The sequence below is a fragment of the Somniosus microcephalus genome, chromosome 5 (genome assembly GCF_052327205.1).
Source record: "Somniosus microcephalus isolate GS21.2 chromosome 5, FLI_Smic_1.0, whole genome shotgun sequence".
In the NCBI taxonomy this organism is placed as follows: Eukaryota; Metazoa; Chordata; class Chondrichthyes; order Squaliformes; family Somniosidae; genus Somniosus; species Somniosus microcephalus.
Window position 1 is genome coordinate 80,709,590 of NC_140991.1, and position 72,089 is coordinate 80,781,678.

Consider the following 72,089-nt stretch of genomic DNA (forward strand, 5'->3'; position numbering starts at 1 on the left):
CAATCCAATAGTGCTCCCGCCAGGTTTCACATTCATGTTTCCCACCAGGCGTGTTTTACGTGGGAAAGGGGTTAAATATGCAAGGGCCTTTTAAAATAGGATTATAGAGGCCATTTAGTGGTTATTAAGGGCCTTAAAGACCAGTCCCACCTGTTATACTGGTTTGAGGCCTGGGTTATCTGACCGCCAAATCTCTGGTTCCTTTGTTAAATTTGGCGGGCTCATTATTTTTAATATGTTTTAAAACTTTAACGAGTTTCAGGGATGGCCCATCTAACTTTAACAAGCTTTGGGGATGGTTCATCTATTCTTAATTGGTCTTTAACTGGTTTCGGGATTGCCTTGAAACCAGTTTAAAAAATGTAAAATGTTTTGGAAATCTCTCTGATTGGTTTTGAACTGCCGTTTGATTGTTGTTTCCTGCTGGGCCATGTTCTTTCTTTTGTTTTGCTGTGGGCATGTATTGATTTATTCATGTTCCTGGTGGTTCTGTGAGTTTCGGCAGGAACAGGTTTCATTGTCTTTATGTAAAGGTTGGGGTGGCCCAGAACATTCCCAGACGGCCCAATACTCAAACTGTCTGTTTCGGGGGCCCATCCCCCCTCCTCTTTGTCACAGGTTTTCCACAAGCCTGAACATGCCTTTTAAACCAGCCAAATCTTCCTGGGGTTTTGATTTTTAAATCCCTTTGGTCCAATATTTCCTTCAAACAGTCCAATATCTCTCCTTTCTTACTTTGGGGGAAAATGTATAATTTTGCGAGCCTTACAGCCTTTGACATGGTTTGCCAAACCATCCTCCTCCAATGTCTTTCTTCCATTGCTGGAGGGATCCAGGATGAGGTTTCTGTCCAGGTCCGGCATTGCAGCTTCCCACAGCCTCTGGGAGTGAAGCTGTGGAGCTCGCAAGGAATTGTGGGTAATGAAGAGGTCTGAGAATTAAAGGGGCCATGCACACTGAAGCATTACAAAATAAAATGCAGTGAATCAGTATATTTTTCAGTCCTTTCGGCCTTTTAAGAAATATTCAACTATTTGTGAATATTCAGCTGTTAAAGCTGAATTACCTTCCTAACCTCAACAAGTGGAAAAACTGCCTCAGCACTAACACAAATGGCTCAGCAAGCCAGGGAAGGGGCACCAAGGGTCTCACACGCAGCACTTCAGCCTTGTGCAGGGGGTCAACACTGCAAGAGAGGTCCTCTACCCACAGTGGCCAGGAGGCCCTCCAGAAAGAACGATGTGCGACCACATCACCGAGGCCGTTACTGCCAGCAGTGTCACCCCCACCACGTGGCTCCAGTTCCCAAAGAAGATTCAAGACCTCAGACCACTGGTCAAGGTCAGTGAATGCATCTTCAAAAGCCACAAGCCTCACACATTGCTCAATGCACAACCCCCAATCACTCACCTACCAACAATCTGCATCAATGAGAAGACTTGAAAGACTTGCATTTATATAGCGCCTTTCATGACCACTGGATGTCTCAAAGTGCTTTGCAGCCAATGATGTACCAATGATGAGGCACATCTCCCATTCCTAGCCTCACCTCACCCCCTTGGCAGGGGCATGGTTGAGCCCTTGGCCAGCGGCAGGGCTGAAAGAATACAAGATGCTGGTATCCTCATAAGTTATCCTCCTTCTGGCATCCCACTTCCCCCTCATCCCACAATATCTTCTGATTTACAAGGTGCGCATGGTGTAAGCATGCAGCTCTTGCTTTCACGCCCTCCCCTCACCACAACTCTACCCTTGTGCCTTCCTGATTTCACACCAAGATCAAGGGAGAGGAGAGTGAAAAAGAAGAAGAAGAAACACCATCACTTGATTTTACACTCCCAGCCACCAGCTCTTCGAGGTCATCCTGCAAGGCCATTTGCAGTGTCCCCCACTGAAAGTCAGCAGCCTTCCAGCAGCCATGCTACAGCCACTGGGATAGCACTGCGTGACATCACTAGGATAGGCAAAGGCACACACAAGACAGTCACTAAAGGAATGCACAAGGGTGATTAGTTGATTTCTTGATGTCATATTGGATGCATATATGGATAAATTTGGATGGGAAAGTTTGCTTTGTGGTGACTTTTATTTCAGCATTGTGGCCAAGAGGACATCGTGATGGTCAGTAACAGAGGGAAGGTAAGGTGTGGGACAAATGTTGAAGGGTAATTGGGGTTGTGGTCACTGGTACTGCAGGTGGATGATTCCATACCGGATATCCCAGCTAGAAAGGGGCTGTCTGGGTTGCATCCTTCCTTCTGCGTCTTCCTCTTCTGCGTCTTCCTCTTCTGCGTCTTTCTCTTCTGCATCTTCCTCTTTCCTATGCATGCAGCTTGTTCCCTTTGCTGCCTTTGCTTCATCTCCATGTGCCCCCCAGGACTGTGAACAAGTGCTCTTCTCAGATGCAAAAATACTGCGGATACTGGAAATCTGAAATAAAAGCAGAAAATGCTGGAAATACTCAGCAGGTCAGGCAGCATCTCGAGCTGAAATGTTAACTCTGTTTCTCTCTCCACGGATGCTGCCTGACCCGATGAGTATTTTCAGCATTTTCTGTCTTCTCAAATGCCTTCTTTTGCCATCCAATGCCTTGCAAGCGTCCATCAGCATTCCCTGCACACTTTAACAATTCTTTTAATATATTGCACCAAGCCACTGCTTCAATAAAATGTAAAAAAAATCCAGAAGCTGAAATCCAAATGTACCTGAAAGATGCGTGTGTCCCTTTAAGAAGCGCTGACAGCATCTCTGCAGGGCTGCTTCATGCGTATTTTTCAGTGCGCCCTTAGGACCCGGCATTATGGCGTGCAAGAGCATCCAAAATAGTAGATCTGGCGTCAAAAATCAGGCGTTGCACGCCATATGATGTCACAATCTGCTTATTTAAATTTGACAGGCCAGCGCTATGGCCCTCACCAAAATGGCGACAACTGTGTCCCACGCTGGAAGCGGGCGGGAGCAGGGCAGCCGCCATTTTTTTCAACCAAACCATCCATAACGGCTGGGGCTACACTGGGGAATTTCTGGGCCTGAAACTTTTGTATTTTATGTTATTTACCTACATGTCACTGCACTCCAGAAGTAATTCATTATGTGAAGTGTTTTAAGACATTTTGACATAATTGCTTTATAAATGCAATTTTTTTAACAGAAAATTCTTTAACTAAAAAGCAGAAAAATCAGAAGTTGTTGCACAGGTGTTTTGTAGTCCATATATCACCAGTTGCCAGAAATTTGAATCTGGCTTGTAAACTAATTAATGCTGGCAGTCACTACTCTTCCACACACCAGTATTGTGTTGCAATACCTACGTTCCATCAAACCATTAATAGAGTGTGCATGCAACAAATTGAATTTGTTATGGAAAATGGCCATAGTTCTGATTGAGTGCACACTCGTAGGTATGTTCTAATATCCTCCCCCTGGGTATTCATCATTATATTCTCAGCTATTAAATTCAGTTGGCAAGACAAGCACTTTGTGTAGAAAGAAGAACATCAACTCCTCATTGGCACTTTCAATTCCCTGCATTGATTAGATAAATAGTTTCTGCAGTGTTGATTGCAGAACATTGTACTTGCTTATCTATCTCCATTGCTGAGTCCAATCCTGGATTTGAAGCTGTTAGTGAATTTGTTCCCTCGGGCACAGCAGGGTTACTAGATTAATTGTAAAAGATTTTGGCTATTGTTGTAAATTGCTAATGCAAGCATTCACCAATCCAGTGTATTTAGTGGATTTGTTTTGAACTGTAGCTTACTTGTGAGACTTTTTGAAGTGCATATAATGAAGGGCAGTGTCCATATTTAAGTCAAGACTATTGAGATAAAAACAAAGCAATGGAACGGATAGATTGGCCTTTAGATTCGATATTGTGATACCCCATAAAGTTTGTTTGTACTTTCTCCCCTTACTCTCGCTCAAACTGGGCAACAAATTAAGAAAGTTTCCAAATGAGAAATACAAAATATGCCGGAAGAAATTAAAAAATGCATCCTAATAACGATCAATAAAAAAATAGACTATAGTGAAGTGCCACTGGGGGAAAGAAAAAGAATGCGATCATATGTTTCAACCTAATGATTAAGGAGGAAACCATACCATCAAGTCCTTGGAGTCTGGTCACTTTTGTTTTGACTTTTTTGTTTCACACCCTTACCCCTTGTCTCCAGAAACCACTGACACATTAGCTGGGGTAAAGCATCATCATCACTGGAAGCCTTCCAGGTCTACGCCAAGTAGCCATTTGTACTGTCAGTCTGAACAATAGTGTCAGTAGACTATTCAAACATGGATGGGCCATCAAGTTTTGAGCATTTAAATTAATACTGTTTCATCCAGTGTGCGCAAATATCAGCCTTATATAGGGTCGCTAACACCAATATGGATGCTACAAATATATCATTCATCGTTTATATAGTTGTTAGTGTTCCTAATAATCGGACATTGAGTGATGAAGAAATAACAAATAAGTTTATTGTGGTTGAAAACAACCTTACATTCAATAGCTTACATCCCCAATCTTGCTCAATGACTTACTTCCCAAGTCTGTTCCTAACTAGTTGTGTTTAATTGATACTTTCAATGAACATCTGTAAATGATTATAATAGAAACATTAACACTTACTGATAATGGAACATTTATAAATTCTATTGCAAGTGATTTGGTGTGATGCAACACTCTAAGAAATTCCTGTGAGTTTCTATACTTACCACGTGATACAATTTGCTACCCGAGTACCATAATATTACATTAAAAAGCCAATAAGGCAGTGAAAGTTATTCTTTCTGAGTAATACCAAATCATGTTTTTTTAAGCAAAGAAACAAACCAGTTGGCCCATCAAATCTGCACTGGTACTTTTCCCCATGTGATTAACCTAGTCTAACCCCATTCTCTTGCTCATTCCCCATAACCTATCTAATTCCTCTGCTTCAACAATGATTTGTGGTGGAGAATTCCACATTCTAATCAACCTTTAGGTAAAGAAAGTTTTTCTAACCTTCCCTTTAATTCTTTTTATGATTATCTTAAATTTGCGACCATCCAGCAATAGGTGATAGAGCTGACCCTGCTATTTCTAACAGGGGCGGAAACAGTCGGCGTCCTATGGTCCTGACCTGCTGCATGTCCGGTAGTGGAGTGAGGAACCAGCAATGGGGCCAGAGTGCATTAAAATCTCAGGACATTGAAAATGTTTTGCATGATGTGCTGACTAGGCTCCAGTAACTTCACCATGAAAGTTGGTTGTACACAGGTTGACTCTATTGCGAATCTATTGAACTACAACAAATCACCTTGCACCACACAGGTCAGGGATATTGCCAGTCAGAGGTCCTTTAGATCTTCTGGTGGCCAGATTGATAGCATTATTGGAGCAGCCTCTAGTACTATTGCAACTGATGTGCCTCTTCAATCAAATCTTGGATTACGGATCCTGGTGGTAATTCATCCTCCTAAAATCACACATTAAGCAGTTAGAATTTTACAATATGAGCGATAAGTCATTAGAATGGATGTGCAGACTTGAGCACTAGATGATAACCTGAAGTAAACTGGGTGTTAGAACAAAATGAGAAAAAAACCTATAGAGCCTCCTCTATAGACCATGTACAGTCCATCCTCTCATGGGCACAATGGCATTCATTTAATCTCCTGAGCAGAGGTTCCCCAAAGTATCAAGGGAAGCTCTTAGATATATATTAGTTATTTAATTTCCACAACTCAATCCTAGTGCTCCAGGGTGCATCTCTCTTCTCTGCCCCCGCCCCGCATCCAGCAGCACAGGAGCCATCATGTCCCATAGAGTATTTTGTCACTTTAATGTATATCTAGCCCAATAATCTCCAGTTCAGTCCCATTCCCAAACAAATACTTATCCAGTTATTGAAGGAGTTAACTGGCACAGCCCCAACGGTTTTTGTTAGGAACCTGTTCTAAATATCTGCTACTCTGTGTGAGTAAAACGGTTTCTTCTAATCTCTTGTCTCCCTTAAGGCTTTTTGATTTTAAATTTGTGACGGCCAATCCTGTGCTCACAGTCTAACTCAAATAACTTACTTGCATCAGCATCATCTATGGCTCTCAGCGTTTAAAAGACCTTTTTCATCATCTGTGACTTTCAGCAGTGTGATAGGGGATGGAGTATGGGCAAAGGGATTTAGTTGTTTACTTATTCATTAAAGAAAGAAAACAAAATGGCACCATCGAGCTGATTACCGCACTGTGTGATAGGCTCCTGAGTCTTGGGGCTGGATCATAAAGTTTGCTTTCAAACCAATTTCCTATCACTATCAGGGGAGTTTGAAAGTCAGAAGGTAGCTATAGATAGCAAAAGCGCCTTGGTCTGTAACTGCTGCTGTTTTCTATTTTTCTTTTATCAGTTTTTGGTGATAGCATTGTGAACTCACAAAGGGAACACTATAGAATCCTTGCTCTGCATTTCTGCACCCTGGAATTATGTTAAATAAAAAGCTGCTTAAATGTAAGAGTGTTCAGTTTTGAGAGAAAGGAAATTGGTAACTTTTTTTACTCGAAGTGGTGACACTCTGAAAAGTCAAAATCTGTGTTTGGTGCCAACAATCTTAACAAAGATTCTAACAATGTAGTTCCAGTTATTTATTGTGGCAAAGGTTTCCAATACCAGGGGTGGAAATTAGAAATCAGGAACTTGGGAATAAGAAAGGACGTAAGAGAGAAGAGATACGCTACAGGTCTTCAAAATAATGAAAGAAATAGATAAGGCAGAAGTAAAGATTTTTTTTTTTAACTTGAATATTAAGTATAAGCCTAGAGGGAGGTTGAAAAAAACCTCCCACATGTAAACTTCCAGATGCATTTCATTTGTTGTCTGTTGAGAAGGGGACTGAGGGTTGGAGGTATTTGTAGCGCTACTCATTTTTTTTCAGGGGAGATAGGGGAAACAAATTAGGAGGGTAGATTTTCAAATTGGTTATACCTAAATAGTGGGCACAAAGTAAGCACAACCCATTGTAAAAAAAATTCCATATGTTAGATTTCTGCCCATGTAAAACCCCACCCAATGTTTTGGTCAGATTTGGTACTGGCAGCAGAAGTGTCCACCTGTTTGCAGTTCATTGTATTAAAATAAAACTCCAGTAATGTAATTTAAATGTTTATACAATTTTCTGATGCTTACACTGGGTACAAAACTCATATTAAATGGATGTCCATGTCTGCTGGGGGTTCTGTTTGTAGAAGTACAATTCAGGAGCCTAATAAAAGTTGTATCAGCATTCTGAAGCTATTTCTCAACCTTCTTGCTTTTTTTGTTTGTTTCTTTCCTGTTTGGTTTAATTTGTCTTAAGTGTTCAGGCACTGCCATTTCTTTTGGTACATTCACAATACAGTGGAATCCGCTTAATTGCAACTGCTTAGGACAACCTTCCAAATTGCTGTAAAGCAGGAAGCAACCAAAGCAACAAAAATCAAGGCTGGTCTGGTGCAAACCTTTATTTCGCTTAAATGTCATATAACTTCTTACAGCAAAGGGTAAATACAGTTTAACATTTTAAAAAAGTAAAGGAAGTTGCTCACATCTTGTGAGGATTACATTATGCCGCAAAGAATTCTGTGTTTTTTTTTGGTGGAGATCAAAAGTCAATAATCTCTGCGGCCGGAATTGTCCACGAAAAAAAATGGGTGGGTTTGGAGTGTGGGGACAGTTAAATTGTTAAAAATGGGATACCCGACCTGATCCCGCCTCCAACCCACCCACTTCCGGTTTTGCCGGAGGCGGGCAGCCAACCCGCTGCCAGGGGGCGTTACCTTAATTCAACTATTGTAATGAGGCTGGAAGCCTCTTATTTCACCTCCGTTTTGAATTTAACTACCTGTGGACAGGTTTCACACAATTCATGAAACCCGGTGTTATAAATCTCATCATCATCAAGAAACTACTCATGAAATAACGCTGGACGGCCAGCTGGTGGTGCCGTCCAAGGAGTATAAATACTCGGGCGTGGGCCCAGCTTGCCCAGGGACATTTTGTAAGACAGGAACTAGTGAAGTACAACTAGACCTCCCTGTTCTGAAACAAGTTGATTAAAGCCTTGCTTTATACTCAAACCAAGTGCGTAGTGAGTTTTATTACATCACCCGGCAGTTAAACAGAGGCAGGGACTGCTGCACCCAGGAGGTAAGTGGCTTTATTCCTACCTCCTGAATCCAGGGTCCCTAACTAGCCCACCCCCCATGATCAGAGACCCCTACACAAGGCCTCCGATCGCTTCCCCAGGCCTCCGATCCCTACCATGAGGCCTCCCCCACCACCCCACCGATGATGCTGAGCCCGGCCACAATCCTCCGACTCCACCCGCTGATCCTCGATCCCCCTGATCCCCAGCCGACCAACCCCCCCCGCTGATCCCTGATCTACGGCCACCGCCCCCCACTGTCGACCCCCGCCCCCCGTGATCCCAAATGCCGATCCTCCGACGCCCCCGATCCCCGATGCCGAATGCCGACCCCTCCCTGCAGTCCCCAATGCCCGATGCCAACACCCCTCCCCGATCCCCGATGCCCGATGTGACACCAGTACCCCCCCTCCCCCCGGACCAACCCTTCGCATCTGCAGGCCTATCCGCCTGCAGCCAGCCAAGCCTCTCAAGCTGGCTGGCTGCGGGCGGGAATCCAAGGCCTCACATGCAAATCAGGCACTGCTGTTAAAGTCGGCAGGGCCCACGGGAAACACGGCCGCCCGGGTTTCCCGCCCGCCTCGGAGTCCCCCTCCCCCAACCCACCTGCTTGGTGAAAATTCCAGCCAATTTTCCCTTCCAGTGCATGAAATTCATCAAATGTTTTCACGAAGATGCACCAGACTGATACCTGGGATGGGAGGAATGATGTATGAAGAGAGATTGGGTCGATTAGACTTATATTCACTAGAGTTTAGAAGAATGAGAGGGGATCTCATTGAAACATATAAAATTCTAACAGGACTAGACAGACTAGATGTAGGAAGGATGTTCCCGATGGCGGGGGAGTCCAGAACCAGGGGGCACAGTCTAAGGATAAGGGGTAAGCCATTTAAAACAGAGATGAGGAGGAATTTCTTCATCCAGAGAGTGGTGAACCTGTGGAATTCTCTACCACAGAAGGCAGTTGAGGCCAACTTATTAAATATGCCCGGCGGTGCCGAGGGAACTCAAGAACCCGTTTTCTTGAGGGTATGCTGTTATGAAAAAAGAAAAAATAATTTTTATCTATATATATCAATGAGTCTGTCCATCTGTCCATCTGTCTGTCTGTCTGTGTGGGGGAAGGAGAGAGGGGGAAGGAGAGAGAGAGAGAGAGAGAGAGAGAGGGGGAAGGAGAGAGAGGGGGAAGGAGAGAGAGAGAGAGAGAGAGAGGGGGGGAAGGAGAGAGAGAGAGAGGGGGGAAGGAGAGAGTGGGACCGAGAGAGAGAGAGGGGGAAGGAGAGAGAGAGCGAGAGAGGGAAAGAGAGAGAGAATGAAAGAGAGGGGGGAAGGAGAGAGAGAGAGAGGGAAGGAGAGAGAGAGAGAGAGAGAGAGGGGAGGAGAGAGAGAGGGAGAGAGAGAGAGGGAAGGAGAGAGAGAGAGAGAGAGAGAGAGGGAAGGAGAGAGAGAGAGAGAGAGAGAGAGAGGGAAGGAGAGAGAGAGAGAGGGAAGGAGAGAGAGAGAGGGAAGGAGAGAGAGGGAAGGAGAGAGAGAGAGGGAAGGAGAGAGAGAGAAGGAGAGAGAGAGAGAGGGAAGGAGAGAGAGAGAGGGAAGGAGAGAGAAAGAGAAAAAAGAGAGAGAGAGAGAAAAAAGACAGAGAGAGAGGGGGAAGGAGAGAGAGAGAGAGAGAGGGGGAGGAGAAGGAGAGAGAGTGAGAGAGGGAAGGAGAGAGAGAGTGGGAAGGAGAGAGAGAGTGGGGGAAGGAGAGAGAGAGAGAGAGGGGGAAGGAGAGAGAGAGAGAGAGAGGGGGGGAAGGAGAGAGAGAGACCGAGAGGGAAAGAGAGAGAGAGAGAAGGAGAGAGGGGAGAGAGAGAGAGAGGGAAGGAGAGAGAGAGAGAGAGAGGGGGAAGTGTTGTGTATGTACCTTTAAGAGAATAACTGGTCTCAGTTGGCAGGGGGATGGGATACAGAGGGGAGCTGAAATAGGGGGTGACGTGCTGCCAATTATAGAGAAAAAATTATAGAGAAAAAAACAAGTCAGCTTGGTAGACAGGGCAAATATACAAGGGCAAGGCTGGATGGCATCTATTTTAATGCAAGGAGTCTTGCAAATAAGGTGGATGAACTGAAGGTGTTGATAAACACATGGGAGTATGATATTGTTGCTATCACGGAGACATGGTTGAGGGAGGGGCAAGACTGGCAGCTCAATATTCCGGGGTACAGAATCTTCAGGCGAGACAGAGGGGGGGGTATAAGAGGAGGGGGTGTCACAATATTAATTAAGGAGTCAATTACTGCAGCAAGGAGGGATGACATATTAGCAGGTTCCTCTAATGAGGCCATATGGGTGGAGCTTAAAAACAAGAAGGGGGCAAGCACTTTGCTGGGAGTGTACTATAGGCCTCCAAACAGTCAGGGGGAGAGAGAGGAACAGATATGTAGGCAAATCTCAGAGAAATGTGCAAATAATAGGGTAATAGTAATGGGGGATTTCAACTTCCCCAATATTAACTGGGATAGTCAGAGTGTGAAAGGCACAGAGGGTGTAGAATTCTTAAAGTGCATCCAGGAGAGCTTTTTGAGCCAGCATGTAGAAGGTCCTGCAAGAGAGGGGGCGGTACTGGACCTAATTCTAGGGAATGTGGCCGGCCAAGTGGAAGAAGTGCTAGTAGGTGAGCACTTTGGTGACAGTGACCATAATATGGTGAGATTTAAGGTGGTCATGGAAAAGGACAGGGATGGGCCGGAAATAAAGGTTCTAAATTGGGGGAAGGCCGATTTTAATAGGATAAGGCAGGATCTGGCCAAAATGGACTGGGATCAGCTACTTGTAGGAAAAGCCGCATCGGAGCAATGGGAGGCTTTCAGAAGGGAGATTGAGATCATACAATGGCAACATGTTCCCGTAAAGGTCAAGGGTGGTTCCAAAAACCACAGGGAACCTTGGATGTCAGGGGATATACGAGAATGGATTTAAAAAAAAAGTGGGCTTTTGGCAGATACAAAAGGCTAAAGATGGAGGAAGCCCTAGAGGAGTACAAAAAGTGCAGGGGGATACTTAAAAAAGAAATTAGGAGATCAAGGAGGGGCCATGAAATAACACTGGCGAGCAAAATAAATGAAAATCCTAAGATGTTTTATAAGTATATTAAGGGTAAGAGGATAACTAGGGAAAAAATAGGGCCCATTAGGGACAAAAGTGGAAATCTGTGTGTGGAGCCGGAAGATGTAGGAGGGGTTCTAAATGAATTTTTTGCATCTGTTTTCACTATGGAGAGGGGCGATGTAGACATAGAAATAGGGCGGGGGGACTGTGATATGCTCGAACATATTAACATCGAGAGGGAGGAGGTATTGGCGGTTTTAGCAGGCCTAAAAATGGATAAATCCCCAGGCCCGGACGAAATGTATCCCAGGCTGCTGTGTGAGGCAAAGGAAGAGATTGCGGTGGCTCTAACACACATATTCAGAACCTCTCTGGTCACAGGGGATATGCCAGAGGACTGGAGAACCGCTAATGTAGTTCCATTATTCAAGAAGGGGAGTAGGGAAAAACCGGGGTACTACAGGCCAGTGAGCCTAACATCAGTGGTGGGAAAATTATTGGAAAAAATTCTGAGGAACAAAATTAGTCTCCACTTGGAGAGGCAAGGATTAATCAGGGATAGTCAACATGGCTTTGTCAAGGGAAGATCATGTCTGACTAATTTGATTGAATTTTTGGAGGGGGTGACTAGGTGTGTGGATGAGGGTAACGCAGTGGATGTGGTATACATGGATTTCAGTAAGGCCTTCGATAAAGTCCCGCACAGGAGACTGGTCAAGAAGGTAAGAGCCCATGGAATCCAGGGTGCCTTGGCACGTTGGATACAAAACTGGCTTAGTGGCAGAAGGCAGAGGGTGATGGTCGAAGGTTGTTTTTGTGACTGGAAGCCTGTGGCCAGTGGGGTACCACAGGGATCGGTGCTGGGACCCTTGCTGTTTGTGGTCTACATTAATGACTTGGATATGAATGTAAAAGGTATGATCAGTAAGTTCGCAGATGATACAAAAATTGGTAGGGTGGTAAATAGCGAGGAGGGTAGTCTCAGTCTGCAGGACGATATAGATGGGTTGGTCAGATGGGCGGAACAGTGGCAAATGGAATTTAACCCGGAAAAGTGCGAGGTGATGCACTTTGGGGGGACTAACAAGGCAAGGGAATACACAATGAATGGTAAGACCCTAGGCAAGACAGAGGGTCAGAGGGATCTAGGTGTGCAAGTACACAGATCCCTGAAGGCGGCGGAACAGGTGGATAAGGTGGTAAAAAAGGCATATGGGATACTTGCCTTCATTAGCCGAGGCATAGAATATAAGAGCAAGGAGGTTATGATGGAGCTGTATAAAACACTGGTTAGGCCACAGCTGGAATACTGTGTGCAGTTCTGGTCGCCACACTACAGGAAGGATGTGATAGCTTTGGAGAGGGTGCAGAGGAGATTCACCAGGATGCTACCAGGGCTGGAGCGCTTCAGCTATCAAGAGAGACTGGGCAGATTGGGTTTGTTTTCCTTGGAGCAGAGGAGGCTGAGGGGGGACATGATTGAGGTGTACAAAATTATGAGGGGCATAGATAGGATGGATACTAAGGAGCTTTTTCCCTTAGTAGAAGGGTCAATAACTAGGGGGCATAGATTCAAGGTAAAGGGCGGGAGGTTTAGAGGGGATTTGAGAAAGAACTTTTTCACCCAGAGGGTGGTTGGAGTCTGGAACTCACTGCCTGAAAGGGTTGTGGAGGCTGGAACCCTCTCAACATTCAAGAAGCATTTGGATGAGCACTTGAAATGCCATAGCATACAAGGCTACGGACCAAATGCTGGAATATGGGATTAGATTAGACAGGGCGTGATGGCCGTCGCGGACACGATGGGCCGAAGGGCCTCTATCCGTGCTGTATAACTCTATGACTCTATGACTCTATGAGACTGCAGTACCGGCAGTGACCACCCCTGTATAAAAGACGCTAGTGAGCCTCTGTTGTTTTCAGTTTTCACTATTGACTTCCATCAGTAAAGACGTGTTTTGTTCAACTCCTGCTGTCCGTGTCTCAATCATTCACAGACGTAATACTGGCGATGAGCAGATACGAACCTACCTACAGTCTGCACCACCTCCTGGGATCCATTCCTACAGCGAAGTGAGCAGAGGTCGAGGCCAGAAAGAAAAGAAAGTGAGAGGCAGTAGAAACGGGCGCCCACCGTGGGCATCCGCCCCTGTGTTAGCGGAGTTGAAGATTGCTGGAGAAGCTGTCGGAAGCGGGGCCTGGTTCCTGTCGACGGTGCTTCAGCTAATCGGGCTGGTGGCAGGTAGTGCACTGATCCTTCCTGGGCTGCAGCGGTCGCGAACTCGAGCGGATGGTTTGCAACGGGGCCGAGCAGCGTTGTCGGGAAGAAGAGAGAGAGAGGGTGGAGCACACAGGGCGCGGCCGGTGCTACGAAGCCGGGTTGCGTATAGACCCGCGAAGAGGGAGGCAAGAGTCCCACAGGGTTGTTCCACGACGGGAAAATAATAAAAAAAGAAATATTAAACGCGCAAGAAACCGCGAGGAGCTGCAGGTTGCAATGGGAACCGCGGAAAGCAGCGCTAGCAACAGCGGGGAAGAAGGCAAAGCGTGGGAGGCGCCATCTTAATCAGCGGGGAAGAAGGCAAAGCGCGGGAGGCGCCATTTTGTTAAATCGGGGAAGAAGGCAAAGTGCGGGAGGCGCCATTTTAGATTTGCAAGATGCCGAAGACTGGCTGTATCACTGCTTTTGATAATACAATAGAGGACTGGACCACGTATGTGGAAAGAGTCGAGGTATATTTCGAGGCAAACGAAATAGCGGAGGAGAAAAATGCATCGATATTGCTAAACTTAATGGGTGCTAGAATGTAGGGCCTATTGCGGGACCTGATTACTCCAGCCAAACCGAAGGCGAAGAGTTTTAACGAAATTGTTGCTGTCCTACAGGAACACCTAAACCCTGCACCGCTGTTGATAGCAGAAAGATTTAAATTCCACAGGAGAACTCAGCATAAAGATGAGAGCAATGCTGAGTACCTTACAGAACTACGCAAGCTATCAAAGCACTGCCAGTTCAGAGCAGGACTGGCAGATACCCTACGGGACAAATTTGTCTGTGGACTCCTGAGTGAAGGAACACAGAAGAAGTTACTCTCAGAGAAAGAGCTGACGCTAGATAAGGCTTTCAGCATGGCAGTATCGTATGAAGCAGCAGCCAGGGGAGCTGCAGAAATTCAACAAAAACCACAGGAATACGGCACCCACGAAATGACACGGGGATTTGCAAAATGTTATCGCTGCGGCAGAACTAACCATGACCAGAAGGACTGCTGGTCCAAAGACAAAATATGCAGGCAATGCGGGAAGATGGGACACATTGCACGAGTTTGCAGGTCTGGGAAGAAGACCAGCGACAACAAAAAGGCTACTAAGGAACCGTACAAGGAAGTACAAAAGATGACGGACAGTAGTTCCGAAGACCAGATGAGTGATAGTGAATCCGGGAACAGGAGACTAAGCTGTCTCAAACTTCACAATGTAATCGTAAAAGAGGACCACCGAACCATTTGGGTCACCCTCACGATAGCAGGATCCCAAGTTAAAATGGAATTGGATACAGGATCAGCGCTAACCGTCATGAATCGACGAGACTACGAGCGGCTATTTTCACACATACCCTTGAGAGAGACATCCATCGTCTTGACGACGTATACGGGGCAAAAAGTATACCCCAGAGGAAAAATAAGGGTGCCTGTCGAATACAACGGCAAGAAAATACGGAAATTGTATCTCTACATACTGCCAAATGGTGGACCACCGTTATTGGGACGGGAATGGATCAGGAAGATAAACTTAGATTGGCACTCCATTCATGCAATGACGGTGGACGGTAAAAAAGATGAAGACGTCACTCCTGGACGATTGTCAACAATCTTAGCTAACACCAAAGAGGTATTTCAACAAGAACTGGGCACGCTTAAAGGCGTAACCGCCTCGATAAAAATAGAAGAGAATGCAGTTCCCAAGTTTTTCAAAGCAAGACCGGTACCATATGCAATTCGCCCAGCCGTCGAGGCAGAGCTAGAGAATCTGGAGAAGGCAGGCGTGTTGTCTAAGGTCGACTGGAGTGAGTGGGCAACACCCATCGTTCCTGTCATGAAGAAAACGTTAAGCAATAAGTCCGGGGAGCCAAGGAGGATTCGCATCTGTGGGGATTTCAAGGTGACGGTGAACCCAGTCCTTCACACAGTATAATATCCTCTTCCAAGGATAGAAGACATCTTCGCCTCACTGTCTGGAGGGAAGCGTTTTACAAAAATTGACCTAGCACAAGCATATTTGCAGATGGAGGTTGAAGAGTCCTCTAGGAAGTATCTCACGATAAACACTCACAAAGGCCTTTATCAGTATCATCGATTGGTATTCGGAGTAGCATCGGCTCCGGCGATATGGCAAAGAGCGATGGAACAAGTCCTGCAAGGGATTCCGGGGACTCAGTGTTACTTGGACGACATCCTTGTGACAGGTGAAGATGACAGTGTACACCTTAACAACCTAGAACAGGTGCTCACTAGACTACGGGAACATGGGCTGCGAGCCAACCGCCCCAAGTGCGAATTTTTTAAGAAACAGATATCGTATTGTGGCCACGTGATAGATGAAGAGGGGTTACATAAGTCCCCTGACAAAATTGAAGCGGTTGTTAAGGCCCCAGCGCCTGAAAATGTGTCGCAACTGAGGTCATTCCTCAGATTGGTGAATTACTACCATAAGTTTTTGCCGAATTTGTCGACAATTCTGCACCCACTGAACGCCCTGCTACGAACAGGGGTAGCATGGAAATGGAGCGATGATTGTAAGCGGGCCTTTCAGAAGAGTAAGGACTTAATCACTTCAAGGGAAGTATTGGCTCACTACAACCCAGCACTGCCAATCAGACTGGCGTGTGATGCGTCTCCCTACGGCATTGGGGCGGTACTGTCACATAAATTCCTTGATGGTTTAGAGAGGCCGATAGCTTTTGCGTCACGCTCGTTAACTTCAGCCGAGCGTAACTATGCCCAGATTGACAGAGAGGCCCTCAGCCTGGTGTGGGGGGTGAAGAAGTTCAATCACTACCTGCACGGTCAAAGATTTACTATTCTAACCGATCATCAACCTCTTATCTCCATTTTCAACCCTCAGAAGGGCGTACCGATAATGACAGCACAAGGGCTGCAGAGGTGGTCCCTTTTCCTAGGGGCACACCAATATGACATCAAGTACAAAGGAACTAAACAGCATGGAAATGCTGATGGATTGTCACGCCTACCGTTGCCGACGGTGGAAGAAGAAGACCTTGCAGTGGATCCAATGGAGTTATTCCACTCGACCATAGTCGAAAGTCTCCCTGTGACGAATGCAAACATAGAAAAGGAAACACGGAATGACCCGACACTATCACGGGTCTATGATTTAACGGTGAAGGGATGGCCAGCACATGGCGAACCACTGCTGCCAGCATTCTCACCAAGAAGAGAACAGCTGTCAGTGTGCAGAGGAACCTTGATGTGTGGATCCAGAGTAGTAATTCCACCTAAGTTGACGGATAGAGTGCTCAATGAGCTTCATGAGGGTCATCTGGGTGGGGTAAAAATGAAGAACTTAGCCAGAGCGTTTGTGTGGTGGCCGGGAATCAATAGAGATATCGAAGAGATGACCAAGAGCTGTGCAGGATGCCAGAAGGTCCAAAACGCCCCACCACAAGCTCCTCTGCATCCATGGGAGTGGCCCTCATCTCCATGGCAAAGGGTGCACATTGATTTTGCTGGTCCCTTCATGGACTCGATGTTTTTAATTGCGGTGGATGCACATTCAAAGTGGCCAGAGGTAATAAAAATGTCCTCAACCACCACGGAAAAAACTATCACGGTTTTACGAACCATATTCGCCAGGAATGGGCTGCCTGAACAGATTTGCTCTGACAATGGACCACAGTTTGTGTCTGAAGAGTTCCGGAGGTTCTTAAAGAACAATGGTGTTAAGCATTACACATCTGCCCCATATCATCCAGCCACTAATGGATTGGCCGAGAGGTTTGTCCAAACATTCAAGAAGGCTATCAAGGCAATGTGTAATGAAGATATACCCCTACAACACAAGGTGGACAACTTCTTGTTTGCCTACCGGAATGTGACACATGCGGTTTCCAACCAAACTCCAGCCATGATGTTCTTCAATCGAAGACTACGATGCCGCTTGGATTTGGTTAAGCCAAATGTCCGAAGAGATGTGGAGAACAGGCAGTTTCAGAATATGAATGAAAGGCCGACCGGGAGTTTTAAGATAGGTCAACCAGTTTTGGCCCGGGACTACCGCACTGAGAAATGGCAGCCAGGAACGATTTGTTCACAGCAAGGACCTCTCATGTATACCGTGGACATTGGGGAGAGCATTGTAAGACGCCATGCTGACCAGATTCTAGAGTCACTGGAAAACGTCAACTCCACACCACGATCTGACACACCTGGTAATGAAATCGACGTTCCAATTGCCGCTACTGCAGAACCGGTAATATTGGAAGCAGATGAACCAAACAACGACATTGATCCCGACTCAACATTGCCAGAAGAACCTGATACCCCAAAGAGGCATTATCCAGACAGAATCAGGAAGCCTCCTCAAAGACTGAACTTATAATTGCTTAAACTTAACCAATGTATCTAGCAACCGTAATTGTGATTGTAATTAGTTATCATTTAGTTGTTAAATGAATGTTATGTACTGTTTATCTAAAAGGGGAGGAATTGTTGTGTATGTGCCTTTAAGAGAATAACTGGTCTCAGACTGCAGTACTGGCAGTGACCACCCCTGTATAAAAGATGCTAGTGAGCCTCTGTTGTTTTCAGTTTTCACTATTGACTTCCATCAGTAAAGACGTGTTTTGTTCAACTCCTGCTGTCCGTGTCTCAATCATTCACGGACGTAATAGGAAGGAGAGAGAGAGAGAGAGAGAGAGAGGGGAAGGAGAGAGAGAGAGCGAGAGGGGGGAAGGAGAGAGAGAGAGGGGGGAAGGAGAGAGAGAGCGGGGGGGAAGGAGAGCGAGAGAGAGAGGGGGGGAAGGAGAGAGAGAGAGAGGGAAGGAGAGAGAGAGAGGGGGGGAAGGAGAGAGAGAGAGAGAGAGAGGGGGGAAGGAGAGAGAGAGCCGACGCTCCTCCGGTCGATGTGTTGCGGGCCGACCCCTGATGAGCGCCCGATCCACTGAGCCGGAGCCTCCGCGCGTGGCGTAGCGCCTCAGGCCCGGCCGGGCTCTCGGGCCGCGACTCACCTCAGCTGAGCTCCCGCTCCGGGAGAGAGAGAGAGAGAGAGAGGGGGGGAAGGAGAGAGAGAGAGGGGGGGAAGGAGAGAGAGAGAGAGAGAGAGAGAGAGAGAGGGGGGAAGGAGAGAGAGAGAGAGAGAGAGGTGGGGGGGAAGGACTTAGAGGCAGGCCGCGGTGACCGTGCGCAGCCTAGCGCTTCAGGCCCGGCCCGGCTCTCGGGCCGCGACTCACCTCAGCTGAGCTCCCGCTTCGGGAGAGAGAGAGAGAGAGGGGGGGAAGGAGAGAGAGGGGGGGAAGGAGAGAGAGAGAGAGAAATTCCTGAATCAATACTAATGAATCAACAATTTCCTCACCTTCATTACCATTTTTTTAGCTTCAGGCCCGGCTGGTCTTAAATGGCCGCCACTCACCTCAGCTCAGCTCCAGCTCGGCAGTTTGAAGGATTAGGCCCTGCCCACAAACGCCATGAAACGCCCCCCGTGCCCCCGTAGGATTGGTCAACCATCACGTCACTCAATGCTAATGAGCGGTAGGATTGGTCAACCAAAGGAGTTAAATATATTTCTTAAGGCTAAAGAGATCAAGGGATATGGGGAGAAAGCAGGGACAGGGTACTGAATTTGGATGATCAGCCATGATCTCATTAAATGGCGGAACAGGCTCGAGGGGCCAAATGGCCCACTCCTGCTCCTATCTTCTATGTCTATGTTACTCTATATTTCACTATCTGCCTAAGCAGTGCTTCATCAATATCAACTATCTTACATTCATGCTTCCATTTCTATCCCGGTTCTCCTTTCTTTCCCAGTCCTTCAAGACATCAGCTTATCTTTTGAGAACTCTAGAGACCCGAGATTCAGAAATGCCAGCCTCAAGCTTTTGAATCCTCAATTCCTTCAAACTGTTCAAAACAGCCTTTTACTCGCACAGCGACAAGTCACACCACTTTCTTTGTTGAGCCATTTGGAAATTCAACTTTCATTCCTCCCTCACCCGCATAACACTAACAAACAGGTGGAAACCAGGTCAAATTGGTTCTTAGGCACGTTGACCACTGAACCCACTCAGAATGAGAGATGAAAGCCTCAGATTCGAAGGTGACAAGTCTCAGTAAAGTGGGATTTCTGCACACCACACTTGCATATGAGTGGGAGTTGCAATAATGAAATTTCAATAAAGTATAGAGGAAAAAATGGAACTTTAGAAGCGGTTGTGTTAAATCGGGAATTGCCACTAAGAGAGTTGTAAATAAATGGCTATGACTATTGGGATAATAAACTTACCAATTAACTTCCTTTACTTATTTATTTTGGAGGGAATGAAGGAGGTTCATTAGAGGGAGTCTAGGCAGACTGTAACCGCACTGCCAGGACCCTCTCACAAACACATAAAACCATAGATGTTAGCAACATAGAAACAGGATTAGGACATTCAGCCCCTCGAGCCTGTCCCGTCATTCAATGAGATCATGGCTGATCTGTATCTTAAGTCCATACACCTGCCTTGGCTCCATATCCTTGTATACCCTTGTCGAGCAAAATTCTATCAATCTCAGATTAAAATTATGAATTGAGTTAGCATCTATTGCGTTTTGTGGGAGCGGGTTCCACACTTCTACCACCCTTTGCATGAAGAAATGTTTCCTAAATTCTCTCCTGAATGGCCTCGCTATGATTTTACGGTTATGTCCCCTTGTCCTAGACTGCCCCACTAGTGGAAATGTTTCTCTCTATCTATCCTTACAATTCCTTTCAAAATCCTAAAAACCTCTATCAAATCACCCCTTAGCTTTCTATATTCCAAGGAATACAAGCCTAGTTTATGTAATCACTCCTCATAATTTAACCCTTGGAGCCCTGGTAACTTTCTGGTGAATCGGGGCTGCACTCCTTCCAAAGCCAATATATCCTTTGTAAGAAGTCACACAACACCAGGTTATAGTCCAACAGCTTTATTTGAAATCACAAGCTTTCGGAGCGCTGCTCCTTCTTCAGGTGAAGTGGAGAAATGCATAAAGACACAGCTTATATAGTCAGAGAATCATGTCAGATGTTTACAGGTAACCTTTCCAACTGCCATTTATCACACCTCGGCAGAGAGATAATCACAGCAGTCAAAGGTGTGAATGGTGTCCAAACAGGTCAGTCAGGGAAACATTACATCAAAGAACAATGAGGTGGGGTCACAAGGGGTCAAATATTGCAGATGCTGGGGTCTGTATGAAAAACAAAAAAACAGACAAAAAACATTTTTTTTTTTTTTTTGGCTGCAAATCACAGCAGGTCCGGCCGCATCTGTGTAGAGAGAACAAGCCAATGTCGACTCGAGTCTGGATGATCCTGCATCAGGTGGGGTTACATGTAGCGTGACATGAACCCAAGATCTCGGTTGAGGCCGTCCTCATGGGTGCGGAACTTGGCTATCAGTTTCTGCTCGACGATTTTGCGTTGTTGTGTGTCTCGAAGGCCACCTTGGAGAATACAATATATCCTTTCTAAGATGCATTGCCCAGAACTGTATGCGGTGCTCCAGACGTGGTCTAACCAGGGCTTTGTATAGCTGTAGCAAAGCTTCCTTCCCGTTATATTTACTCCTCAGATAATGAAGCAGTCAATACCCACATGCAGCAAGACCTGGACAACATTCGTGCCACATAAGTGCCAGGCAATGACTACCTCCAACAAACGAGAGTCTAACCATCGCCCCTTGACATTCAGCAGCATTACCATCGCCAAATTGCCCACCATCAACATCCTGGGGGTCACCATTGATCAGAAACTTAACTGGACCAGCCACATAAATACTGTGGTTGCAAGAGCAGATCAGAGGCTGGGTATTCTATGGTGAGTGTCTCACCTCCTGACTCCCCAAAGCCTTTCCACAAGGCACAAGTCAGGAATATGATGGAATACTTTCCACTTGCCTGGCTGAATGCAGGTCGAACAACACTCAATAGGCTCGACACCATCCAGGACAAAGCAGCCCGCTTGATTAGCACCCCATCCACTACCTTAAACATTCACTCCCTCCACCACCGGCTGCAGTGTGTACCATCTACAAGAAGCACTGCAGCAACTCGTCAAGGCTTCATCAACAGCACATCCCAAACCAGCGACCTCTACCACCTAGAAGGACAAGAGCGGCAGGTGCATGGGAACACCACTACCTCCAAGTTCCCCTCCAAGTTACACACCATCCTGTCTTGGAAATATATCGTCGTTCCTTCATTGTCGCTGGGTCAAAATCATGGAACTCCTTCCCTAACAGCACTGTGGGAGTACCTTCACCACATGGACTACAGCAGTTCAAGAAAGTAGCTCACCATCACCTTCTCTTTGGGCTTCCAGTGTTCCTAGCTTTTTGCCATTTAAATAATAGTTGGCTCGATCATTTTTTGGTCCCAAATGGATGACCTCACACTTACCTGCATTGACATCCATCTGCCACAATTTTGCTCACTCACTTAAAATATCAATGTTCCTTTGTAATTTTATGCTCCTGTCTACAATACTTGCTATACCACCAATCTTTATATCATTGGCAAACTTAGATACTGTATTATCTCTACTGTATTATCTAAGTCATTAATAAATATAGTGAATAGTTGAGACCCAGCACTGATACTTGTGGTACACCACTAGTCACTTCCTTCCAATTCATGCACATACCTATTAACCTGACTCTCTGTCTTCTACTGCCTAACCAATCTCCTAACCAGGTCAATAATTTGGCTTCAAATCCATGAACTTTAATTTTAGCGAACAATCTCTTATGTGGGACCTTATCAAATGCCTTCTGAAATTCCATATAAATTACATCAAAAGATATTCCTCTGCCTACTACTTTAGTTAATTTCTCAAAAAATTCCAATTAGGTTCGGTAGACATAAACTACCCTTTACAAATCCATGCTGGCTCTCTCTAATCAGCTCAAATTTCTCTAAGTGCTCAGTCACTTGTCCTTAATTATAGATTCCAATAACATCCCCACAACAGAAGTTAGACAGGTGTATAATTTCCAGGGTTCTCTCTCCCACCTTTTTTAAATAATATAGTTACATTTGCAATTTTCCAATCTAAAGGGATAATTCCTGAATCAAGATAGCTTTGGAAGATAATGGCTAAAGTATCTGCAAATGTGCTCACCTACTTCCTTTAAAACCCTGAGATGGAAACCATCAGGTCCTGGGGATTTGTCAGACTTTAAGAACTTAAGAACATAAGAATTAGGAGCAGGAGTAGGCCATACAGCCCTTCGAGTCTACTCCGCCATTCAATAAGATCATGGCTGATCTTCGACGTCAACTCCACTTTCCTGCCCAATCCCCACCTCTTGATTCCCCTAAAGTCCAAAAATCTATCTATCTCAGCCTTGAATATACTCAACAACTCAGCATCCACAGCCCTCTGGGGTAAAGAATTCCAAAGATTCACAACACTCTGAGTGAAGAAATTCCTCCTGATCTCAGTCTTAAATGGCCGACCCCTTATCCTGAGACTATGCCCCCTAGCTAAAGACTCTCCAGCCAAGGGAAACAACCTCTCAGCATCTACCCTGTCATCCCCCTCAGAATCTTACATGTTTCAATGAGATTACCTCTCATTCTTCTAAACTCCAGAGAGTATAGGCCCAATCTACTGAATATCTCCTCATAGGACAACCCTCTCATCCCAGGGATCAATCTAGTGAACCTTTGTTACATTGCCTCTAAGGCAAGTATGTCCTTCCTCAGATAAGGAGACCAAAACTGTGCACAGTACTCCAGGTGTGGTCTCACCAAAGCCCTGTATAATTGTAATAAGACTTCCCATCTCTTATACTCCAGCCCCCTTGCAATAAAGGCCAACATGCCATTTCCCTTCCTAACTGCTTGCTGTACTTGCATGCTAACTTTCTGTGTTTCCTGTACGAGGACACCTAAATCTTTCTGAACACCAACATTTAATAGTTTCTCACCATTTAAAAAATATTCTATTTTCTATTCTTCCTACCAAAGTGAATAACCTCACATTATACTCCATCTGCCATCTTCTTGCCCACTCACTTAACCTGTCTGTATTCCTTTGTAGGCTCTTAGGGGGAGAAATTCATTATCGCCCAGGAATGGGCACTAACTTCTGAAAAATTTGAGATTTAGCGCCAGGCAAAATTCAGTGTCATCGCTCAAAGAAAGGAAGCCCTCACCGCAAGTCTTCTGTGCCATGTGGGGGGAGGTAGCCCAGCAGGTCTCGGGCAGCACTGTGGTCCCCAGGACCCCCACACAGTGCAGGAAGAAATTTAATGACCTCACTTGGGTGGTCAGGGTGAGTCAATGCTTCAACAAATGCTACATACCACCACCTGAACTTCAGTCTTCACAGATTGCCCAAAGCACCATACCCCCAGCACTCACCCACCAACAATCTCCACCTACCAACACTCACACCTTCCATACAATGACAGCTATTCAATTATGGCAGGCACATAGAAACATAGAAAAATAGGAGCAGGAGTAGGCCATTCGGCCCTTCGAGCCTGCTCCGCCATTCAATATGATCATGGCTGATCCTCTATCTCAATACCATATTCCCACTCTCTTCCCATACACCTTGATGCCTTTTGTGTCTAGAAATCTATCGATCTCCTTCTTAAATATATTCAGTGACTTGGCCTCCACAGCCTTCTGTGGTAGATAATACCATAGGTTCACCACCCTCTGAGTGAAGAAATTTCTCCTCATCTCAGTCCTAAATGTCCTCCCAACACATCTCCCAACACATTGCACCACACTCACTCACATACTTTCCTTTCTCTTGCAGGCCAATGTCGCTCACAACAGGAGGGAGCAGGAGCGCACAGGTGGCGGACAACCTGACACCAAGCACTTTCTGAGCTGAAGGAAAGAGTGCTGCAAATCATTGGGTGCCAGGTGGTGGACGCCATGGCCACTGGCGACATTGACCCCCTTGGGGACAACAATGATGTTTATCCATATTCCTTCTTACATCCCACTTCCCCCTTACCCCACAAGCTTTTCCCACTTTCCAGCTAATCATGCTGTATGCATGCCTTTCTCCCTTCCTGCCCCCCACCCTCCCCTCACCTTAACCCAACGCTTGTGCCTTTATGCTTTCAGATAATGAGCAAGCAGCTGAGCAGCCTGTCTCTGAGGGCACCGTAGAGAGCGAGGAGGAAGAAGAGGAGGACGAAGAACACATCGTGTCACTGCATGTCTCATCCGCAGGCACCAGCTCAGATACTGGCACTATGCGTTCTTTAGAGGCTAGTACAGTAGTGGGATCTGCACAGGTTGAGGCACCGGGAACAAACAGGCTGTAGCAAGGCCAGGGGGAAAGGGTAGCTCGGGAGTCAGCTTCCCAGAGGGCGAGTTCTGCTGCATAGGACTCAGATGAGGATCTCGATGGGGAGGCATTTAGAAGAAGGGTAATGGGCATGCGCACGGAGGTGATAGGTGCAATGGCAAGGGTGCCTGAGAGCCTCTCGGCAATGGTAAGGAGCGTGGCGGCGTCCGCCTCTAACATTGCACAGAGCTCTGTGCACACCATGGAGCCCATCATTTACAATCTGCAAAGGATGGTGGACTCCCAGAGAGACCATGGCGACCCAGACCTCATGCCGTTGTGATGGGTGATGTCGCAGCTTCCATTGCGGCACAGGCAGAAGCCACACAAAGTTTTGCAGTCTGTGCTTGGTGCCATCAAGTCTCAGACTGCTCTCATGCAGTCTCAGCTTGATGCCACGCAAGCTCTGACTGCTGCCATTATGGCTGGGTCGACCACCGTCCACCGGGGCTTTCACGGTGTCGCAGCAGGCCAGCAATCTGTGCTGCAACAGGTTGGTAGTGATGCTGAGGTGCTGCCCTGGAGGAGTGGCAGTGGGTCAGTGGAGCAGGAAGCTGCTGTCCTCTCTCAGGCTGACAGCATTCCTGTTCCCACCACTGCCACTCAGCCATTGCCCTGGTTGCTGCCTGTCATCCAGCCAGCCCAGACTACTGCCACCCATGCTGAGCTGATGCAGTCTACAGCTGGGCCTTCCAGGCCCAGAGCTGGTCGAGGGCATCCTGCAAGGCCATCTGAAGTCTCCCGCATGGACACTCAGCAGCCTTCTGCCAGCCATGCTGCAGCCACTGGGCCAACACTTCATAGGAGCACTAGAGTAGGCAAAGGCACTGTAACGAGGGGCACTAAGGGATTGCACAAGGATGAATAGCTAATATTGTTGTTGTAAATATGTGTTCACTGTTTATTGATAAATTTATTCATTGGCTTTGGATGATTTTGTGGTGTCTCTCATTTCAGCTTTGCGCTGTGATATGGCCTGTGACAGTAATGGAATGATGGGGGTGTGGTGAGCAACGGGCATCTGGGGTTTAATTTATCATTCTGATGAGGCGGTGACGGACCGCTCTTCCAGAAGGCCAATTGAGTGGCTGCTTCCTCCCTTGCTCCTGGTCCTCCTCCTCAATCTTCTTCTTCCTCCTCTTCCTCCTCCTCCTCTCCCTCTTCCTCCTCCTGTGGTGGCCCCGCAATCCCTGGCAGCAAGGGCTGGGCCCTCATGATGGCCAAGTTGTGGAGCATGCAGCAGACCACCACGGAATGGGACACCCGCTCAGCTGAGTACTGGAGGGCTCCTCCCGAGCGGTCAAGACAGCAGAACCGTTGCTTGAGCACCCCAATGGTCTGCTCGATGATGTTCCTGGTGGCAGCATGGCTCTCGTTATATGAGTGCTGAGTAGGAGTGCTGGGGTTGCGGAGGAGAGTCATGAGCCAGGTGGAGAGCGGATAGCCCTTGTCTTCGACCAGCCAGTAATGGCTAGAATAGTGCTGGCACACCGGTCTGGCGCAGGATGAAGGCTGCTGCCAGGATAGCAGGCATTCACATTGAGGATTTGCTGTCTGTAGTCGCACACCAACTGCACATTAAGTGAGTGGTAGCCTTTGCGGTTACAGAAGACCTCAGGCTTATTATGCGGAGCCCGCAAAGCCACGTGGGTGCAGTCAATGGCGCCCTGCAACATGAGGAAGCCCGCTATCCTGGCAAAGCCACATGCACATTCATCCTGCTTTTCTCTGGTGATGGGGAAGGAAATGTAGTCCCTTCTCCTACTGTAGAGAGCCTCTGTGACCTCCTGGATGCAGCGATGGACAGCGAACTGTGAGCTGTTCCCTATATCTCTTGTTGCAGACTGGAAGAAACCGCTGGCGAAGAAATTGAATGCAACAGTGACCTTGACTGCCACTGAGAGAGCCATGGTCGACCTGATCTGATGCTCGAGGTCTGGTTGCAGGAGGTGACAGAGTTCGGTGGCCACATCCTTGCTGAAGCAGAGCCTTCTAATGCACTGCTCCTCGCTTAATTGGAGGTAGAAGAAGTGCCCTCGGAATACCCTCGGGGGGGGGTAAGGCTTCCTGTTGAGAGCCCTGATGGCCCTCCTCCTCCCTCTGGCCACATCTTGCAATCTTTTTCGCTGCCTCTGCTTCCTCCGCAGTAGATCCTGGTGGGCGAGGTCGACTGCCAGTACAGCCCCCATTAATGTAACGATGTGTAGCACTTTGAAATAAATGTAACAATTTTTTAGTAGCCACAACACTCCTGATACTAAAGAACCTTTAAATGACTGAATTAAACTCTTGCACAATCGCAAACTGACAAGGAAGCAGAAAAACAGCACTAGCCTGACAGCTGCGACTCATCCCTTTAACTATCGCTCCTGGAGCTGCCATCCACCTGCGTCATGCCTCCTCTCCCTGTTGCTGTCGGGACGAGGCACTAAGGTAGGGGGCAATAATCAATTTGGCAGATCGGGCGCTGAGTCAGCGTTGCACACTCACTGATGTCACGATCTGCCTGGCACTAAAGCCCCAGGCATTAATTCTTAGCGGCAGCACTAAGGGGCAACTGGATTTGGCGTGTGGCGCTGGATTCGCCTCGCCCCAGCGCTACTTCATTAGCGCCCCATTAGCGCCACTGGCAGGCGCTATCATGAGGTGCTAACCAATTGAATTTCTCCCCCTATGTGTCCTCCTCACAGCTTACTTTCCCACCTAGCTGTGTGGTGTCAGCAAAATTGGATACATTGCACTTGGTCCCTTCATCTAAGTCATTAATATAGATTGTAAATAGCTGAGGCCCAAGTACTTATCCTTGCGGCACTCCACGAGTAACAGCCTGCCAACTGGAAAATGACCCGTTTATCCCTACTCTCTGTTTTCTGGCCGTTAACCAACCCTCTATCCATACTATTTTCTAATGCTGTTTTCTTGCTTAAGTTAACTTTAGTGAGTTTCGGTCCTTGATTTATTATTAATTTCCCTGGAATTCCCTCTTCCTCTACTGTGAAAACTGTCAGAAAGTGATTATTCAACAAGTCAGCCATTTACTTATTTTCATTTGCAGTATTACCCCCATCTGTTTTTAAAGGGTGCACATTACCCTTGACTACCCTTTTTCTTCTAACGTAATTGTAAGAACTTTTTGGCGGAAAAATTTGGTGACGCCCCCTTTGGGGCGCTAATGTCACCGGGGCGCTAAAATTAGCACCCCTGCGCTGCAAATTCAGTAGTAGTGCTCCAAGGAGGAGGCGGGGCACTACTGGAAGCGCTCCCCCTCCTTCTTGGGGCGTTACCAGTGAATTTTGCGGCCCTACGTGCAACAGCACCATGCGTGACGGCACATAGCGTGCATCATTGCAGGACTTCCTCCCCTGATTAAAAGGGAGGGCCTAGCACTGCACACACCGGGGCCCTGCTGGACCACCGGGGAGCAGGGTGCCGGGAAAACAGTCCGGCACTCAAGAGGAGTGCTGCGCTGAGTGATCGCGGATGGCACCCCAAAGAAAAAAGGGGAAGGGGACAGGTGCTGGCAGTCAGGCCCAAAAAAATGGCCGCCCGACACCTGCCCTTTAAGTAGCGCCGCCGCGGCTGCAAAAACGCCCCCTGACCCTGTCGGACGTGTCATCCGGCGATAAGTCAGGGGGCGCAACGCAAGGTTGCGATCGGGGCACTGCGCACAGTGATGATGTCATCGCCGGCGGCGCAGCGCCACAGGGCACTACCGGCTACCTCTGCCGCTAAACTCCCACTGAATTTCGCGAAAGGCGTTAGCGCCGCCGCGCCCAGGCACTAGCGGCTTTGCGCCCCGTTAGCGTCCCCCAGGGGCGCTAACAGGAGGCGCAAAGCAACCCAACTCTTCCCCCATTATGTTAATCTTGATATCCCTAATAAGTTTCTTTTCGTATTCCTTTTTGCAGCTCTTACTACCTTTTTTGTCTTCCTTTGCTGTTCTTAATATCTCTCCCAGTCCCCTGAATTTACACTATTCATTGCACTTTGTATGCTCTTTCCTTCAGTTTTACATTATATCTCACTTCTTTTATCCACTATGGCTGTTTCATTTGGTAAGTAGATCTCTTTCCTTTAGGGGTATATACTGGGATATGGGGATAGTGTGGGAAAGTGGCGTTGAGGTGGAAGACCAGCCATGATTTTATTGAATGGCGGAGCAGACTCGAAGGGCCGAATGACCTACTCCTGCTCCTATTTCTTAAGTTCTTATGTTCTTATTACTCCTGACTAAATCTAGTATGGCCTGCCTTCATGTTGGTTCTGGAACATATTGCTCCAGAAAACTATCTTGAATGCACTCAAGAAATTCGCAACCTTTCCAACTTGAGCTACTTTGCTCTTCTCAATCTATATGAAAATTAAAGTCTCCCATTAAAATAACTTTGCTTTTGCTACAAGCCTCTCTAATCTCTGAATTAATTCATTCTGCCACTTCATTGATGCTATCAGAAGGCCTCTAAACAACTCCCATTACAGTTTTAAGTCCTCTCTTATTCCTCAATTCTAACCATAGAGTCTCTGCTGATTGCTTTCCCTTACCTATATCCTCTCTTACTAATGTTGTAAGTTTAGGAATATAGGAACGGGGTAGGCCATTCAGCCCCTTGAGCCTGTTCCGTCATTCAATCAGATTATGACTGATCTGTACCTCAATGCAGAGAATTTTACCCTGTGCTCCCCATGCACCCATAAAAATGGTGCGCCCAGATTTCTAACCCTATAGGCCAGAAATTCGGCTGCTTTGCTCCTCCCGTTAGTGCCTGCGGGGGGCAGTAACAGGGCGCTAAGGGGTTACCAACCGAGCGCACCGAATTCAGCAATGCCCGCGAACTTCCCTGGCGGTTTTGCACTGGTGCTAACACTTACCACCCTGGTCTCTAACGTCCCATAGGTCGTGACATCATCAAGTGCGCAGTGCCCTGTTACTGCCCCGGATGTGAAATTCGCTCCCGCCCCCAGCTGCATTGCTGGACGTCAACAACGGCAGCAACAGGAGGCATTGTCACCTCAGCTGGCCGCTTGGAGAGCGATAATTAAAGGCAGTGGTGGTCAGATAGGTCAAACTTTATTCTTTGCACCAGTCTGGTGCCTGCTGAAAGTTTTTGAAGCCTCATTGCTGCGCGATACCTAAGCCCTCCACTCTCTGAGAGTGATTGGGGCTGTAATGGAAGTTGCGCAGGTCCCCTGGCCCCACAGAACTAAGAAGAAGAATGAACCCTTTAAGCGAGGGAAGGAGCCTCTGATGCCGGTAGCACTGCACTGCACATTCTTCAGCGCTCTACCGCTACCACCCCCTCACACACTTTAGCACCCTAAGAGAAGTGATTAATGCTTGGTTTAGCAATCCACTTCCCTCTTGGAGCGCTAAAGCTGAAGTTCCCGGGATCAAAAAAGGATTATCGCCTGGCGATAATTTTCTCTGATTTCAAAAGTTATCTCCCCGAACGGGGCGCAAAGGAATTTCTAGCCCTCTGTGTTTAAAATTACAAAATGCAGCATCAGTGTTATTTTATTCATATCTACAAGGTATTAAAGATATGGAGAATGATCTTAGACCCATATTCATATCATTATGTACCAGATAATTCAGTGTGGCTGCACATAGTTATTTTTTTATTATATGCCATGGTAAATTAACAGAGTGTTTTGGCTTTGAGCACCTAAACAACCTTGATTTATAATTACGCTCTGCTATTGCCAGTATTTAAATATTACTACATGATTCAAGCAAGCTAGTAATTTCTGAGTCCTGGTGAAGCTAGAAATAGATAGAAGAACTGAGAAAGAGACAAAGGGGCTTCAGCCTATCATATGTTGTTTCATACTCCAGTACTTACGTCCAAATAGCCTCCACTATTACCCTGTCTGACATGTTATGACCTATGATATATCACCCTGGCTAATAGTGAAAGAACATAAAACACCTTCTGTAAGAAAATGTTCCTCACTACGACATCCTTTATGTAGGGCAGTTAAACAATATTATGAACAGGATCTCCTCTAATTACTTTGCTGTATTTATATTGTGTTGCATAGATGTCACTGACCTGAGTCAACTGGTCCCTAATTCACACATTTTCACTATCTTTTGGTGTTTAATAGAATTTACTGGAATGTGCTGCACAATGTTCCAGAGTGGATATTTGACTGGACTTGACAGAAACAATACAACAGAGGTGGAAAAACCTGTCAAATCATTCTCCCCTCAGATCAGGTTTGCTGTTTAAACCCCGGAGCCTTCAGGCTTAATGGGAACAACGTTGAAATTTCTGTCTTTTGTGAATTATTTTTTCGAATATGCTTTTTGGCTTGTGAGCAGTAAACTCCATTGATTCTCTCCTTGGTTGTCAGTCTCCTGCTGAACAAACTCAGTGATTCATGACTGGAGCTGCTAATAGTTCCACAGAGAAAAGACGACTTTCTTCTCAAAGCACCCTCTGGCTGAGTAAGAAAAGGACTCTCTAGCTATAAACACTGCTCTTCATCCTTATACATTTTATCTTTTACCACATCACACTTAGAGTGATGGATTCTCAAAAAATAATCATTATTCTTTTCCCCCATATTTAGTTGCGTACAAGTTGTTCATGAACTAGTTCCCAGCAAGAAAGCTCATTGAAGGAGTGACACCTACTGGGTTCAGATACAATGCAGCCAAAATAGTAAGCTTATATTTTTTATGTTTGTCTAATTCAAATCATCTCCAGGAAATAACAGATGAACCGTTTCATTTTTCACACATATACACACATGAACTGTAAGACGACGGCCTTGGTATATTCTAAAAAGTAAAACTTGCATTTAACATGTTGTGACATCAGAAAGAACAATGTTGTGATTTTTCTCTTCCAACTTCATATATGTTAAGTTGTATATACAATATATAAAATCAATACTGGCTTTGATAATGATATGCTATATCAAAGGATACATATATGTTGGCACAGAAGAAGAGAACACAATATACTCAAAACAAAATACTGTTTCTGGCTTTGCTGTAAAGCAAATTAATGCAAACTTCAAATCTTTATATTGTGCTATTATGTATCTCCTTTATCTATTCCTGACAAATGGAGAGGGAATTGTTTAAAGCCTGTCTTCCTTTGGTTCTGCTGTGTGAGTGAGATAATTACTAAAGGCCCAGCCTAAGGGCTCAGGTGGGATAAGGTGGAGCTTTATTAACTGCCCTGACAGTTCATCTCAAGAGAGTACCAGTATCTCAGTGCTCGTAAGGTATTTGAGGGCTGGGCCTGAGGTGTTATTAAAATCATTCTTCTTCCCTTTTCATCATCAAAACATTGTTCTTATCCCCACCGTGGTGATGGCTGAGTGTATATTCCCCCAGCTAACTCTTTTTCTCTCTGGAGATTTCCACTTCAGGCTCTATTTCTCTTTCTTGCAATAATGAGGGTGGTCAGGATAAACTGCTCTTGGATTTTCATATATATGAAGCTGGTGATTTCCCGTATTATACACATTTGAGGAACGAGAAGAATGCTCTGCTAAGACTGGAGTTATGATTTATCATGGCCCGTAGACGGGTCTACCTGTCAAAAGTATGAAGGGGGATTCCCATCTCCTATTGGCTGGCCTGGCCCATGTGATCCCAAGGACAATTGCGAACTGCATGCACCCCTGGGATGCGTGGGCCCTGCGCATTTCATTGTGGAGAGGCCCAGGATCAGAAATGGCTGGATCCCGGGAGCCCTCAGGTAAGGGTGTACATTTTTTCCCGATAGGAGGCACCCGCAAGCAGGAAGCCTGCCATCGGAAATTACGGGCCATTATATTTTCAAAAAGAGGAAACTCAGGCCTGATTTACTGTGTTTAATTTTTTAACACAGTTTTCTCCCCCTCCTTTCCTGAAGTCAGTGATTTATGCCAGGGTAATGGTCCACATGTGCTGGCAACACTCCAATGCCTAATCTAAGTGACCTTTCCTCATGCATGGGCCTTGATAATGGTTATCAGCAGGCTATTCTCCATGTTGGACATCAGCACCAAGCCCAATTCTATTCTCCACGTGCATGCATGATCCAACATCTGGTCACTTTTGAAGAATTCAGGATGCCCCATGCAGCATTATGGAACGATTCAACTGAAGTTGAGTTGTAAGAAATGTCTATAGTATGGAGGGAGGGCCTAGCCAGGACAGTTTGCAATGTTCAAGCCCCTTTTATGTTCTAGACATTCAAGTCCAGTGTCAGGTACCAGATTTACCAATCACCAGCTGTTTAATCCAGATCCGCATATGACAAAGAGATCTGCCTGCTGTCAGCCTGATTCTTCTTATAGGATACTGAGAGGCAGATTGGTCTATGCTGGAGTATTGTCTTCCTACAAACATTAAACCATTTTGCCACAAACCCACCTCACAGCTTGGTCCTGGACTTGAGACTTGGTCTGAGGGAAGTTCTACTCCTGCATGCTTAAAAGTTCTGAACCATGAATGGGAACTGTTTGGACTCATGTCTTGTATGTCTAAAGATTAGAACCTAGAGTCTAGGGCTCCAAAGGGAGCATCAGTGCCCCAGGCCAAGAGTGGTCTTAAATGGACTGCTTCTAGACAGTGTGTTAAAGTTGGGAATTTGGAGAGAGTGGGAATTTGGAGCAGAGGGGGAAGGAGGTGGTGCTTTTTGCCTTTTAGTGCTTTGTGTTACAGGTAAATATTTAATTTAATCTACATATAACTTAAATTAGATGTAGTAATTAGTTTAAAAAAAAACTATAAGCTAAGTTAACTAAATACAGAGGGGGAAAAATTAGTACGTGGCAACGGAATTGCTGGTGGCACCAGCAACTTGAGTTAAGGGCCGCCAAAAATGGCCACAGCGCTACCGTAGAAAAATTGCTCTGGAGGCTGGCGATATGGAGCGCAGCATTAATTTACTGTGCAATGCCCTCCTGGTGGCGTTAATGGAGGTCTCTGACCTGAAGTTCCTGTCCACAGTCGGCGTTGCTGCTTCTTACAGCCTCTAGGAGCAAGTCAGTGGAGTTCGCAAGGCATAGTGGGCAATTAAAGGGGCTATGAATTAAAGGGGCAATGAAATCAAAACTAATAAAATTAAAATCAAGTGAACAAATGCATTTTTCAGCCCTTACTGCCTTTCAAAAAAAATACATTGAGAATAATTCCCAAATGGGAGTCTTCAGCTTTTAAAGCTGATTTGCCTTCCACACCTAAAAAAATGGTAAAAGTGCTTCAGCTCTAAAACAATTGGCTCAGCAAGCCAGGGAAGGGGCACTCGGGGTCTCACACACAGCACCCCCTCCCACAATCAATCACCTACCAACAATCTGTATCAATCATGAGGCACATCTCCCATTCCTAGCTTCACCTCACCCCCTTGGAGGAGACGGTGCTGGCCATTCTTGGCAGGGGCATGGCTGAGCCCTTGGCCAGTGGCAGGGCAGAAAGGATACAAGATGCTGGTATCCTCAGATGTTATCCTCCTTCTAGCATGCACCTCTTGCATTCCCACCCTTCCCTCACCACAACTCCACCCTTGTGCCTTCCTCATTTCACACACCCAAGAGCCTACCCAGCCAGTGGGTGACCAAGAAGAGGGAGAGGAGAGTGAAGAAGAACAAGAAGAAGAAAGCTCATTTGACACTCCCAGCCACCAGCTCCTCAAGGTCGACGTGCAAGGCATTTGCAGTGTCCCCCACTGAAAGTCAGCAGCCTTCCACCAGCCATGGTGCAGCCACTGGGGTAGCACTGCATGACATCAGTAGGATAGGCAAAGGCACACACAAGACAATCACTAAGGGAATGCATAAGGTTGTGTCATTGCACCGACGCTCTTCTCGATCTTCCTTGCTGCAATGCTCCATCTCACCCTCAGTAAGCTCCCCGCTGGAGTGGAGCTAATCTACAGAACAAACGGGAAACTGTTCAACTTCCATCGTCTCCAGTCCAGATCCAAGGTCGTCCCATCCTCTGTCATTGAATTACAGTATGCAGACGACAAACTCCAAACCATCATCAACACGTTCACCGAAGCGTACGAGAGCATGGGCCTTACACCAAACATCCGTAAGACAAAAGTCCTCTACCAACCTGCCCCCGCCACACAGTACTGCTCCCCGATTATAAAAATCCATGACGAGGCCTTGGACAACATGGACCACTTTCCATACCTCGGGAGCCTACTGTCAACAAGGGCAGGCATCGATGATGAAGTCCAACACCGCCTTCAGTGTGCCAGTGCAGCCTTCAGTCGCCTGAGGAAGAGAGTGTTTGTAACCCAGCACCAAGCTCATGGTCTACAGAGCAGTAGTGATACCCGCCCTCCTGTATGCTCCAGAGACATGGACCATGTACAGTAGGGACCGCAAAGCACTGGAGAGATACACCAACGCGGCCTCTGCAAGATCCTGCAAATCCATTGGCAGGATAGGCACACCAACGTCAGTGTTCTTGTTCAGGCCAACATCCCCAGCATCGAAGCTTTGACCACGCTCGATCAGCTCCAATGGACGGGCCACATCATCCGCATGCCCGATACGAGACTCCCAAAACAAACGCTCTACTCGGAGCTCCGACACAGCAAGAGAGCCCCAGGTGGGCAGAGGAAATGCTTCAAGGACACCCTCAAAGACTCCTTGAAAAAGTGCAACATTCCCACTGACACCTGGGAATCCCTGGCCCAAGACCGCACAAAGTGGAGGAGAAGCATTCGGGAAGGCGCCGAACACCTCAAGTCTCTTCGGCGGGAGCAAGCGGAAGCCAAGCGCAAACAACAGAAGGAGCGCATGTCAACCCAAGCACCCCACCCACCCGCCCCTTCAACCACCGTCTGCCCCACCTGTGACAGAGACTGTAGGTCCCGCATTAGATTCATCAGTCACCTGAGAGCTCATTTTTAGTGTGGAAGCAAGTCATCCTCGATGCCAAGGGACTGCCTAAGAAGAAGAAGAATTAGCAATCTCACAGAAAAGGATCCTCTGGGGCAGAGTGAGAATAATATGATAGAATTTCACCTTAATTTTGAGAGTGACCTGCCTAAGTCCGAAACTAGAGTCTTAAACTTAAATAAAGCCAATTACATAGGTATGAGGGGCAAGTTGACTAAGGTAGATTGGAAAAATAGATTAAACAGTATGACGGTAGATGAGCAGTGGCTAGCATTTAAAGAAATATTTCATAATTCTCAACAAAAATACATTCCATTGAGAAACAAAAACTCCACGGGAAAAGTGATCCAACCGTGGCTAACTAAAGCAGTTAAGGATAGCATTAGACAGAAAGAAGAAGCTTATAATGGGGCAGTAATTCCTCCCCAAACGCGTGAGTACGGAAGGGGTACTCATGCGTCTGGCCGGAGGAAATGCCGGTTTTCAGCATGCACAGCGGATGCGCTGAAAACCGGCATATCCTCTCCTCTAACCCAAGAGGTGAAGAGGCTAGTGCGTGCGCTGTAGGGGGCAGCGCGTGCGTCTTGGATTTCCTCTGTTTTGGGGGATTTGCGCATGTGTAAAGGCCTCCGGTCTTTACGCTTGTAAAAAGCACACGTAAATATTTATTTTTACAGGTAAGTGGTGTTTTAGTGCAATTTAGAATTTTTTTTCCACAGGTTTATTATTTTAAAGAATCTACAATAAGGTAAGTTTAGTTTTAGACTCTTTTTATTAAAAATTTATTTTTTTCAAAAAAAAAATTATTGTTTAACTTATTTTTTTTAACTTATTTATACTTAATTTAATGATTGGGATGTTTTTTAAACTTTTATTTAAAGTTTAAATAGTGTTTTGGGCCCCCGTAGTTTTCATGAGTTTGACAGCTATTACTCTCAAACTCATGAATGAACCTTCCCCTCCCCTGATTGGTTGTACAGTGCTCACCTGATCCCAGCCGGCACATCGCACTAACTACGCCGTTGGATCAGGTAAGCACTGCGTGCTGACATCTGAACCGGGCCTGTGACAGGAAATGCAAGCAGGCCCGGGCTTCAGATGTCAGCGCGCAGGGTGAGTGCAGTTCGGGGCTTGCACGCGCGGCAAGCCCCCGATCCTAATTTCAGGGCCATTGTTGCAAAGAATAATAGTAAGCCTGAGGATTAGGAGAGTTTCAGAGACCAGCAAAGGTTCATCAAAAAATTGATAAAAAGGGGAAAAATAGAATATGAGAGAAAACTAGCAAGAAATCTAAAAGCAGATTGTAAGAGTTTCTACAAGTATGTAAAAAGCAAAAGAATAGCAAAAGTAAACATTGGTCCTTTAGAGGCTGAGACAGGAGAAATTGTTATGGGGAATAAGGAAATGGCAGAAACGTTAAACAAATATTTTGTATCTGTCTTTACAGTAGAATACAAAAAAAGCATACCAAAAATGGTGGGGAACCAAGGGTCTATTGAGGGTGAGGAACATATGAACATACAAATTAGGAGCAGGAGTAGGCCACTCGGCCCTTCGAGCCTGCTCCGCCATTCAATAAGATCATGGCTGATCTGATTACTCCACATTCCCGCCTACCCCCGATAACTTTTCACCCCCTTGCTTACCAAGAATCTATCTACCTCTGCCTTAAAAATATTCAAAGACCCTGCTTCCACCGCCCTCTGAGGAAGAGAGTTCCAAAGACTCACGACCCGCTGGGATAAAAAATTTCACCTTATCTCTATCTTAAATGGGCGAACCCTTATTTTTAAACAGTGACCCCTAGTTCTAGATTCTCCCACAAGAGGAAATATCCTCTCCACATCCACCCTGTCCAGACCCCTCAGGATCTTATATGCTTCAATCAAGTCACCTCTTATTCTTCTAAACTCCAGCAGATACAAGCCTAGCCTGTCCAACCTTTCCTTATAAGACAACCCGCCCATTCCAGGTATTAGTCTAGTAAACCTTCTCTGAACTGCCTCCAATGCATTTACATCCTTCCTTAAATAAGGAAACCAATATTGTACACAGTACTCCAGGTGTGGTCTCACCAATGCCTTGAACTTAATGTAATTAATATAAGTAGAGAAAAATTACTAGAGAAATTAATGGGACTAAAAGCCAACAAATCCCCTGGACCGGACGGCCTACATCCTAGGGTTCTAAAAGAGGTGGCTGAAAAGATAGTGGATGTTTTTTGCTTTGACCTTCCTAAATTCCCTAGATTCTGGAATGGTCCCAGCGGATTGGAAGGTCGCAAATGTAACACCGCTATTTAAGAAAGGAGGGAGAGAAAAAACAGGGAACTACAGGCCAGTTAGCCTGACATCAGTCGTCAGGAAAATGCTGGAATCCATTGTTAAGGAAGTGATATCAAGTCACTTAGAAAATCATAACATGATTAGGCAGAGTCAACATGGTTTTATGAAAGGGAAATCGTGTTTGACAAATTTATTAGAGTTTTTTGAGGATGCAACTAGCAGGGTAGATAAAGGGGAACCAGTGGATGTAGTATATTTGGATTTCCAAAAGACATTTGATAAGGTGCCACATAAAAGGTTATTACACAAGATGAGGACTCATGGGGTTGGGGGTAATATAATAGCATGGATAGAGGATTGGTTAACGGACAGAAAACGGAGAGTAGGGATAAACAGATTTTTTCAGGTTGGCAGGCTGTAATTAGTGGGGTGCCGCAAGGATCAGTGTTGGGGCCTCAGCTACTTACAATTTATATTAATGACCTAGATGAAGGGACCGAGTGTCCAAGTTTGCTGATGATACAAAGCTAGGTGGGACAGTAAGCTGTGAGGAGAAAACAAAGGGCTCGATTTTGCCAGGCCCGAGGAAGCGGGATTGGAGGCATGTGAGTTGTTAAAGTCGCCAAAAATGGCAGGCGGGCCCAATCCTGCCTCCATCCCACCTCCGAGCAATTTTCCCAAATGTGTGTTTTCTGACCTGCTTTCCATCTCGGCCTCACAAGTGGATTGCTTAGGAACAGCTGCAGCTCCACCATTACAAAGGAATTTTCACCAATGATCATTTGCAGGTGGCAGAACTTTGTTGTTTCAGGTCTGGGGGAACTTTTAGCAGGCATACTCAGTGTTGTGGAAGTTTGGAGCCTGACACCCATCTCCAGTGTGACCTCCTGGGAAACCCTTCTCCCCACCTTGACTAAGTGCTTCCTCAACTGAGGCATATACCAGAAGCATGGCGACCATTTAATTCCTTTCCTCCTGGACATCAGATTTGGATGACAACCAGCCGCAGCAGCAGCAGAACCATGAGCAACAGCAGCATCAACAGCAGGAGCATCAACAGGAGCACCAAGCTGCTAGTCACCCACCTGAAGATGCACAGGCCAGAAGACGCCAGAGCGCGACCATATTGCTGCCCGGGATGCAAGGGACACACTCATGTTGGTCACATTTGCTTAGCCTGTACAATCAAACACTTTTGCCTCGCACCTTCTTACCAGAGCATCGACAATGGACAAGAACGTGCGGATTCCTATCACTCTGACCACCATAATAACAATTGCAAGTCGCCCTAAGCCCTTAATATGGAAATCCCATTTGCGAAATGACACAGGCCACAACTTCAATAGTTTAGCATCAGAATTTTTTATCACAACAAGCAACTGGTGGCATTTCAAAAATAAACACAACATAACACCCAAGTGACTACCCTTATGACTACTTGTGCATTATCTTCCTCTTACACATGCTCCTACATGGTGCTTCCCCTGTGGCTTCAGCAGATGTGGAGGCCCCTTGCTCACTTTCTTGCTGCTCCTGTCTCAATGCCTTTGGCGGGCGTCCTCTGGGGTTGCGAACCTGTGAGGGCTCGGCAACAGTCTGCTGCTCCTGCTGCTGTGCAGGGGATGAGACGCCCATCTCAGTTGGGTGAGGACTCTGGTGGGGCTCTGACCGAGGGCTCTGCAGTGGCATGGTCATGTGAGCACTTGGAAAGGAGCCCCCACTTCCTTGTTGTCTGCCACCAACATCCCGCTCATGGGTCAGCCCCACTTCAGAGCTAGCAAGTGGCTTGACAGCACCTTGCTGCACTTCAGGGGGGCCATGAGGACCCATTTCTGCACTGGAAGTCCTACTCCAGAGGACTTCTATGAAGGTCTGGTTTCTATGCTCAATAGCTGACCATCGCTCCTCAAGAGATGTCAGTCTATTCTGAACAATGACCATGCTTTCTACACTCTGGCAAATTAGCTCCTCCATGGCCGTAACCATCCTCTCCTCTACCATAACCATCCTCTCCTCTACGGTAGCCATCCTTTCCATGGAGGTTGCCATCCTTTCCGTGGTGATGCGTTCATGCGCCAATGCCTCCACAAAGGCTCTGCTCATGTTCGCGATGGACTCCTCCATTCACTCGACACTCGCAGCGACCCTGGAGACAAAACCTGACAGAGACTCCTGCACCTGTTCCTGGAGTTCCAGCACCACTCTCCTGGATGGACCCGGAGATACAGGGTCGACATGCAGCTGAGCCAAGCTGGCAGAGTCCTGCTCCCTCTGACGAGGACTCTCCACTGCTGTCCCTGGTCTCCACCATCTGCTGATGCTCACTTGTGAGCTGTGATACACCAGGTGCCAACAGTACTCTATCTCGCGAAGATCCCATCGAGGTGTAAGTGTCTGTGCTGGTGCTGGGTGTGCTGAATTCTGCTGACACTGCGCCCTCAGAGATTGCAGCTTCTCTGAGGAGTCTGGAAGCTCAGGCTCTTCCTCCTGGACAGTGGGGATGGGGGCTTTCGATGGTCCTGTGGGGGAGTAAAGGGAAGAGTTAGAGATGTGAGGTCAAGGTTACATGAACATTGAATAGTGCAGATGATCATAAATCAATCTGTTAGAGCATCAGATCCATTATCAGTGACTCATGCAATGTCAATGAGAGAGATGCCAAACTATTCTGTCACCAGCTTGCTGCGATGTGACCATCTGTCCGTCCCCCACTTGGGAATCCTCCTCAATCCCGGTGATTTCCAGGGCCACCTCCTCCTAGGCGGTGAGCTGGGCTACTGAGGGTGGACTTCCTCCTGTCATGGCTCTTTCCCTCTTATTGTGGGCTCTCTTTTCCTGCAATAAGGGACACAAGTGGAGTTTGAGTGAGAATGAAGGAGTGAGTGTAGAGAATCCATAGCATAGATGCTTAGGAGGATACAAAGGTCCATCCCTGTGTGTTGAAAGTTGTTGTTGTCATGGCATCACAGTGATAGGGAGTGTGAGGGCTGCATGGTTGAATAGTTAATTGAATGTGACCTTAGAGAGAGAGGGAATGGGTAAGGGTGCAGGCATGTAAGTGTCAAGTGGGATGTGGAGGAAAAGGTTGGCAAAGCAGAGTGCCGGTGAGGAGAGGCGATGGGGATTAGATTGAGGGTGATGTGAAAGTCATACTCACTTTTCCTGTGTGGAGAAGGTCATGAAACCTCTTCTTGCATTGCAGCCAGGTTCTGCTGCTCAGCGAAATGGAGTTGACCTCCTGGGCCACTTGTAGCCACACAGCTTTTGTCTGCTGGGGTGGCTTTTTTCTCCCTGAGAAAGGGAACAGCACCTCTTTATTGCATCTGGCTCCATGCACCAGAGCTTGGAGGGAGGGCTCATCAAACCGAGGAGCACACTTTTGCTTGATCGTGGACATTGTCAGGAAATCAACTCCTTCATACAATTTGCAGAACTTTTGCAGTCTCCAGAAGAAGCAAGGCTGCTTGCAGGTATTAAATCCAGCAGCATTGATTACGTCATCGGAGGCAACTTTCTGTTTGAAAAGACTCATTGGGTCAAGGCTTCCCACAAACAGGAAATCAATTGCCCAATTAGGGGAAAATCCCACTTTTTCACCACTTCAATTAGGAGTCGGGGTCCTGACATGTCCCAGCCCGCCCACACTGACAAAATCCAGCCCCAGGAGTCTGCAAGTGAGACTAAATGAGTGGGCAGTAAGGTGGCAGATGGAGTATAATGTGGGGAAATGTGAGGTTGTTCACTTTGGTAGGAAGAATAGAAAAACAGAATATTTTTTAAATGGTGAGAAACTTTGAAATGTTGGTGTTCAGAGAGATTTGGGTCTCCTCGTGCAAGAAACGCAGAAAGCTAGCAGCAATAAGGAAGACAAATGGCATGTTGGCCTTTATTGCAAGGCGGTTGGAGTACAAAAGTAAGGAAGTCTTGCTACAATTGTACAGGGCCTTGGTGAGAGCACACCTGGAGTACTGTGCACAGTTCTGGTCTCCTTATCTAAGGAAGGATATACTTGCCTTGGAGGCAGTGCAACAAAGGTTCACTAGATTTATCCCATCGGGTTGTCCTATGAGGAGAGATTGAGTAGATTGGGCTTTTACTCTCTGGAGTTTAGAAGAATGAGAGGTGATCTCATTGAAACATGTAAGATTCTGAGGGGGATTGACCGGTCAGATGCTGAGAGGTTGTTTCCCCTGGCTGGAGAAACTAGAACTAGTGGGCATAGTCTCAGGATAAAGGGTTGGCCATTTAAGACTGAGATGAGGAGGAATTTCTTCACTCAGAGGGTTGTGAATCTTTGGAATTCTCTACCCCAAAGGGCTATGGACACTGAGTCATTGAGTGTATTCAAGGCTGAGATAGATAGATTTTCGGACTCATGGGGAATCATGGGATACAGGGATTGGGCGGGAAAGTGGAGGAGGTCAAAGATCAGCCATGATCTAATTGAATGACGGAGCAGGTTCAAGGGTTCGAATGGCCTACTCCTGCTCCTAATTCTTAAGTTTTATGTTCTTAGGCCAGTGATGTGGAGATGGCAGCAAGGCACACAACTTGCGAGTGCTCAAACAAGCATGGAGTCTGGGAGCAAGCTGTTGGTGCATTATTTTCCTCCTACAGATAAAAAAGGATACTAGTCAAGAGAAGAAATTATCAGGTCTCTGTGAATCCACTTCCTTGCATGCATTGCTCAAGGCACGCCTCAGCTGGGAAGGGTAGGCTGGCCTGTGAATTATTAGAGGAGACTGACTCAGAGTTGAGAATTTTCATGAGGCCTAGTGGAGAAACATAGAAACATAGAAGATAGGAGCAGGAGTAGGCCATTCGGCCCCTCGAGCCTGTTCCACCATTTAATGAGATCATGGCCATTCGGAGAAACTTGTTGGAGCAACTCAAGATGAAATGGGTAGGTTAGTGTTTTTTTCTGAATTGTTGAATTTTTATTTGTTTATTTTATAAATGTTATTTTTAACAGTGTATAGTGGAATGGACAAGAAGTGTCCATGGGAGATGCATGTCACAGAAATTGTTAATCAAAGTATAAATTTTGGCTGAAACAATCAGAACTGGCACTACAGACATGGTTCTAAGATCTGATGCGGCCCTGGTTACATGGTTATGGGATGTAATTGCTTCCTGTTTTTGAGATCTGTTTGGCGGAAGGAATTCTATAATATTACATTATTACATTCATCAAATGTACAAACAGAAAACTTTTAATAATAAGCTAGTGAATCTCTTGTATTGTTACTCGAGGTAAGCCAGAGAATATTATAATAGAGAAGACAAAGTTACAACAGAAAATGTTAAATTCCTGCACAGCCCTTGGTACTGACCTGTAGTAGGGACTTTTCACATTTGGCTTCATGTTCTTCTCGGTGGTATGTCCTTTGAATGGGTTCAATGGGATTCTGTTGGTTGTTCCCTCTCTGCTTGTCTCCAGTTGCACTGGGATGGAGGTTGTCAGTGCTGGAGCTATAGGGGGCAGAGAGCTGGTCAGGCCCTCCCTTAAGCTAGGGATAATTTTCATTTTGGGGGATGGATTTCACAGAGCATTTCCTCTTCATCTATTTTTCTTTGATGTGTCATTTAGCCCAGTCTACATAGCCCAGTTCCTCTTAATGTCTGAAGAATTGTATATAAAAGATAGTTCAGTACATTAAGCAGATCTCATTTTTAAAGTTTACTTTGTGGCCCATACAAAAGAGAGATAATTGGAATGTTTTTAATAGGGGTTCTTGGTTGCGAAAGAATTCATAACTAATGTGCCTTATATCAGAGTCTGTTGTTTATCAGACAGTTTAATCAAAGGCCTATAGCAGATGCCAGGGAACTACTTAAAGGTTTTAATTTAATCTCAGGGTCTTGATCTTTATAAACTGCCTGAGTTGCATTATCATGGTTTGCATGTCATCAGAAATCCTTGATTGAATTTCAGTCACTTAACTTTACTTCATATCTATTAGTCTTTGTATATTATAGAATAAATATAGCAATCTAGTTGTACATAATCCATCAAACACACATCCTTTTCAGAAAGAAATATGGTTGATTTGATTTAACAAAGATTCATTGTGTTATTGAATGCTTTGATTAATTTCTGTTAAAACATACTTCTTCATAGAGTTAAATCTGGACTTTTTTTCTTATACATGAGATTGTCATTCTGCACAAGTCATTTGTGAGAATAACTCATTAATTTACATACATCATCTCTAGAGACTCATTTCAGTATAAACATGATTGACAGGAGGGCCTCAGCTTGGCTGTCCCTGAACATCTCTGGAGCATAGTTTCAGTAACAAAGATATGACTGTAACATTTTGTACTTAAACAGAGTCCTGTCTATTTGTACTTTATTTTCAATAACTCCTACTGGTTGGTGTCTTAAACTCAAATCCTTTGCCATTCTCAATTCTTGACAAATTCCAGTGTTACTGTGCTACTTATTGCTTCACATCTTTGTAATAAAACTTCTTGTGCCTGCTGCCTACATTTAGGCCACTGCGTTGTCAAACTATTAATCAGTTTTCTTCTTCCTCATTGATTAAGTGCTTCAGTTATTATCAACCAGATAATGAAAGTATATTGTCGGCAATTAATTTTTGCAAGCCCGTAATTCTTATATATAAACAGGAGCTGATTTGATATTGTAATGTAATATTTAGGAAGTGCAACCCCATGACTATTTTGCGAAAAGGACAGTTACGAAAAATACTCTTACTTTAAAACTTGTGGCAGGTTCCCCATCAAACACCATTTGTGCAGACATTTCCCCATACATTCTAATGTAAAAGTATGACTAGTTTGTCATTCCAAACCTAACTGCAAGTATTAACAGTTAATCAATGTCCAATGATTATTGTTCTAAGTGTCTAGAATACAATTATAAATAAAAAAAATTAATAGTCACTGTTAATTGTTTAGCTTCTGGCAGATATTTGTTCCATGAAAACCAAAAGCAAGCAGAAAAGCATACAAACATAGAAGATAGGAGCAGGAGTAGCCCATTCAGCCCCTCGAGTCTGCTCCGCCATTAAATGAGATCATGGCTGATCATCCAAATTCAGTACCCTGTCCCTGCTTTCTCCCCATATCCCTTGATCCCTTTAGCCTTAAGAAATATATCTAACTCCTTCTTGAATATATTTAATGAATTGGCCTCTACTGCCTTCTGTGGTAGAGAATTCCACAGGTTCACCACTCTCTGGGTGAAGAAATTCCTCCTCATCTCTGTCCTAAATGGCTTACCCCTTATCTTTAGACTGTGACCCCTGGTCCTGGACTCCCCTGCCATTGGGAACATCCTTCCTGCATCTAGTCTGTCTAGTCCTGTTAGAATTTTATAAATTTCAATGAGATCCCCTCTCATTCTTCTAAACACCAGCGAGTATAAGCCCAATCGACCCAATCTCTCCTCATACATCATTCCTGACATCCCAGTTATCAGTCTGGTGAATCTTCGCTGCACCCCCTCCATGGCAAGAACATCCTTCCTCAGATAAGGCGATCAAAACTGCACACAATACTCAAGGTGTTGTCTCACCAAGGCCCTGTACAACTGCAGCAAGACATCCTTGCTCCTGTACTCGAATCCTCTCACTATGAAGGCCAACATACCATTTACCTTCTTAAACACCTGCTGCACCTGCATGCTTACCTTCAGCGACTGGTGCACAAGGACACCCAGGTCTCGTTGCACTTCCCCTTTTCCCAATCTATTGCCGTTCAGATAATAATCTGCCTTCCTGTTTTTGCCACCAAAGCGGATAACCTCGCATTTATCCACATTATACTGCATCTGCCATGCATCTGCTCAATCACCCAACCTGTCCAAATCATACTGGGGTTATTGAAAACCTTATGAAAGTCCAAATACACTACATCCACTGGTTCTCCATTATCTATTCTACCAGTTACATCCTCAAAAAATTCCAGTAGATTAGTCAAGCACAATTTACCTTTTGTAAATCCATGTTGACTTTGTCCGATCCTGTCACTGTTTTCCAAGTGCTCTGCTATTACATCATTTATAATGGACTCTAGCATTTTCCCCACTACCAATGTCAGGCTTACCGGTCTATAATTCCCCATTTTCTCTCTACCACCTTTTTTGAATAGTGGGGTTACATTAGCTACCCTCCAATCCATGGGAACTGTTCCAGAGTCTATAGAATTTTGGAAGATGACCAGCAATGCATCTACTATTTCTAGGGCCACTTCCTTAAGTATCCTAGGATGTAGATTATCAGGCCCTGGGGATTTATCGGCCTTCAATCCCATCAATTTCCCTAACACCATTTCCCTACAAATACTGATTTCATTTAGTTCCTCCCTCTCATTAGACCCTATGTTCCCCGACATCTCTGGGAGGTTATTTGTGTCCTCCTTTGTGAAGACAGAACCAAAGTATGTATTTAATTGGTCTGCCATTTCTTTGTTCCCCATTATAAATTCTCTTGATTCTGACTGCAAGGGACCTACGCTTGACTTCACCAATCTTTTTCTCTTCACATATCTATAGAAGCTTTTACAGTCACTTTTTATGTTGCCTGCAAGCTTACTCTCATATTCTATTTTCCCCCTCTTAATTAATCCTTTTGTCCTCCTTTGCTGAATCCTAAACTGCTTCTAATCCTCAGGTTTGTTGCTTTTTCTGGCCAATTTATAAGTCCTCTCCTTGGATCTTATGCTATCCCTAATTCCCCTTGTTAGCCATGGTTGAGTCACCTTTTTTGTTTTATTTTTATGCCAAACAGGGATGAACAATTTCTGTAGTTCATCCATGCGATCTTTAAATGTTTGCCATTGCCTATCCACCGTCAACCCTTTAAGTAACGTTCCCCAATCCATCCTAGCCAACTCGCGCCTCATACCATCGTAGTTTCCTTTATTTAAATCTTGCAACATATTTCAGCACTGCAACCTTATATATGAGTGGGTAATGAGTATAGTGCTGAAATATAGTACTGTTTTCTTCCTTACTGTGGGAAAAAAATTCCCATTTCACTTTTTAAGTATATATGGCTTTCTGGTTTCTATAGATGGCTCAACTGGTTAAGTCGGTGAGTAATTGAGCCATATAGCACCTGGGGGTTTGATCTGTGGACTCGCTTAAGTTAGCTGATCTCAGCCAGAAGTGATAAAGACATTGCAATTGTCATAAGCACCCCTGGATTAGAGAAGAGAAAGATTGGCCATGTTTCCCACTCAGGATTACTCTCAGGGAGCCCCTGTTGGAACTGCACTTGTGTGGACACTGAGTGAGGACAGGAAATGTACCACAGCAAGGGATAATGGGCAGGGAAAACATAAACTGAAAAAGTAGATCTGCATTATTGATCCATTTTGATTTCTGTTCAGCCAACATGCAACCTCAAACTACTTTAATGTCAAAAAACCATAGGCACAGACAGTACTTTAGCAACCAGCCTTCCCACCCTGCAGAACACGCACACCAATTGCATGGAATGAGTAAAATCCATTCGACTCAAGCAGCAAATAGAAAATGCACAACCTGCACAATTCAGTCTCTACCTAACCCTTTTAATCTCCTGAGGTTCTGCAAAATTTTACCCTCCTTCTCCCTGCCACAAAGGTAATGAAACTCCATAATTCTCATCTACTCTTACATCCTCCATTATACATTATCCCAGTGTGGGATATGAAAGATTTTAGAAAGATGAGGAGTGAGCTAGTGAAGCTGGAGAGAGAAATTGGCATATCGATCAACAATGGAATGATTTTAAAAAGGAGACTGCAAAGTTGCAGAATAAATGCATAGCATTAAAACAACCGCTTCAAGTTTTGGAATGCTGTGGTTAAATAATGAGATTAAAAAAAACTAAAATTGAAGAAGGGATTATAGGTATGATAAAAAATAATTTAAAATAAGAGAAAACATGAAAAATAAGGAAAGACGTTAAGAGAGGGATAAGTAAAGCAACGAGGGAGCATGAGGAGAGAATCTCAAAAAATATTTTTAAAGCCAGTAAAATATTCTACAAATATATCAGTAAGAAGAGAACTGTTAAATGTGAGATGGGTCCTTTGAAAGGAAAAGGTAGTGAGTTAGTAGAGGATAAATGGGAATTGGCAGAGCTTTTTTTTAATTCATTCATGGGATGTGGGCGTCGCTGGCAATGCCAGCATTTATTACCCATCCCTAATTGCCCTTGAGAAGGTGGTGGCGAGCCGCCTTCTTGAACCGCTGCAGTTCGTGTGGTGAAGGTACTCCCATAGTGTTGTTAGGGAGGGATTTCCAGGATTCTGACCCAGCAATGATGAAGGAACAGCGATATATTTCCAAGTCAGGATGGTGTGTGACTTGGAGGGGAACTTGCAGGTGATGGTTTTCCCATGTGCCTGCTGCCCTTGTCCTTCTAGGTGGTGGTGGCCGTGGGTTTGGCAGGTGCTGCCAAAGAAGCCTTTGTGAGTTGCAGCAGTGTATCTTGTAGATGATGCACACTGCAGCCACGGTGCGCCAGTGGTGGAGGGAGTGAATGCTTAAGGTGGTGGATGGGGTGCCAATCAAGCGGACTGCTTTGTCTTGGATGGTGTCGAGCTTCTTGAGTGTTGTTGGAGCTGCACTCATCCAGGCAAGTGCAGATTATTCCATCACACTCCTGACATGTGCCTTGTAGCTGGTGGAAAGGCTTTGGGGAGTCAGGAGGTGAGACACTCGCCACAGAATGCACAGCCTGACCAGCTCTTGTAGCCAGAGTATTTAAGTGGCTGGTCCAGTTAAGTTTCTGGTCAATGGTGACCCCTGGGATGTTGATGGTGGGGGATTCGGCAATGGTAATGCCATTGAATCTCAAGGGGAGGTCATTAGGCTCTCTCTTGTTGGAGATAGTCATTGCCTGGCACTTGTGTGGCGTGAATGTTACTTGCCATTTATCAGCCCAAGCCTGAATGTTGTCCAGGTCTTGCTGCATGCGGGCATGGACTGCTTCATTAAATTCATTATTCTTAACAAATACTTCAATTCAGAGTATACAAAATAGCTGGGGAGGAGTTTAATCCTGAATTAGCTAAAAATTAGATGTGAGATATTACAATAAATAAAAAGAAAGTATTAGAGAAGTCAGTTAAACTGAAGAAGGGCAAAGTGCTGGTAACTGCCAGGATATATCTGAAGATCCTGATGGAAATGGGGGAAGAAATAGTGGAGGCCCGAGAAATTATATTTCAGGGTTCAGTGAGAGTGGATGTTTTCTGGAGGACTGTGTCGCCAATTTAATCCGCATCTTCAAAAGAATGACAGAGCTAACCTAGTTAATTATAGGCCTGTTCGTTTAACATCTGTGGTAGGTGAATTTTTTAAATATTTAATTAAAGATGAAATTATGAACTATCTCGATGAATAGAAAATAATTAGAAGCAGCCAGCATGGATTTTAGAAGGGAAGATTATGCTTGACAAACCTGATAGAGTTCTTTGAGGAGGTGATGGATATGGTGGATGGGAGAAATGCAGTGGATGTGGTGTACATGGACTTTCAGCAAGCCTTTGACAAGGTACCATGCAGGAGACTATTGGAAAAGATTAAGGGATGTGTAATTGGGGAGGGTAGCAAATTGGATTAAAAACTGGTTAGAAGGGAGGAAACATAAAGTAGGAGTTAAAGACAGTTTCTCAGAATGGTTGGAAATGGGTGGCGGTGTCCCACAGAGTTCTGTTCTGAGGCCATTTCCGTTCACTATGATATCAATGATTTGGATGCAGGGTTAGAGGGAGTGGTGTCCAAATTTGCAGATGAAACAAAGATATGGGGGAGTGGGACTAACTGGATTGCTCTTCTGATTATCCTGTGTCATGCCATATCACAGTGTCCTCCTGGGTGCAAAGGTGAAATGAGAGAGAACACAAAATATTGCAAACTCCATTAATAAATTTATGCATAAACATCACACATATCGTATTCATTCGAATAACTAATGACCCTTGTGCCTGCCATAGTTGAATAGCTGTTATTGCATGCAAGGCGTAAGATGTGGGTGTGAGTGTTGATAGGTAGAGATTGTTGGGCTCTACTAATGCTCCTAATGCTCACTGGGCGCCCGATCTGCAAAATTGATTTTCGCCACTTATCTTTGCGCCCTCACCAGACAGCGACAGGGAAAGCAGGCGCACAGCTGACGGAAGCCAGCTCCGGGGACGTTATTTAAAGGTATCAGCATTAATCACTCGCAGCTGTCAGGGCAGGTTAGTTTCAGTGGATTCTTGTCAGTTTCAGCCAGTGGAACAGTTTGTATGAGTAATTTCAAGCTTCTTTTTTATCAGCAGTCTTTAGGCAAGTGCAAAGTGGCTACATTTATTGTTCAAAGATTCAAACTGCTACACTTAGCAACATTAATGGGGGCTGTACTGGCATGCCACCTCACCCTCCAGGATCTATGGCGGAGGGAGCGTAGGCAGCCAGAAATACAGAAACGTGTGTACAGAGAGATGAGAAGAGATATCAAGGCTCTCACCAGGAGGTCTTACCCTCTGAGGGTATTCTGACAGCACTTCTCCTACCTTCAATTAAGCGAGAAGCAGTGTATTAGATGGCTCTGCATTACCAAGGTGGTGGCCACAGAACTTCCAAACAGACCTCCAGCCTCACACCGCAGATCCCTTTTGCTCACCACATGCAAATCATACTATCCCTGTGTCATGCCATATCACCGCGTCCTCCTGGGCACAAAGATGAAATGAGAGAGACCACAAAATAGTTCAAACTCCATGAATAAATTTATGCATAATCATATCACACATACCATATTCATTCTAATAACTAATGACCCTTGTGTCTGCCATAGTTGAATAGCTGTCATTGTGTGCAAGACGTGAGATGTGGGTGTGAATGTTGGTAGGTAGAGATTGTTGGTGGGTGAGCGCTGGGAGTGTGGTGCTTTGGGCAATGTGTGAAGCTTGTGGTACAGATGGTGGTATGTAGCATTTGTTGAAGCATTCAATCACCTTGACCACCCGACTGAGGAGCGTCTGCCATGAGCACACCTGCTTCGGTCCTCTGGCTCCTTCTCCTTGTTGTACTTCTCCTTGCTGAGGCAGCTGCACAGCCAGCAATGCTGCGAATGAGGTGGTGCAGTATCAATGAACCTCCCCTTTAAGTACTGGGAAAAGCCTGCGGCAATGATGAGTTGAGATTAGACTGCACTCGATATTTGTCCACCCTTTGAGTGTAACGCCACTAAGCTAGGCCTTTAAGACTTGATTTAGCACCCCAATCATTTCTTTGAGCATTGAGAATGAATTTTGTGTGCAGTCTAAAGCATTAGTGCCTTGAGCTAATTCTCAAACTTTTCTAAAGATTCCTGGGCTATAATGAATTTTTAGCCCATATTCCATAGTAAGTAATTCTGAGGACCAAAGGAATAAGGGAAGGGAATAATAAAAGCAAGGGAATATTGATAAGATGGTGACAGATGGAATTCAATATCAGTAAATGTGAAGTTTACATTTTGCAATGTGGAAGAGTAAAGGGACTTGGGGGTTCAGATTGACAAGACATTAAAAGCATGCACCGCAAGGGGATTAGTCCATTAAAAAAGCTTAAAAAATGGGGTTTTATGGCAAGTGGTATAGAATATAAAAGTGGAGATGTAATGGTGAATTTATATAAAATTTGAGTAAGATCACAGTTGGAGTATGGATTACAGTTTTAGGATCCAGCTATAGGAAGGATGTTGAGGCAATAGAAAGAGTGCAGCACAGGTTCATTAGGATGTTGATTGGTATAAGGAAATACAAATATGAAGAAAGACTTGAAAAATTGGCCTCCTTTCATTCAAACCGAAAAGATCAGGGGTAATTTGATAAAGTTGTTTAAAATTATGAAGAAATGGGACAGATTAGATAGCAACAGACTGCTTCCAATGGTTGACGGCAGAAGATAACATGTAAGAGATTTAAGAGAGCGAGCAAGAGGAACCTTTTTGCACAGAAGGTTGTGAGATTGTGGAATTCATGCATTATTGAAAATAGTGATTGAAGCAGAGATCATGGGCTGAATTTTCCGGGGTGGTAGCAGGTGCGATCGGTGACAGGTCGGTGGGAAAGTTGTTATTTTTGACAACGGGTCGGGAACCTGTTGTCATCTCACTCCCACGCGTCTTTCCCGCTGTCAACGTGGAGTCGACCTGACCTGCAGCGGCGGGGACCCAATTGAAATCATTATGAGGTACTTTAAAGGCACTTAAGAGCCTTTTTCCCCCTACTTTTTTAATTTCCCTGCATGGCCACGGGATTCACGCAGTTTGGGAACCACGTCTGTCAACCTGAGGTGTGAGCTCCATGGCCGTTGCTCCAGCTGATTACTTGAGAGCATGGAAAACCAACCAAAATAAAAACATGTTGATTACATCAGCTAACAGATTGATGGAGATTCTGTTCTACTTGAAAAGCTACTGGTACATATTAATTCAGAAATTCCTGAAGGGATGTAAGTGCTACCCTGGATGGTGAGGGAAATACATTTTTCACTGGCCATTCTCGGCTGTTGCCTTCCAACTCAAGAGTAATTGCAGTGAATTGATCTGCACTATAAAAAATTAGATATACATTTAAATAATTTTTTGTGTTGTTTCTGGTCAGGTTTTTCTCACAGTATACTGTGATTGTCCAGTTACACATTAAATCAAGTCATCAACCATAACAATTTAATTCTCATCACTCATTCCACTGGTTCAAATTGCTTTCATTCCCGAATATAACTAATTTAATTTTTCAGTCTGAGACTTTAGGGTGAATTTCTGCAGAGGTTCTCTCACTTGTCCATAGTTGATTTCAACGGAAGAGCTGCAGAAATCCCAGAAACACACTGTAAGCACCACTTGCACTGTTTGTCAGGGTTTCCGCAGCTCTTCCACTGAACTTGCATAAGATTGTAAATCTACCACTTTTCAGATACATTTAAAATCTGCTTAATTTTATGTATTACCTATACCCACACATCTTTTATTAGTTACTGATACAAAAGTCTATAGATTTGTGACTCAAGCACCAATAACTTCCCAATTAATGTATTTTTTAAATTATGTTCTTGATCGTATTTGTAGATGGCTTCATATTACTTAATGATATATTTAAATATTTGTCACTCATAAATAAATTATATTATTGTGCAGTAAAGATTCAACACCCACTATGTTAGATTAAACTTAAAGGATCCTGACTTAAAACGTGTCATAAACAACGTCACCAGACCCGCTCTATCTCATTGGGCCAGGTAACGCACTGGGCGGGCTTAATAGACTTCATTAAGGCAAGTCCATTTTCTACAGCGGGATGGAGCCAGCAGCGGGGTCAGGACTCGCCAGGGACACCAACCACACCAGGTCCGCCAAGGAAAGGAGAATTCTGGCCCATGTCAACAATTAAGAATAGGTTAGATAGGTAGTAGAAGGAGAATAAAGGATATGGGAACAGAGCGAGGACATGGGATTAGGACTACCGTTTATGTGCAGGATAAACACACGCTGACTGGTTGCTCCAAGCAGCCCATTCCTGAGCTATAATTCCATGCAATTGTTAACCAGATCCCTTCATTGGCATCTTCTCAATAATTCAAGAACCATCTTTATACTTATGTATTGCAAAACAACTAGCAAAGTCTTCTTGCACCAAGCCCAAATGTTGCAGTTTCTAGTCTGATCATCAATTTTTTATTCCTTCTCGGGATATGGGCATCACTAGCATCCCTAGTTGCTCTCGAGAAGGTGGTGGTGGTGGTGGTGAGCTATCTTCTTGAACTACAGCAGTCTGTGATTTTGACCCAGTAACTATGAAGGATTGATGGTATATGCCCAAATCAGGATGGTGTGTGACTTGGAGGGGAACTTGGAAGTAACGGTGTTCACATGCATCTGCTGCCCTTGTCCTTCTAGATGGTGGAGGTCATGGCTATGACAGGTGTTGTCGAAGAATCCTTGGCAAGTTACTGCAGTGCATCCTGTAGATAGTACACAGTACAGCCATGGTGCGCCGGTGATCAAACAATGTACAATTATACACTTATGATTTAGATTCGATCATTACTCTACTTAGGTTGGCCACATTCATAAGGCCAAAGAAACAGAATCCTTCTCTGTAGTACATATGTGCCATGACAGTAGATATAAAATCCTCACTAACAGCAGAATAGGGAATAAAGTTCATACATTTCTTACATCCAACAAAGTCTTAAAGCCATGCCAAACAGGAACATGGTTTATGGGATATCACACTATAGCACTAATGGTTTTTGCTGTGATATTAAACCGAGGTGAAGCCTAGCAGGGGCATTTTGGAGGTTTTAGATCCTTCAATGTTTACACAAAGAATAGAAGTATAATCGGAGACTTTTCCAATACTCCCAGGGAAATCCTATGTATTCACAGCCATAGTCCAGTATTTTACAAAAGGCATTTTATCATGACTATCGACGAGTTACCTGGGTCACTATGTGTCGTTATTATCTCTACTACAAAGAAAAGAAAGAAATTTAAAAAAGAGAAGCACAATCTGTCATTCCTATTTGCGACCAATACAAATTGCTAAATCTTCCATGTTTCATACATTAGCTAAAGCAAATACTTGTGTGTTAAACAGAAATTGCAAGTTTTATTCTCTTAATCCAAAATTTGCAGTAAGAACATGTACTGTGAATGGTGGTGTTAACACATAACCTGAAACAAACAAAAAGCATAGTAAGTTCAGGAGCTAGATTACAAGTCTGAACATACAACAGTCAAGAAGCAAAGGAACTGAACTCAATATCTCATATATCGTGCCTTTGTGTTTATCTTTTGGAGTTCAGTCTGAACCCACTGAGGATATTGCATGTCAGCATTGCTGACTTTTTATGACAAAAGCTTCACATAACCTTCAAACAAAGCTTCAGTGCAGGCCAATCACTGACAACCTGCTGAATCCCACAGGTCCGATAAATGTCATGTTTTCATCTTCCAATGTACTCCGATTTTAAACTTGTCTTTAATAGATACTGCATGTAATGTTTCTTAGCAACATTTACCTCAACGTTGGGTCTGGGGCTAAAACATAATAGCAGCTGGGTAGCATGCAGTAGGCAAGGGGAAAAGTAGCAGGGCCAGCACTGTAAAATTAGAACTACATGCATTTAATACAGTAATTGAGTTGCAACTTTATTTTGAGTTCTAGGCTATTATGTTACATATACAGTAAGCAGGAACCTATCATTTCCTGTACATATGTTAAACATCGATCCTTAGTACTGTTATTTTGCACAGAAACCTGAGTCAAGCAGTCTTAGCTTCTGTTACAAGCAACATTCTTTTATATTAGTGGAAACTTAAAATGATGGGGAAAACAAGATTCCATCAAAAACACTACATAATGTTTAAGCTGTCTGATCTGCACTCAGCTCACTGGACATGCTCTCATAGTGAGAATATATTGATGTCTAAAGTTTGATGCACTTGACAGTGGAGGTAAACACAGAAGATGAAAAGAGGATTTATTTTTGCCAACTAACAACAAGTAAAACCTGGATTTGTTTTCTATGGTCTGCTGTGAATAACTTGTACTTTAACTAAAGAAATGTCAAAATTATGGTCATACATTTCTCTGCGTAGGTTGATGTAATTTTCTTTTACATCCAGCTTCTGTAAAACAGCTAAAGAATCTATCCTTTTGTTCATAAAGTTATAAACAGTGTAATAAAAAAAGCATAACATGGATTTTAAAATCCATCCTTAGAGCTTTCAAACAGAGAACTAACCAGCCCCCCCCCCCGCCGTTACCCCATACATGCTAGAAGTCTGAAATAAAAATAGAAAAGTTGAAAATATGTAACTGATCAATCAGTATCTGAAAGAGAAAGATAGCCTAATGTTTCAGCTCTGACCACAGTTAACTTGCAATGCTAACCTATATTTCTCTTTCAGATGCTGATCAAACAAAAACAACTAGCACTTATGTAGCACCAACAAAGAGGGATAGTGAACCATGGACACAAAGGATGTCATTTGTGACTTTGATTAGTGCTGGTTCAGTGCTCTGGCAGGGGTGGAATTCCAATAAAAGGATTCAAACATGAATTTGCTGGAAAGATAGGCACTGATTTGGGAAGCGACAACACGTTCAAGGAATTTGGAGAATTAATTTTCTGCATTTTCTGTTTTTATGTAGATTTTGACACTGCATTGCTGTCGATGATAATTGATTAAATCAACAAACACGCTGGGTAACAGTCATCATAGATGTCTCGTTTTTCTCTATAAAGTGCTGATACAGGATAACTATATATTGAAATATATGGGGGTGATTTTTACTTTAAGCGATGGTGTAAAATGGGTGATATTGGATCAGCCACCCATTCTACATCTCTCCCGATTGGTGGGAAGGAGTGAACATTTCCAGTGGGGGACTTTTAAATGACTGGCTCTGTTTCTTTATACTTTATTATTTAAGTGTGACACAGAAATATAAATGTGACACTTGAAGTGTGATGAAGGGAGTTGGGGATGCAGAAGAGACCGTGCTAGCTCTATTGTTTTTTAATGATCTTACTCGCAGACCTCCCATGGCATTGTTAGCACTAAATCAAATGAGACACTGTTTTATTAGGCCCAAATTATACCATATATTGCAGAATGTATTAGTCTGCTGTCCATTTAAGCCCACAAAGTCTGACTGTAGGTGAGGTTGGAGTTTTATTGCTCTTCAGGCTGCAGGTCAGAACCCCAACATGTTTTCCCTCTATTTTTAAGTGTGATTGGTAAAGTCATTCAGGCATTTTCTAACATTGATGTAGTTTAGACCCAAATGGCTACTGGAGGGATTTAGGTGGACTCAAATGGGTGTGTGTTATCTGCACCCAGTTTTTGCGGGTCAGCTAATTAGCATTGCTTCAGGTGCAGATTAGGACAACTATAGGGAGCATAGTAGTAATGGTAGTGGAAAACTGCTTCCAAGGGAAATTTAAAGAATGGGGCATTGGTGGAGTGCCAAAATAAGAGGATAACCTTCTGGAGAGCCTCAAGAGGTACTGCATTTAGGATTAACATGGATGGTATACACAGGTATATAGCATTTATCCATTTTTAATTACTGTTCACAAGCACATGCTCACTTCTTAAAGCTAAAAGCAGCAGCACACACTTGCCAAATCAGCAGTGACCAGCCCCCAGCACTGCCCGAGGCCCATTCCACCTTCTATCCAAATCTTGTTGCTATTGCTTTAAACGTGGAAGTGACTGAACATGGGCGTACTTTGAGGGAGAATTTTCACAAGATCAAGAATAATAATTTATAGCAGTTGGCACAAAGGCTCAAGGGAACCTAAGTGCCAGTGTAAAAAATAAAGAACAATTGTTAAGAAATGGCTAAAATACACAAGATGTATTTTTCTCCTGACCTCTGTAAACTTACTGCTGCTAAGCAATTGTGAAAGTCCATTTCAAATGGATGGGATTTAGATCGGAGAACCTGCACATCAAAACAGTCAGAAGTAGCATGCAGAACATACGCATCCCCAAATTAATATTTAAATGAAGTGAGCTGTTTGAGGTACTGCTGATCCTGCACCTTCTCAATTGCTCCCACATACCATGATCCCCACTCCCAGCACTCCCAAATCCTGGCCTTCACAGTTCTCTTACTCCCAAAATCTGGGATGTGGGAGTACTGAAATGGTTCTTGCATGTCTAAGCATGCTAGAGGGGTTTAAGTAATGAAAGAGTTCATGCAGAATCTAGGATTTTTTTGAGGGATGGTCTTGAGGTGTGGAAGTATTGGAAGGGCGGGTTTAAGGAGTGGGGAGGAGATCCCAGGGAGTGTGTATTGGGAAGTGTTGGGGCCTGTTAGCATTAGGAGCAATCAAAAGTCTGATAACAATAGGGGGCTGGGCCCGGTCAGTGTTGGGAAAGGAGGGGCAAGGGAAATGTTACCTGACGTCCTCTGGACCTTTTGGGTGCATCCAATGTCCATTCCGCTCCCGCAATGATATTTCTATATCCCTCTCGGCCTGTCAGGATTTTCCAAATTTTTATTCCCAGCCTTAGCCAGTAAGGTTAAAGTATACTATTACACTATTTGCTGACTATTATACAAAAGATGGCATTTACAATTTAGCTGGAAATAGCAAACCAAACAAAATTCCACAAACATATTTCACAACACACAATGCCCAGTGGAATTCTTACCCCAAAAATCAGCCCATGCATGCCCAGTGCAGGTTTATTTTTGAATAATTACACTACAACGGAGAATTTTCAAGTTTCACATCTCTGTATCTTAACAGTAGGCGTATCAGCAGTTGCCCAGGTTTGCTCCCAGAGTTCATCTCACACGGAAATTACTGACTAAAGTATTTCATTTTACACAGATCCACTAAGCGAGTGAAGCTATTGGCAATTGGAAAGGAGCCATTTTCACACTGGATGCCTAAGTTAGTCAATTCCCTCCAGTGTTCAAGGTAGAAGACACAAAAAACATTCCGTAAATAATGGGGAACCAAGGGTCTAGAGAGAATGAGGAACTTAAAGAAATCAGTATAAGTAAAGACATAATACTGGAGAAATTAATGGGACTAAGTGGCGACAAATCCCCTGGACCGGACGACCTGCATCCTATGGTTTTAAAAGAGATAGCTGCAGAGATAGTTAGCCTGACATCAGTAGTAGGCAAAATGCTAGAATCTATTATTAGGGACATGGTAACAGGGCACTTCAAAAATCAGAATATGATTAGGCAAAGTCAACATGGTTTTATGAAAGGGAAATCGTGTTTGACAAATCTGTTAGAGTTTTTTGAAGATGTAACTAGGATGGATAAGGGGGAACCAGTGGATGTAATGTATTTGCATTTTCAAAACACATTCGATAAGGTGCCACACAAGAGGTTATTACATAAAATTAGGACTCATGGGATTGGGGGTAATATATCAGCATGGAATGAGGATTGGTTAAAGGCCAGAAAACAGAGAGTAGGAATAAACAGGACTTTTTCGGGTTGGCAGGCTGTAACTGGCAGAGTACCGCAAGGATCAGTACTTGGGCCTCAGCTATATTAATGACACACGAACATAAGAAATAGGAGCAGGATTAGGCCATTTGGCCCTTCGAGCCTGCTCCGCCATTCAATAAGATCATGGCTGATCAAGGGACTTAGATGAAGGGACTGAGTGTAACATATCAAAGTTGGGTGGGAAGTAAGCTATGAGGAGGATGCAAATAGGCTGCAGAGAGATACAGGCAGGTTGACTGAGTGGGCAAGAACATGGCAAATGGAATACAATGTGGGGAAGTGTGAAGTTATCCACTTTGGTAGGAAAAACAAAGAAGCAGAATATTTTTTGAATGGTGAGAGAGTGGGAAATGTTTGCATTTAGGGGGACCTGGGTGTCCTTGTACTGTACATGAATCACAGAAAGTTAACATGCAGGTACAGCAAGCAATTAGGAAAGCAAATGGTATGTTAGCTTTTGTTTCAAAGGGATTAGAGTGCAAGAGTAAAGAAGTTTACTACAATTACATAGGGTATTGGTGAGGCCACACCTGGAGTACTGTGTACAGTTCTGGTCTCCTTAACTAAGGAAAGACATACTTGCCTTAGAGGTCATGTAATGAAGGTTCACTAGACTGGTATCTGGGATGAGGGGATTGTTTATGAGGAGAGATTGAGTAGACTAGGCCTATATTCCCTAGAGTTTAGAAGAATGAGAAGTGATCTAATTGAAACATATAGGGGGAAAAATGAGGAGGCCGGGGACGGCAACGGGGGCAGGTGCTGGCAGGCAGCCAGCAACAAAAATGGCCGCCCGGCACCTCGCCTTTAATTAGCGCTGCAGGTAGGCCCCCCTGACCCTGTCAGACATAGCGTCCGGCGGTAAGTCAGGGGGCGCTACTGAAGATCACGGCCGGGGCAAGCTAACAGTTACTGCTGCCGCAAACCTCCCGCTGAATTTCGCGGGAGGCGTTGGCAGCGCCGCGCCTGGGCGCTAGTTGCTTTGTGCCCAGTTAGCGCCCTCTTAGGGCGCTAATGGGAGGTGCAAAGCAACCGATATTTTACCCCCATAACATTTTTAAGGGGCTTGACAGGGTTAATGCTGAGAAAATGTTTCCCTTGGCTGGGGAATCTAGAACACGGGGTCACAGTCTCAGAATAAGGAGTCGGCCATTTAGGACTGAGATGAGGAGAAATTTCTTTACTCAAAGGGTTGTGAATCTTTGGAATTCTGTACCCGAGAGAGCTGTGTATGCTCAGTTGTTGAGTATATTCAAGACAGAGGTCGATAAATTTTTGGGAATTAAGGGATATGGGGATAGTGCTGGAAGGTGGAGTTGTGGGCAGGTGGAGTTGAGGTAGAAGATCAGCCATGATCTTGTTGAATGGCGGAGCAGGCTCAGACTGCCAAATGGCCTACTCCAGCTCCTATTTCTTATGTTTCCTCCTTCCCTATAGGAAGTTGCATTGCACTACTGTTCCTGCACACATGCAGGCCAGCTGAGATCAGGTGCTCACTATGTGTGCAGTAGGACAATATATCGCCATTCTCTGCCTCCTGTAAGCCAGGTGCAGTACTGTCTGAGCTGGCAGAGGGAAAGAAACCACTGTTCTGGCCTAATCCAACAGTGATACCCCTTCGCAAAACATTGATAAAGTGGTTGTTTAGAATGACATGAAATAATGATTATGATGCAATGGAGAGCAACAATTAACATAAATGGACTGAAATCTACAAAATGTGTCATTTATATGCACAATTAAATGGTACAATTTGTACAAATTAGAGATTGTCAAGGCTTTTCGCAGGAGCTTAATGAAATCGAGATTCATTGGCAATTAGTGGATTTAAGAAATGGAAGAAATGGAAGAAAAGAAAAAAATGACCTGGAGAAAAGATTGCATCGCAGTTTAGCCAAGTGGCAGGTTTAAATTCGGAGGATCTATGTGACTCGGCAACAAGGGTAGTTAGGAAATTATTATTGCACAATAGCAGAACTGAACAGGGAACATATTGTAAATCTGAGCCTATGGAAAAGAGGGAAAGATCCATCACAGTGATGTGGGGAAGTGCTGAGTGCAGGCCAGCACATTACCACTTGGGAATGATAAATTGCAGGGAGGGTCATGCAGCCAACTCCGAGCAATGTTGGCAGAGTGCTGGAGACAGGTCGCCTGCCCATGTCTCAGCTACAACTTATCCATGAGGTTTGGGGAAAGGAAGCAGCACTGAAGATAAAGTATAGGAATTGTTTAACCTCTGTTGTGTCTGTGTATAATAAGACACAGACTGCAGGAGAATGGTACAACAGGTGTTTACTCAACATGGCTCACACGGGAACTGATCTGTACAGGTTACTACTCAGTGTTATATACTGGTGTGGTCACTGCCGGTACTACAGTATACATCAGCTGTAAAAGATAGTTCCCCCCTTAAAGGTATATACATTACAATTCCTCCCCTTTTAGATTAACAGTCCCATAACACTCATTTAACAATTAAATATCAAACTAATTACAATTAACACTTTTAACATGCAACATTAGCTGAAAATAGTCCATTTATATATTCAGTCTTTGGGGAGGCTTCCTGATCCTTTCTGGATAGCACCTTTCCCGAGTGTCTTGCTCTTGGTGCGGAGGCGATTCTGGCCCCCTGTCGTCGGTTGGTTCATCAGCTTCCGATGCTACTGTTTCTGGGGTAGATGCGACCTGTACGTTGGGTTCATCACCAGGTACGTATGGGCGAGGCATGGGGTTGACTTGTTCCTGTGACTCTAGGATCTGGTCAGCATGGCGTCTCATGATGATCTCCCCAACGTCCACTGTGTACATTACTGGGCCCTGCCGTGTGCACATCGTTCCTGGCTGCCATTTTTCTGTTCGGTAGTCGCGGGCCAAGACTGGTTGCCCTACATTGAAGCTCCTTGTTGGCTTCTCATGGATGTGCTGGAATTGCTTACTCTCAACATCTCTTCGTACGTTTGGTCTGAGCAAATCCAGGCGAGATCTTAACCTTCGGTTAAAGAACATCATGGCTGGGGCCTGGTTGGTGACTGCATGTGTCGCATTCCGGTAGGCAAACAGGAAATTGTCCACCTTGTGCTGCAGCGGAATGTTGTCATTGTACATAGCCTTTATTGCCTTCTTAAAGGTTTGTACGAACCTCTCAGCCAATCCATTTGTGGCTGGGTGATACCGGGCGGATGTGTAATGCCTTACCCCATTCTTTTTCAAGAACCTCCAGAACTCTTCGGACTCAAACTGTGGTCCGTTGTCGGAGCAAATCTGTTCTGCCAAGCCATTCCTGGCAAAAATGGTCCATAGGACTGCAATAGTGTTCTCCGTGGTGGTGGAGGACATTTTGATGACCTCAGGCCATTTCGAGTGCGCATCCACGGCTATTAAAAACATTGAGTCCATGAATGGACCAGCAAAATCAATATGTACCTGTTGCCATGGAGATGAGGGCCACTCCCATGGGTGTAGAGGGGCCTGTGGTAGTGCATTTTGGACTTTCTGGCATCCTGAGCAGCTCTTGGTCAGGTCCTCGATTTGTTTATCGATTCCCGGCCACCACACATAAGCCCTGGCTAGGCTTTTCATTTTTACCCCTCCCAGATGACCCTCATGAAGCTCATTGAGCACTCTATCCCTTAACTTGGGTGGAATTACCACTCGGGATCCACACATCAAGGTCCCCCGGCACACTGACAGCTGTTCTCTCCTTGTCGAGAATGCTGGCAACAGTGAGTCGCCATGTGCTGGCCATCCCTTCACCGTCAAATCATATACCCGAGACAGTTTCGGGTCATTTCGGGTTTCCTTTTCGATACAAGCGTTAGTTACTAGTAGGTATTCAACTATAGTCGAATGGAATATTTCGACAGGATCCACTGCCGGTGCTTCCTCCGCAGTAGGCAGTGGCAGGCGTGATAGCCCATCAGCATTTCCATGCTGTTTCGTGCCCTTATATTCAATCTCATAGTCGTTGCGCAGTCATCACCGGAACGCCCTTCTTCGGATTAAAAATGGAGACAAGAGGCTGGTGATCAGTCAGCAAGGTGAATTTCTGCCCGTGCAGATAGTGATTGAACTTTTTCACTCCCCACACTAGGCTGAGGGCCTCCCTGTCAATCTGGGCGTAGTTACGCTCGGCTGAGGTTAGTGATCGTGACGCAAAGGCTATTGGCCTCTCTGAGCCGTCCGAGAATTTGTGCGATAGCACCGCTCCAATGCCGTAGGGTGACGCATCACATGCCAACCGAATTGGTAATGCTGGGTTGTAATGGGCCAATACCTCTTTCGATGTGATTAGTGTTTTGCTCTTCTGGAAAGCTCGTCTACATTCGTCACTCCACTTCCATGGCACCCCAGTTTGCAGTAGGGTGTTCAGTGGGTGTAGTATTGTAGACAAATTTGGCAAGAACTTATGGTAGTAGTTTACCAGCCCGAGGAACGACCTCAGTTGTGACACATTTTCCGGTGCTGGAGCCTTGACTACTGCCTCAATCTTCTCTGGGGACTTATGTAACCCCTCTTTATCGATAACGTGGCCACAATACTTACGAGATCTGTTTTCTAAAAAACTCGCATTTGGGGCAGTTAGCTCAGAGCCCATATTCCTGCAATCTAGTGACCACCTGCTCCAGGTTGGCAAGGTGATCACTGTCATTTTCGCCCATGACCAGGATGTCGTCCAAATAACTCTGGGTCCCTGGGATCCCTTGCAGGACTTTTTCCATTGCCCTCTGCCAAATAGCCGGAGCTGATGCTACCCTGAATACCAGCCGGTTGTATTGGTAGAGACCTTTATGGGTGTTGATTGTGAGGTATTTTTTGATGCTTCTTCTACCTCCATTTGCAGATACCACTGGGCCAGATCAATCTTAGTGAAGCGTTTCCCTCCAGATAGTGAGGCGAAAATATCTTCAATCCGCGGAAGTGGATATTGTACGGTGTGAAGGACCGGGTTCACTGTTACCTTAAAGTCCCCACAGATGCGAACCTTCCTTGGTTCCCCAGGCGTGCTGCTCAATTACTTTTTCATCACAGGGACGATGGGTGTAGCCCACTCGCTCCAGTCTACCTTGGACAGTACACCTGAATGTTCCAGACTCTCCAGCTCTGCTTCGACGGCTGGGCGGATCGCATAAGGTACCGGTCTGGCCTTAAAAAATTTTGGGCTTGCGTTTTCTTCAATTTTAATCATCGCTGTCATGCGTTTTAGTGTTCTGAGTCCTTGCTGGAACACTTCTTTCGCATCAGTTAGGATCTTTGACAGTCGCCCAGGTGTGACGTCGTCATCCTTTTTATCAGCCACAGTCAGTGCCTGTATGGAATGCCAATCCAGTTGTATTTTCCGGATGCATTCACGTCCCAGTAATGGTGGTCCTCCATCTTGCAATACATACAGGTCTAGTTTTGGTGTTTCCTTACCGTTATATATAACGGTCACCCTTATTTTTCCTTTGGGGTAGACTTTTCGTCCCATGTACGTCTTCAAAATAATTTTTGTGTCTCTCAAGGGTATGTGTGAGAATAGCCGCTCGTAGTCCCATCAGTTTATGACCATTAGGGCTGATCCTGTGTCCAATTCCATCTTTACCTGGACTCCTGCTATCTTGAGAGTGACCCAAATGGTTCGGTGATCCTCCGTTGTGATCACATTATGTAGTTTCAGACAACTCAGTTCCCTGCTTTCGGAGTCGTTATTACTCTTTTGTTCGTCTCAACTATTCTCCGTCATCTTATGTACCTTCTTGTACTTTTCTTTGGTAGGTTTCTTATTGCTGGTTTTCTTTCCCGACCTGCAGACTCGTGCTATGTGTCCTACTTTTCCACACTGTCTGCACACTTTGTCTTTGAACCAGCAATCCTTCTGGTCGTGTGTTGTTCTGCCGCAGCAATAGCACGTCTCTGTTCCATATGACATTTCGTTTGTGCCATATTCTTGCGGTCTCTGTTGTATCTCTGCAGCACCCCATGCTGCTGCTTCATATGATACCGCAATGCTGAAAGCCTTTTCCAGCGTAAGGTCCTTTTCAGATAAAAGCTGTTTCTGGGTTCCTTCACTTTGAAGCCCACACACAAACTTGTCCCTTAAGGTATCTGCCAGTCCTGCTCCAAACTGGCAGTGTTTTGATAGTTTGCGCAGTTCTGTTAAATAATCAGCATTGCTTTCATCCTTATGCTGGTTCCGTTTGTGAAACTTGAATCTTTCTGCTATCAGCAGCGGTGTGGGGTTTAAATGTTCCTTTAGTATCGTTACTATGTCTTCAAAACTCTTTTCCATTGGCTTCTTTGGGGTTACTAGATTTCGTAATAAACCATACGTCTTTGCACCCATTAAATTTAACAATGCCGACGCTTTCTTGTCATCTGACACCTCATTTGCCTTGCAGTATACCTCTATTCGTTCGACATATGTAGTCCAAACTTCAACTTCATTGTCAAACGCGGTGATACTGCCACTCTTCGGCATTTTGGGTGTGGTTTAAAATGGCGTCTCCCAATGGCTTAAAATGGCGTCTCCCGCGCTTTCCTTCCTCCCCCGCTGCTGCCAACGCCGCTCTCGGCAGTTCTCGTGGCAATGGCAGCGGCCTGTAGGTTTCGCGCACTTCTCCTGCGCTGCTGCCGACGCCGCTCTCAGCGGTCCTCGTGGCAATGGCGGCGCCTCGCGGGTTTCTGCGCGTCTCTCTCTCCCTCTCTTCGACGCTGCTCAGCCCCTGAACACCGGCTGCGCCCTGTGCGTTCTGCCCTCTCTCTCTCTCCCCCGTCGACGCTGCTCGGCCCTTTGCTGTGCCGCTCGGTCGGGCTCTAGCCTGCCGCTGTCCGGGAAGGGTCTGCGCACTACCTGTTGCCAGCCCGTTTCGCTGGACCACCTCGACTGGAAAGCCAAGCCTGGCTCTCGGCAGCCTCCCCCGCAATTCTCAAGTCTCTGCTGGATGACTGGGCGGTTGACCTCCAATCCACTGATCTCCAGGAACGAATCCCCGGGAGGTGATGCAGAGTTGCAGGTAGGTTCGAACTTGCCTTGTCGCCAATGTTGTGTCTGTGTATAATAAGACACAGACTGCAGGAGAACGGTACAACAGGTGTTTACTCAGCGTGGCTCACATGGGAACTGATCTGTACAGATTACTACTCAGTGTTATATACAGGTGTGGTCACTGCCAGTACTGCAGTATACATGAGCTGTAAAAGATAGATCCCCCCTTAAAGGTATATACATTACAACCTCCAAAAGCAAAGGGAAGTAAGGAAGGAATTGAATGAGAACATACCAGCAGATCCAAAATACAACTTGTGATGACATAAAAACAGTCAAGTAGTCTGCAAGCTACAAAACATTAAGAGCAATAACAGCAGAAAATAAATCACATTTCAGAATGTGATTATTAACCAAGCTTTATATTTTCATAGTTGTAGCTTTATACATTTAAATATGTACGCCTGGGAATTTCGCAGCGATTCCCATTTATGCTATTTCACTGGGGTTCCGCCCATCTCCTGTTGAAGTTACAGCAGAAGATCAGGACAATCCCTATGAAAATTCAGGGTCTGGGACTTTTTCAGAACTGACAGGATGTTCATTTTAACCCTCTCCTATCGAGCAATCATACACATCGCTAAGTTCTCCAAAGTGACTGCAGACCAGCTTCTAGCAGCCTCATAGATTTTATTTCCTCATAATAACTGATCATCCAGTTACTTCCACTCTATATAATTGCACAGTTAAGCTTCATTAACAATCATTAACACCAGATATTTGGGAATATTTTATTGACTTTATCTTGGCAGCGAAATATGAGTACACTGTGCTGTGCATTATCTGGGAGGAGGGAGGATGCGAGACAGGTTATATTAAATATCCTATTAATTCTCTGAGCAGATAATTGTGGTTTCAAATCCCACTCCAGTTGTATTTCCATGTTGAATTAAAAATGTTACAATATATTTTCAGTTATTTTAAAAATATTAAACGTTAAGAAATCTTTAAAAGAAAACTTGCATTTATATAATGCCTTTCACATCCTCAGATTGTCCCAAAGTGATTAACAACCAGTTGATTACTTATAAAGTGCACTCACTGGAGCCATAAATGGAAGCCAATTTGCATACAGCAAGATCCCACAAACAGTGAATCAGTGAATGACCAGATAATCTGTTTATGATGCTGTTGGTGAAGGGAGGAATGCTGGTTGGAACACCAGGCAATCTTCCCTGCCCTTCTTCAAATAGCGCCATGAATCTTTTGCATCTTCCTTTAACTTCTTATCAGAACGACAACACCTCAGCCAGTGCAGCACTACCTCAGTACTGCACAGCTAGATACTGTGCTCAAGCCTGTAGTTGTAATTTAACCCACAATCTTCTCACTCAGAGCCAAGCGTGCTTCCAACTGAACCTACCTGACAAGGACATAAACAAAGAAGATAAACACTGAATTTATTTAGCATCTTTAACATCCTCAGGGCATAACATGGTGCATCACAGTCAATTAATTACTTTTGAAGTATATTCACCGATGTTATGTCAGCAAGCTCAGCAGTCAATTTGCATATAGTATGGTCCCACAATTAGTAAGTGAGATGAATGAACAGAAGTGGAGATGTTCGCTGATGATTTCACAGTGCTCAGTTCCATTCGCAAGTCCTCAGATAATGAAGCAGTCCGTGCCCACATGCAGCAAGACTTGGACAACATCCAGGCTTGGACTGATAAGTGGCAAGTGACATTTGCAACACACAAGTGCCAGGCAACAACCATCTCCAACAATAGAGAATCTAACCACCTCACCTTGACATTCAACGGCATTACTATCATCAAATCCTGCACCATAAACATCCTGGGGGTCACCATTGACCAGAAACTTAACTAGACCAGCCACATAAATACTATGGCTACATGAGCAGTCAGAGGCTGGGTATTCTGCAACAAGTGACTCACCTCCTGACTCCCCAAAGCCTTTCCACCATCTACAAGGCACAAATCAGGAGTGTGATGGAATACTCTCCACTTGCCTAGATGAGTGCAGCTCCAACAATACTCAAGCTTAACACCATTCAGGACAAAGCAACCCGCTTGATCGGCATCCCATCTACCACCTTAAATATTCACTCATTCCACCACCGGCATATCGTGGCTACAGTGTGTACCATCCACAAGATGCACTGCAGCAACTCGCCAAGGCTTCTTCGACAGAACCTCCTAAACCCATGACCTCTACCACCTAGGAGGACAAGGGCAGCAGGCGCATGGGAACACCACAACCTCCAAGTTCCTTCAAGTTCCCCTCAAGTCACACACCATCCTGACTAGGAAATATATCGCTGTTCCTTCATCGTCGCTAGGTCAAAATCCTGGAACTCCCTACTGTGGGAGTACCTTCACCACATGGACTGCAGCTGTTCAAGAAGGCAGCTCACCACCACCATCTCAAGGGCAATTAGGGATGGGCAATAAATGCTGGCCTTGCCAGAGATGCCCAAATCCTGCAAATGAATAATTTTTTTAAAATCTTTTTAAAAAGTTAACCTATTTTTGGTTGTGACAGTTGAGAGATAAATGTTGGTCAGGCAGTAGAATAATTCGATGCTCTTCTTCAAATTGTGTGATGTGATCTTTTACATCCTACAACAGGAAGACAGGGACTCAGTTTAACACTCAGCCAAAAGGCAGCAGCTCGAACAACACAGGTTGTGTGCTCACATCTTGGAGTGGGGTTTGAAACCACAATCATCTATCTCAGAGCTGAGAGTGATATTATTAGGCCAAGCTGGCATTTAAATACAAGCACAAAAACCCGGCATGTTGGCCCTCCAAAGCTCTCTGTCAGAGTGTTAGGGCACAAGTTACTACCCACAATTCTACGCACAACAAGGTTGGCCATGATATCAAAATAAAACACTGGAAATGACAGAAAGGGAAGGATAATTAAGAGAAAAGGAGTGAATTATCCCACACCATTCTTACACATGTCCTAGCAACCATCTCAGCAATGGCTTTGGTGGAGGCTTCAGAGAAGGGCACTTCACTTGCTCTCTTGGTCAAGGAATAATTCATTATGCAGGAACCTAAAAGGGAAAGGGGGAAATTAAAAGAAAATGGATATTGTAAACAAGAAATTATGTCTAGTTCCATAAAAATGACATTTTTTCCTTAATGCAATTGGATTCCTTGTTTTACCAATTTCAATTTCCTATCCTATAGAACTGGCAATAACACTATATCACATCAATGATATGTAGATTTTATTTAAAATAAACCAGAGTGAAGCACTCTGCCATCCGATGGATATACAATAGATCTGTTACCTCTTACAGTGAACGTAACTGGAGTTCTGTAGAGATACGGATTCCACTCCCTATTGATAAGTGGTAGCAAACACTCATCTCATTAATGTGAAACATAAATAATAAAATCCTTGTGTGCCCAATGGTAAAGGAACAATACATAGAGTTAACATTAAAACATTGTATGAGTAAACGGAAATGAATGGGGCTTCAATTAAAAATAAAGACTCTGGGTAAGTGTCAGACAGTGGCATCCATTGGTCACAGCATTAGAAATGCTGAGAAAATCATTTTCCAAATGGTAGATGACAAAACATGCCTATTTTGAGAGAGCCAAGGGAACTTCCATACCCAAAGAGTTAATACAGTTTGAATATATTCACCCTTTATTATGGGAAAGGAAGATGAGCACAGTCTCTTTGAGGTCGAGATGGCTCCAAGATTTCATATCTGGCAATAGGAACGGAGATGATTTTCTATGGCAGACTCAGCAATCCGATGCCTTGGCCAGGCAGATCCACAGTACTCCAGTATGCTGCTGACGACTGATTAATGAGCTTGGCTAAGTAATGAGAGCTGAAGGATAGACCTTCATTGGCAGCTGGGATTCTTCCCACTCTGCTCCAGGTAACCCTTCACATCAATGGCCTAATAGTTAGGGTGGTACTAACTGGATAAACAGTGGAAAACTTTACCCATGTTCTGTGCTGGTAAACGTCATAGGGGACCCTGTGCCTTGGCTCTTGCCTTCCTACCTCTAAATTCCCTAAACTTAGTTAAATTGTTTTTGTCTGTACAGGGACAGAATGTGCACTCATCTAAAACAAATGGAATCTACTTAAGTGAATTTCTCAGTAGTTTGGTTTGCTGACACTTAAGCTTGTTAATGAGTTTCTGCACACCAGACACTTGGCTAACTAAAAAAAAAACTTCAACAAATTATTTTGATTTGAAAATGTCTTTACTCTGCTACTTTTTCTACAACATAACTATTTGCAAGGATTTTTGTCTGGTCAGGTGTAAAGTTTCTTATTTACCCCCTCCATTTTGTACATTTTTTTGGTGCTACAAAATGGACAAATGAACTTGTCGATGTTACTCCCCATGGGCGTTGGTAGTTCATGCCCTGTCACTGAGTGAGATGAATCTGTATCTGTACAATGCAAACCATACGATTTTATTTTTGAATCTTTGTTTTACTAATTTTTTACTTAAATCCCCAGCCTACTGAAGGGTGGGATGGAGATTCAGGCTTGGATTGGGGCCTGGACCCCGAAGATCATAGAATGTACAGCACAGAAACAGGCCATTCGTCCAACTGGTAGGTGCCGGTTAAATCTGGTTTGGTCGAGGGATAAATGTTGGCCAGGAGAATTCCGCTGCTCTTCTTCACATAATGCCCTGGGATCTACAGCCATCTAAACAGGAGTGTCAGCCTAGATTTTGTGCTCAAGTCTCTGGAGTGGGGCTTGAACCCACAAACTTCAGACTCAGAGGAGAGTCACACAAACTGAGCCAAACTGTCACTAATCATAGATGGAAAATGTTTTAAATTTTAACAGGCCTCTACCACAGGGGCACTGGAACCATGATCTTCCACTTTCTGGTGGGCATTCCGGCAGCCCCTTCGGGCATGAGGAAAAGTCACTAGCTCAGTCTCATGCCTCCAAGTAGACTGTCATCACATAACAATGCCAGAGGTGGGCTGCTTGCCCTCACGGCTGGGTACAACAACTGGCCTTCCCAACAAGGCTTTGTGATCAATAGTGTATCTCGAGATTTGATAATGGCCCAGAAATTCGGGTCCCAACGTGTGAGTACGGACGGAGTACTCACGCATGGACCCGATGGAAGTGCCGGTTTCTTGCATGCACTACGCATGCGCGGGAAACCGGCATTTCCGATCCTCTGAACCAAGGGGTTCAGAGGTCGAACGCGTGCGCGCAGGAGTCTGCACGTGCGCGTTGAACTTCCTCTTTTTTTTACAGGTTTGCCCGTGCACGAAGGCCTCTACATTTTACACGTTAAAAAACCAGACGTAAGGACTTCATTTTAAAAGGTAAGTGGTCAATTAATTAAAATTAGAACATTTTTTCCACAGGTTTATTATTTTTAAATACTTTACAGTAAGGTAAGTGTATTTTTAGCCCCAATTTTTTATAAAATTATTTTTTCAAAAATTAAAAATTATTGTTTAAAATAGTTATTTAATATTATTTATAGTTGATTTAAATAGTGTGGTGTTTTTTCAAATTTATTTTAAGGTTAAGTACTGTTTTGGGCGCCCGGAGTTTTCATGAGTTTGACAGTTCTTTCTGTCAAACTCATGAATGGGCTTTTCCCTCCTCCGATTGGTTGCCCATGGCTCACGTGATCCCAGCCGACGCATCGCACTAACTACGCCGCTGGATCACGCAAGCACAGTGCGCCGGGAGCTGGACCGGGCCACAGAGAGGAAATGCACGCAGGCCCAGGCCTCAACTGCCGGCGCGCTAGGTAAGTGTAGGTCGGGGGCTTGCACCCGCGGGAAGCCACCGACACGAATTTCTGGGCCAATAAAATGTTCAGAAGAAACCCTGAAAGGAAAAAAAATATAAATAAAAGCAAGTCATAGAAGAGGCATTGCTGCCATTAGAGAGGAATGTCACTTTTGTTCTAAGATTCATCTTAAAAATGGGAGAACAAGGGAAAGTTTCCCTTCTTTTACCCTTGGCATTCTGCAGACAAGTTCATTTGTCCATCAACATCCCCTTCCTGTTTGAGGCAGAAAAGCTCGTCAAATATTGACAGGCAAATCCAATGGCAACTTTTTCAAAGTTGTCCTCAACTCCAAAACGTACAATGGGAGCAG